Below are 72,089 nucleotides of genomic sequence, written 5' to 3' on the forward strand. Positions count from 1 at the left end.
AAGGCTCAAAGAGGCTCAATGCTTGTCTGGTATCATATAGTCAGTAAGGAATAAAACCAAATCTTGAACCCTGGCTTCCTGGCTCCGTGTCTTTTCCTAGCAGACTGACCATCAGGGCTGGACATCCCTTTCAGTTCTTTTGAGAACAGACTAGTTGGCTAGATGTGAAGAAAACAAGCTTTGGAGTAATCTTCCCTCTGCACAGCCTGATATTGGGATCCAGTGAGTGACGGTGAGAGGTGGAGATGTATGAACGAGACCTGAGACGTTGGACCTGAACATCACAGCAATCACTTGAAGGGCTAAGATTCAGGGCCAGCCGTCCATGGACTCTCCCGAGTTGGATCGTCTTTCACACACCTGCTTCCTGAGGTTACATCTCTTTTCCAGCCTAGGAGCAACCAATAAAGAGCAGAGAGCAAAGAAAAGCAGACACACAAATCATCTCTAGACTATGTCAAGGGTATCCCCAAAATGGGAAAGAAATTCATGAATGTACACACAAAATGTCACATATTTTTGTTTTACATGAAAAACACTGTGTCCCAGAAGTAAGGAGTAGAATGGTGGTTGCCAGGAGCTGAGGGGTTGGGGACATGGAGATGCTGGTCAAAGGGTACAAAATTTCGATATGCAGAATGAATGAGTTCTGGAGAGCTAATGTACAGCATGGTGACCATAGGTAATCATGTGGTATTATATTGTGACATTTGCTGAGAGTAGGTTTCAAATGGTCTCACCACAAAAAGGAAAATGGTAACCATGTGAGGTGATGTTTATGCTAATTAGCTTGATTGTGGTAATCATTTCACAACATGTATGTATATCAAAACATCTCATTGTACACCTAAATATATACAATTTGATTTGTCAATTATACATCAGTAAAGCTGGAAAAATGTATTCAATCCTATATAATAGATCGGGAAATTACATAGCCATATCTGATTATGAATTCAGCAAAGCTTTTAAATATGTTTTTATTTTACTACTCACAAGAGCACCTTGGTGCATTTGAAATTAAATTCTTCAATGTGGAGAAAACAAAACACTGTCTCACTGAGCACAAAGCTTGTTCAATATCTTTGTCAGCGCAATGTATTTTTGTTAGCAATGCTGACCACTGAAATGATTTCCTTAGCAGATAATTTTGCAGTAAACCTCCCACATCATTGCAAACTTCCTGTTCCCAGCTGCTCTTCCTCTTCTTAAGCCCCTCATTATAGGCAGTAGGAGAACTGATAATCAGCAGAAAATTAAGCTGGCAGGGTGTGTGCTTAAAGCCGTCAATTTCAGGAAGTGTTCATTTTGTTTTGTTTTATTTTGTTTTTATGAAGCATTGCTTTTTACTTGTGTTGTGCCTTTTGAACTTAAGCATTATTTTTTGACAATGGAGACTTTTGGTTTAGTGCAGTTCTCTGTAACTGGACAGTACTCAATAGAAATTGTTGAATTGAATGTTTAACATATGCTTCTCTTTGACCAAATAAGGAATATTTTATGGGCCATTTTTCATTTTAGATGAGCTTATAGGAATAGGCACTCTTTGGAAATTGGAGAAATTAATTCTTAGGGACTGTAGTCCAAGTTTAATTCTGGGTCTTTGAGCGATACTTTTAAAACAAGGGCCTTTGACCCTTGATTAAGTACAAAATAAGCACATAGCTAATGTAAACCTCTTAAATCAGTGGTTATCAGGCTTGGCTGCACAGTGGAATAACCTCAAGTGGGATGTGTGGGAGAATTTAAAAAAAATACTGCTGCCCGGGTCTCAGACTCAGAAATCCTTATGTAATTGGTCTAATCTACAGCCTGTCTTCAGGGTTTTTAAAAGCTTCCCAGGAGATGCTAATGGATAGCCAAAGCTGACAACCATTGTCTTTAATGAATGAACACATTTAATCAGCCTGTACTAAGTACTAGGTACTGATGCTAGGCACCTGTTTCTGTTATCTTTTATTAATGTGGAAATTGGCACTCATAGAAGTTGATTTGTTTACCATCACAGAGCAGAAAACTGTTGAAGATGGAAAGCAAACAACAACAAAACCTAACAGTCCTATGGCCTCCCCACACTCTTTGCCATCTACATCATAGTAGTTAAAAAATATGCCGGTGACTGCAAAAGCCAATGTATCAACCTTTAAAATGAAGACATAATGAAATGAAAACTAACTTTGTTGAAGATTAGGACAGTCCTTGGGATGGTATGTGATATAAGTTTTAAACTCTGTGTAAAAATAAAACCTGAGTGCAAAGCCTGTTGGATATATGTCTACTTCTGCCACCTTCTATTTTTCAAAACCCAGCAATATCTTTTATTGAATTGGAAATTGTAGACTAATGTTAAGAAGGGCCTAATGTCAGCCCTCACTGCATTGGGCACCGAGATGTGTTTAGCCACTGAGAAGCAGGACCTGGATAACTGCCACAGAGAAAACAGGGGCTGAGCTGTCCATACAGTGAAACTCACAAGGCACACAATGGCAAAGTCAGTTCATCCAATGGCCCTGTTGTAAACTGGTAGGCTGCAGCACTGAGACTGTGTGTCAGTTACAGATATCCAAGCTGCTTTGAAATCCAGGGAGCAGCTAATCAGTTAAAAAGCATTCAACTGAGAAAAAACAAAACTTCAACCATACCCAACTGTGACTGTGATGGAGAAGCTTAGCGCCTCTCTGAAGGTGGTTTGTGACATTAATGTGTGTGTGTGCTGTGTAGGTTTGGTCTGAATAACCCCTTATTCACAGCACCATGATTCAGGTGCCCTGTCAATGCTTCCTTCTTCTCTCTAAATTCTCCTCCTTCAAGGTCTTGCCTCCATCCTCAAACACTGTTGGTCCATCTGCTGATAAACATATGGAATAAGCAGGCCTTGTAGACATTTTTAGACCCTATCTGGAGCAGTGAGAACTGTCTATTTCAGAAAAAGATAGAGACAAAGGCAGATGCAGAAAGGGAGGCAGACACAAAGAATGAAAATGCCAAGTAAAGAAAGTGACAGGCAGGTTCTTGGAGACTGAGGTAGAGAAGCACAGACAGGATAAGAGAGAAAAAATAAGGCAGAGACAGGGAGAACCCCAGAAAGAGAGAGAATAGAAAGAAACAGAGGTAGAAACTCTTGAGAAAGCTAGGCAGACAGTAATGACAGCTTCAGCCAGTCAGTATTGGAGGGAGAGAGGAATAGAGAGAGGTAGCAGAGGAAGTCAGATAGGAGACAGGGGTAGTCCAAGAGAGACACATTCTGAGCAGAGGCAGACAGGGTGAAAGGGAGATGGAGGTCAGCAGAGAGCTAATGCCAGGCAGGAGTATGGAAAGTTTTGTGTGCATTTCTCCTAGAGAAATGAGAAATGGGACTGGTTTGCCAGGAGAGACAGCCTTTCCAGTCAGGACTCTTGAAGTGTATGATTGTAGTCATCCTAAATGGAAATGGGATTCCTTCCTCCCCAGGCCCATTCCTGCTCCATCTGGAGGGCAGTCTGGTGAATGTGGTTTTCTATGCTGGTATTCTGGGCCGTAGGAGGGCCTCACAGAACTGCAGAATGTTGGAACTGAGATCTGCATGGTAGATGTGTGTGGTTTCTTGGCCAGGCCCTCTTCACTTACCCTGTTTCCAGGAACGGCCTCCAATGTTTGTGGGGGATCCACCCTTCCCCACTTTCCATCCCTGTGGTTTCTCTGGAGTTGACAGTCCCTCCCTACCACCTCGCATTCCAGGGATGGTGTTCGACCCAGGAGTGGCATATGATCCAGAGTGTCAGTTTCTCCTGTGGTCAGTGATTGGTTCAGGGATAAGAACATAACTCAAGGGAGGCAAATCACAGCCAATCAGTCTCATTTTGGAGGGTTTGTTTGGGCTTCTGAGTTTGCCCTCAAATCCACATTTGAACCATGGAGACATGTTGGCTGGTACTGGGGCTGCCATCTTGCCGCCATGCATGGTCTGAAATGAAGCCAAACATATGGAGCAGCAGAGAGTAAAATAAAGAACAACTTGGTTCATGTGGCCTCTTTGGAACACTGTTCAAACTGTTTCTGAAGTTAGAACTATCTCTAGATTTTATTTGCAAAAGCCAATAGAGTAACTTTTTGCTTAACAGTTTAAACCAGTTTCAGTTGCATTTTCTGTCACTTGCAACTAAATCCTAACTGATGTAACGTCTTAGATACCATGCTTCACCACATTTTATAGAAACTGAGTTTAAGTAATTCATCTAAGACTATGGCTAGTTAGTGGCAGGATATGAACTAGGTTTTTTCTACTATGTACCCCCTTAAACCCACTCTTTCATCCTCTCCACTTTATTTTATTTTTAAATTAAGATATAGGGCTCATTTCAAATGTAAGTTTTTACTCCAGTGACTTCATAAGTTCTAGAAATGCTAGCCCTACGCGAAATTGCCACCTGATATGGTTTGGCTGTGTCCCCACCCAAATCTCATCTTGAACTGTGGCTCCCACAATTCCCATGTGTTGTATGAAGGACCTTCATGGGGTGGGTCTTCCCCATGCTATTCTCATGATAGTGAATAGGTCACATGAGATCTGATGGTTTTATAAAGGGGAGTTTCCCTGCATGAGTTCTCTTCTCTTGTCTGCCACCATGTGAGACATGCCTTTCACCTTCCACCGTGATTGTGAGGCCTCCCCAGCCAGGTGGAACTGTGAGTCCACTAAGCCTCTTTCTTTTGTAAATTGCCCAGTCTCAGGTATGTCTTTATCAGCAGAGTGAAAACGGACTAATACACCACACTAGGCAATACCTATGTTTGCTCAGCTATTTCCCCTTTCTGTGTGTCCTCTCTCCCTTCCTAAGCCATGGTAAGCAGAATATGACAGATATCATTGATACTTTTATGTGAGCTTACCATACAGAACATTTACCTTTTAAAAAAGAACAATAAAAAGATGCCAAATAAATAAATTTCTAATGCAGGAATTCCAAATATTATAGCATGTGGTTAAAGGACATGCTTTGGAGTTGCCGAACCTTCTTGGAATTCTTTGAACTGTCAGCTCTGAGCACTAGGTCCAATATTTATTTATAAGATTATGAGAGAAATTACTGAAGAATCCTGAAATGTGTCTCTCATATAACAAAGTTTAGAGCAGTGGTTCTCAAACTTCAGCGTGTGTTACAGTTACTGGAAAGCTTATTAAAACACAGATCAGGCCGGGCGTGGTGGCTCACACCTGTAATCCCAGCATTTTGGGAGGCTGAGGTGGGTGGATCGCTTGAGCCTAGAAGTTTGAGACCAGCCTGGGCAACATGGCAAAACCCTGTCTCTACTAAAAACACAAAAATTAGCCAGGCTACTCAGGAGGCTGAGGCAGAAGAATCACTTGAAACTTCTGCTGCGGTGGAGGTTGCTGTGAGCCGAGACTGCGTCGCTGCATTCCAGCCTGGGCAACAGAGTGAGACTCAGTCTCAAAAAAACAAACCAAAACAAAACAAAACACAGATTGCTGAGCCCCATTCCAGAGTTTCAGATCTGGTGGGTCTGGAATGAGGCCTAAGAATGTGCATTTCCAACAAGCTCCCAAGTGATGCTGATGCCACAGGTCCAGGCACCACACTTTAAAGATCACTGTTTATATGTAAGAATAAACTGAGAAAGGTCGACTATGTGACGTAAAACCTCAATACTGCTTTGCTACAGTCCCAGAAGTTAAGCCTCACTCAGCAAAGATATGGGCTAGGGCTTCTTGAGACACAGCCTGGGCAATGGAGGGTGGGTGCTGGTGTCCTGCAGGTGAACCCACTTGTGAATCAGAAGTCAGACTATAGCCAGGAGTCCATGAGTGCTCAGATCGGCTGATGCTTGGGTGGTAGGAAAACTTTTTGAAATACAAATTTAGGGTTTCCCCCTTTCCCGTAATTCCTATTACTCTAGAAGCTGCCCTACCTGTGCTTCTCTTCCCCAACTCTCTCCATTCCAGGCCACAGCTAGAATAGCTCTATTCTCATTGCATCAGGGAAGGGATGATGTAGTACAAGTAAAAGAAGAAGTCTGTTCCCTGGCTTTCGTATATCTAAGTATGCAGGCAAGTCAGTTCATGAGTGTATGGACAGGGCACCACACTCAGAAGGGCTCTGAGCCTGGGGTTTAATGCTCCTTGGTGACTGTCTGGATATTTTTAATACTTTAATCTTTGATTTTGTGTCTTGTAAAATCCAATGGGACAATGGCATGTGCTCCAGGGGCTTGGAGCCTTGGCTTTCCTTCAGTCCTGCCTTCCATTTCCTCTAGGAATGGGTTCTCTGCCACTCACTCCCCTGGTTCTGGGTGCCACAGGCCCTACCTGCTTGGCCTTCCTCTCCTTGAGTCCTGCTGTCTGTCTCCTTCCATGCCTGTCAGTGGCCTTTTGGCCCCAGGCTGCTGGTGCCACAGCAATTTGGTAGACAATTCTGCAGAGTCTCTTGCCATTTCCAACCCAGGAGCTAAGTGTGTGCAAGCAGGAAGTTTGCAATCCCTTGGTGTTGCCTGCCTGTCCTGGGTTGGTGCTGTGGGTGCCTGGGAAGGGGAGACTGATTTTGCAATCTCCAACCTGAAATTTTCATTGTTCACCAGTTATGGCATAGCTGGCCTGAAACAGCCTCAGGAAACCTCTGCATTTTAGAGTGGCAGTGATGCAACAATGTGTCAGCAATAGCTCGACTGAGATTTTTCACTCTTCCTAGCATTGCATGGGAATAGAAGACTCATCCTTTTCACCTCAAAGAAGTAAAGAAATGAGCAGAGAGAGAGCTGGAACTTGGGGGCCTTGGGTCAGAGATGACTTAGGCAGACCAAAGGCAAAATAGAAAGAGGGATGCCTCAGGGGACGCCAGCGTGGATAGATAGTGACCCAGACTAGGTGAACCCCACAAGTGTGTGCATGGTATAAATTCCATCTTGACAGATTAAGTTCCTGCCATCAGATGAAATGGGGGTTTGAAGTAGAAAATAAGTTGCATTATAGAAAAAGAAAGAATATTAAATTTCTTAGCCAGGCATGGTGGCTCATGCCTGTAAAGCCCAGAACTTTGGGAGATTGAGACAGGCAGAATGCCAGGAGTTTGAGACCAGCCTGGGCAATATGGCGAAACCCCGTCTCTACAAAAAATACAAAAATTAACTGGGCATGGTGGTGCCTGCTTATAGTCCCAGCTACTTGGGAGGCTGAGGTGGGAGGATTGCTTCAGCCCAGGAGGTGGAGGCTGCAGTGAGCTGCAATCACACCACTGCACTCCAGTCTGGGCGACAGAGCGAAACTCTGTCTAAAAAAAAAATAATAATTTCTTGCCTCCTTTTACATAGATTAAGGTTTGCAGCTGCCACACTTGCCCCCAAAATGGGAAGAGGAGTTTGCATGTGTTAACAGCATGCAAGAAAAGGAAACCTCTTATAGGCATGAGAGCTGGGAGAGATTGGTCAGACCTGGCAAGAAACCACTTTTCAGGGGACTTAAAAGAGAGCTCTAAAAGTCAGCCACAAAGGCCAAATTACCCTAGGGGTCAAGAAACATAAAGACTGAGGCTGGTCAGAGGAAGCCTACCAAAGAAGCAGTAAGTATGGATGCACAGCTTTCTTATAAGAGAGCTGTTTAAATTGCTTTTTAAAATATTTTGTTCTATTACAGACATATGTTCCTTTTGTACTTTATCTGGGAGAAAACTTTCCTTAAAGCCACGTAGATAAACGGTTTGGAAAAAAAAATGCTGGTTGCTAAGGGCAATGCCAGGACGCAGGGGAAAAACACTTGATGAAAATTAACAAGAACTGAGTCTCAGAAAGACTGGAAAGAGTGAAGTGACCAAGAAGCCTGATTTTTATTGGAGAAAATTTTGTTTGATTGATTTTTTCTTTTAATCAATATCTTCTAATTTTTTTCTTTTTATTGATATCTTCTAATTTTTCTACAACAAACATGTTTTAGTCGTGCAATTTTTACAAGCAGAGAGACCTCTACAGTGCAAGGGGACTCATAGTGCTTATGGTAAAGAGGCATTTATGATTCTAATCTCCCCTTCTCTGCATTTGAGAGAAGAGGAGGAAAGAAAGGAGGAAAAAAAAAAGAGAGACAAAAAAACCATAGTTTCATTTTCTTCCCCATTAGCTGAATCCAGACATAAATGAAAGAACAAATATTTCCAGTGAGGAACCAGGAAGAAAGCAGAGGCAGGGAGGTCCTAAAGGGGACCAGGTCTTTAGAGGCCCAAAGCCTACCCTTAGGAGTCCTCTCAAGGAGTTACTACAGACTCAATAACAGCCTACCTGCAGGATGAACCACAGCAGGTTACTGTGCTTTTGGGATTGTACTGGTGGTGACAGGAGGTGGATTTTGTGTCCAGACTAATTCCATGCCAATAAAAATTCTCATATAACCAAATATGTTCCAGATTGCAGTAAATAATACAAAGCTCAGATAAAACAGAAACCACTGCATTGAAAGTGCGGGAATGGTTCCCTGGAGCTCCCTGGAACTGGATTTGACTTACGGAAGGTTTTAACTTCTCCATTGGGTGCCAAACCAGCCATAAGAGAGAATTCCTGATATGAATGCAATGCATACCTGTGATAGACCAAAACAGAATAAGCCATTCCAAAAGCCGAAGCACCCAAGGAAAACCAAAAGAGAGAAGTGAAATACAGACTCAGGAAAAAAAAAAAAAAGGCACTTGATGACTGAGAGTAGATAACTGATTTGTTCTAAGGAATCAGGTAGGGTAAAAAGAGGTTCTTCAGAAGGGGGTCAAATCCTGACTCATTTGAGAGTGTACGCCCTGCTTGGCCAGGTGCCCTTCTGTATTGGGGTGGCCTCTATGCAAAAAGAACTGGATTCTGGCTCTCAGAAGCTCATGTTTCCTCTCTGTCAGGGATCTTGTTTAGCTCATGATGGAAATTTTGTCCTCATCAGCATCAGTTTTCAAAATTCTACACACTGATACAAAATCAAGAGGGAGGGAAGAGTCCCTTTGGGATGTTTCATATCATGAATCATCAGTCCCTTCCTAACTTTCCTGGGAATTTCATCCACATACAGAGGTCCCATTGACTTCTGTGGTTCTTGTCAAAGCCAAATTCAAGAATGGAAAAGATGAGCTGGAGTCAATTTCATGTTTTGGACTCATCAGCTAAGTTCTGTTGCAGTCGGGGGTCAGAGCAGCTTAGCTTTAAAGAGACAGAAATAAAAGAGCTTGCTATTCAAGTAGCTGGGGGTTTCTAGCCCTCTGATTGTAAATGGATTCAATGATTTATATGCAGATCATTGAGCAGGGGATGAATGAACAGCAGAGCTCTGCAGTGTCCTTTTTAAACATGCAGTTCAGCCTGTTTTGGTGGTAAATGTAAACATGTGCAACTAAAGGAAGTGCTGGTGTCAAAAAGCCTCGCCAATTTTATTTTATTTTAATTCTACAGCACACAAGGGAGGAACAGAGTTTAAGAAAGTTCACTCAAACCTGTGCAATCCAAATGCTTTCTAGAGACATAAAACATTGGGATTTTGAAAGACTTCTCTGACTTAAAGATCCAATAAGAAAAGTTACAGTTTTTTATTCACTTAGGCTAAAGCCTCTCTATATAATATTGCTCACTCTTCCAGGAAGAGAATGGAGGAAAATTGACCATGTCATAGTTATTAGAAATTCATTCCTTGGAGGCATGAGTTGTTCTGTGTTATCTGTAAATAAGTCATAAGACTTTGCTTCATTCACTCATTCATTCATGGATTCACTTTGTTCATTCAAAGAACATCTATTAAGTCCCTTCCCTGTACCAGGCACTGTGCTAGGCACAGGACATAAAAAATTAAATAAGATGGATTCAGTTTCATGTAAGGTAGAGTAAATAATATCTCTCCCACCAAATGCAGCTATAAAACCTGGATACATTAAGCAGGTATTTAAATACCATGAGAAGTAAATATTAACAGGTAGATTGACGAAAAGACCATAATTTGAAGTACCACTAAACTGATAGTGAGCTTATGACTTTTTTTCTTCTGGTACTCCCTGGCCCAGATTTATTTATTTATTTATTTATTTATTTATTTATTTATTTATTTTTTAATTTTATTTTATTTTTATTGATCATTCTTGGGTGTTTCTCACAGAGGGGGATTTGGCAGGGTCATAGGACACTAGTGGAAGGAAGGTCAGCAGACAAACAAGTGAACAAAGGTCTCTGGTTTTCCTAGGCAGAGTGTTTGTGTCCCTGGGTACTTGAGATTAGGGAGTGGTGATGACTCTTAACGAACATGCTGCCTTCAAGCATCTGTTTAACAAAGCACATCTTGCACCGCCCTTAATCCATTTAACCCTGAGTGGACACAGCACATGTTTCAGAGAGCACAGGGTTGGGGGTAAGGTCATAGATCAACAGGATCCCAAGGCAGAAGAATTTTTCTTAGTACAGAACAAAATGAAAAGTCTCCCATGTCTACTTATTTCTACACAGACACGGCAACCATCTGATTTCTCAATCTTTTCCCCACCTTGCCCCCCTTTCTACTCCAGAAAACCGCCATCGTCATCATGGCCCATTCTCAATGAGCTGTTGGGTACACCTCCCAGACGGGGTGGTGGCTGGGCAGAGGGGCTCCTCACTTCCCAGTAGGGGCGGCCGGGCAGAGGCGCCCCTCAGCTCCCGGACCGGGTGGCTGGCCAGGCAGGGGGCTGACCCCCCCATCTCCCTCCCAGACGGGGCGGCTGGCCAGGCAGGGGGCTGAGCCCCCCACCTCCCTCCCAGACAGAGCGGCTGGCCAGGCAGGGGGCTGAGCCCCCCACCTCCCTCCCGGACGGAGCGGCTGGCCGGGCGGGGGGCTGACCCCCCCACCTCCCTCCCGGACGGGGCGGCTGGCTGGGCAGAGGGGCTCCTGGCTGGGCAGAGGGGCTCCTCACTTCCCAGTAGGGGCGGCCGGGCAGAGGCGCCCCTCAGCTCCCAGACCCGGTGGCTGGCCAGGCAGGGGGCTGACCCCCCCCATCTCCCTCCCAGACGGGGCGGCTGGCCGGGCGTGGGGCTGACGCCCCCACCTCCCTCCCGGACGGGGCGGCTGGCCGGGCGTGGGGCTGAGTCCCCCACCTCCCTCCCGGACGGGGCGGCTGGCCGGGCGGGGGGCTGACCCCCCCACCTCCCTCCCGGACGGGGCGGCTGGCCGGGAGGGGGTGCTGACCCCCCCCACCTGCCTCCCGGACGGAGTGGCTGGCCGGGCGGGGGGCTGAGCCCCCCACCTCCCTCCCGGACGGGGCGGCTGGCCGGGCAGAGGGGCTCCTCACTTCCCAGTAGGGGCGGCCGGGCAGAGGCGCCCCTCACCTCCCGGACGGGGCGGCTGGCCGGGCGGGGGGCTGAGCCCCCCACCTCCCTCCCGGACAGAGCGGCTGGCCAGGCAGGGGGCTGAGCCCCCCACCTCCCTCCCGGACGGAGCGGCTGGCCAGGCGGGGGGCTGACCCCCCCACCTCCCTCCCGGACGGGGCGGCTGGCTGGGCAGAGGGGCTCCTGGCTGGGCAGAGGGGCTCCTCACTTCCCAGTAGGGGCGGCCGGGCAGAGGCGCCCCTCAGCTCCCAGACCCGGTGGCTGGCCAGGCAGGGGGCTGACCCCCCCCATCTCCCTCCCAGACGGGGCGGCTGGCCGGGTGGGGGGCTGAGCCCCCCACCTCCCTCCCGGATGGGGCGGCTGGCCGGGCGGGGGGCTGACCCCCCCACCTCCCTCCCGGACGGGGCGGCTGGCCGGGAGGGGGTGCTGACCCCCCCCAACCTCCCTCCCGGACGGAGCAGCTGGCCGGGCGGGGGGCTGAGCCCCCACCTCCCTCCCGGACGGGGCGGCTGGCCGGGCGGGGGGCTGAGCCCCCCACCTCCCTCCCGGACAGGAAGGCTGGCCGGGCGGGGGGCTGACCCCCCCCACCTCCCTCCCGGACGGAGCGGCTGGCCGGGCGGGGGACTGACCCCCCCACCTCCCTCCCGGACGGGGCGGCTGGCCGGGTGGGGGGCTGACCCCCCCACCTCCCTCCCGGACGGGGCGGCTGGCTGTGCAGAGGGGCTCCTGGCTGGGCAGAGGGGCTCCTCACTTCCCAGTAGGGGCGGCTGGGCAGAGGCGCCCCTCACCTCCCGGACGGGGTGGCTGGCCGGGCGGGGGGCTGAGCCCCCCACCTCCCTCCCGGACGGGGCGGCTGGCCGGGCGGGGGGCTGACCCCCACCTCCCTCCTGGACGGGGTGGCTGCCAGGCGGACACGCTCCTCACTTCCCAGACGGGGTGGCAGCCAGGCGGAGGGGCTCCTCACTTCTCAGACAGGGCGGTTGCCAGGCGGAGGGTCTCCTCACTTCTCAGATGGGGCGGCCGGGCAGAGACGCTCCTCACCTCCCAGACGGGGTCGCGGCCGGGCCGAGGCGCTCCTCACATCCCAGACGGGGTGGCGGGGCAGAGGCGCTCCCCACATCTCAGACGATGGGCTGCCGGGCAGAGACGCTCCTCACTTCCTAGATGGGATGGCGGCTGGGACGAGGCGCTCCTCACTTCCCAGGTGGGATGGCGGCCGGGCAGAGACGCTCCTCACTTTCCAGACTGGGCAGCCAGGCAGAGGGGCTCCTCACATCCCAGACGATGGGCAGCCAGGCAGAGACGCTCCTCACTTCCCAGACGGGGTGGCGGCCGAGCAGAGGCTGCAATCTCGGCACTCTGGGGGGCCAAGGCAGGCGGCTGGGAGGTGGAGGCCGTAGCGAGCCGAGATCACGCCACTGCACTGCAGCCTGGGCACCATTGAGCACTGAGTGAATGAGACTCCGTCTGCAATCCCGGCACCTCGGGAGGCCGAGGCTGGCGGATCACTCGCGGCTAGGAGCTGGAGACCAGTCCGGCTAACACAGCGAAACCCCGTCCCCATCAAAAAAACACGAAAACCAGTCAGGCGTGGCGGCGCGCGCCTGCAATCGCAGGCACTCGGCAGGCTGAGGCAGGAGAATCAGGCAGGGAGGCTGCAGCGAGCCGAGATGGCAGCAGTACAGTCCACCTTTGGCCCGGCATGAGAGGGAGACCATGGAAAGGAGAGGGAGAGGGAGACGGGAGAGGGAGAGGGAGAGGGAGACGGGAGACGGGAGAGGGAGAGGGAGACGGGAGAGGGAGAGGGAGACGGGAGAGGGAGAGGGAGACGGGAGAGGGAGAGGGAGAGGGAGACAGGAGAGGGAGACGGGAGGCGGCCCAGATTTAAGGCAGACTAAAACCTAGATGTGAGCATTGCCAAGAACAGAGAGAGAGCTGCAGGAAAACCTTTTAGTCCTGACATGAGGAGTGCAAAAGAAGTCTCCTAAATTTTCCATTTTCTTTTGTCCTTCTTTTTCTTTTTTCTAATCTTTCACATCACCCAGCCTGTGATGGCCCGTAGGCACCTAAAACTCAGGGAGAGGAACTTCCTTTCTGATTGGAAGAACTGTGGTTCCCAAAGGGTGGCGCAAATGCCTGTTGTTTTTTTCTCTATCCTCCCACCACTTGGCGCCTGTATTAAAGAGTCTGATTCTATTTTTGATGTTTGACTGCTGACAGCTTTCAAACCTCACCACTCCCCCATCCCCTTTGGCCCCACATCTGGGCAGGCTGATGTAAGAGCTCAGATGCTCCCTTGGCACTGGATGGAAGTTCAAACCATGTAAACTCCAGCCCACATGCAGAAACTCTCACCCCAGCCTCACCCGCTAGCCATCATAAAAACAAGCCAGTACCCTTTGTTGGCGCTCTCAAGCCATTTTCAGATCAACTTGGGGACTCTTTCTGCTTTCCCCAGAAAGCTTCATCATGTGAGTGATAAGCCTCTTCTTCCCCTCTTGTTGCATGTGGGGCATCATTGATCTCAATATCCAAACTAAATTTTGTTTTGGGGAGGGGCCTATTTCATTTTGGTTGAGTGACCACAACAACCCCAGACACGGGCCCAGTTATGGGAAATGCAGAGCAGATCAGGCTCAAAAACGGACTTTTAGGCTTTAGGGAACCAGAATGTACCAGGGAGATCTCAGAGAGGAGACAGCTGGGAAAGTGACCCCATGAAGTTGTTTTAAAAACTTGAGAGTGGGTGCAGTGGCTCACACCTGTAATCTCAGCACTTCAGGGGGCTGAGCAGGGAGGATCCCTTGAGTCTAGGAGCTCAATACTAGCCTAGACAACATAGTGAGACCCTGTGCCTACAAAAAAAAATTAAAATTAGCTGGGCATGGTGGCGTACATCTGTAGTCAGAACTACTTGAGAGGCTGAGGTGGGAGGACTGCTTGAGTTCAGGAGTTCCAGGTTGCAGTGAGCTATGATCATGACATTGCACTCCAGCCGGGGTGAGACAGCAAGACCCTGTCTCAGAAAAAGAAAAGACAAGAAAGAAAGAAAGAAAGAAAGACAGAGAGAAAAAGAAAGAAAAGGAAAGAGAGAAAAAGAAAGAAAGAAAAAGAAAGAAGGAAAGAAACAAAGATAAAGAAAGAAAGAAAGAAACAAAGAAAGAAACAAAGAAAGAAAGAAAGAAAGAACGAACTTCGGCTTATTCCCAAATGGTGCATACATAGATCTGACCATGAAAAGTTATCTTTAAACTTTGAGAACTGAACTATGGGAGAGACCATTACCCATGTGCCAGACTGGCCACTAGGTGGCATATACATCAGCTGGATCTGCATTGCACTGCAAAGCCTTTGCAAACAGAACTGACATTGAAGCTGCAACCCACAGAAGGTTGGTCGGAACTTGGAGCTTGAAATCAACTGGTTTGACTGATGGCTAAAGCAAAAATGTCAACATTCCATCTGATTTAAATAACATCAAGAGTCTCACAAGCTAATATTCAAAATGTCCAGGATACGATCCAAAGTTATTCAGCATACAAAGAACCAAGAAAATATCAATTTACATGTGTTAAAATTCACAAACTGTACACCAAAAAAGTCAGTTTTACTGTATGTTAATTTAAAAAATGATGCCATTTCCTTGCAGGGAGTACACAATCTAGTTAGGGAGATAGAATCATAAATGAATAATGACATGATGTTAAATACCCTATGATGATTTAAAACAAAAACATGGATAGGATAATGCGGGAGCACAGAGGGATACCTAGCCCAGTCTGGGGAGTGGAGATCAGGAGGTTGAGATTAGTTTTCAAGAAGAACAGATGTTTTAATTGATTCTGAAAGAACAAGTAGAAGAAGTTAGGTAAAGTGGCAGAAGGTATTCACACCTAAATAAGGGGCAGTCTGAGCAAAGATATCAAGAAAAGTAGAGGTGGGAAGTATAAACGGTTCTATTTTATTGGGGTATTAGCTGACAGGCAGAGAGTGGCAGAAAAGATGGTGGATTTCCCAGGACCAGGTCATGGAAGGCTTCAAATACCATCTTATACCACATTTAACCCTATTAGAAATCCTATTGGGAATAAATTCTTAGTTTTGTCAACAGTAACACGATGGTCACAGCAAAATCATGGCATCCCTGTGGGCCTTGATCTCTTGTGGCAGAAACTATTGGTATGCACCAGGGTCTGTTTGGTCTTCCCTGTTTTGCAGCTTCCCTTGCAATGAGGTTGGCTGTGTGATCAATCCTGCTTATGGATGTGAGGGAAAGTGCTGCATGCCATGCTCTGTGTTTGGATGTTAAGTATCCAGGGTGCCTTTCCAAAAGTCTGTTTCCCTTTCACATTGACCTTAGAGGCCATGTGTTGAAGAGCCATGAGACAAGATGGAAGGAACCTGGATCACTGAGTCATCACTTGACTGACCAGGAACATCTATGTGCAGTTGCACAAGTGTGCAATAAACTATCCTCCTGTTAAACCACTGAGATTTCATACTTTGTTTTTTAATACATTATAGCCCAGCTTATTTGACTAACAGTTTCTCCATCTCTTTATCAAGAGCATGAATAGTCTTCCTCCAAAGTCTTTCCCAGCTCCATAAATCCAACTTATTCTAAGGAGGTCCTCTCCAGTCAGCTGGCTCCTTCCTGGTGCCTTGCTCAGGCTTCTTGGGATCTGTCCTGCCTATGTTCTTCCTCTCCAGGATAGTTCTATATCTTACCTTGGAGAAGGATCATGACACCAGAGGCACTCAGGATTGGATAGGCTCTCAAAGCTCACCTAGTCTACCTTACTTTCTAGTGCCTGAGTCACCTCTGCAACATCCCTGCCAAGTGGTGGTCCAGGGTCTGGTTATTGAAAACCTCCAGTACCCAGAAACTCATTGCTTCGACCATATAAAAGTTCCTTCTTTCTCTACATTCTAAAAAGCACACTGCACTGCCCATAATGACTAACCCCCGTGGACTGCACCTAAGTTCTCCCTATTTTATTTTTTAAATGAATAAGTAGGGACTCCATTTAAATGAATGAATAGTAATTGCACTTGAGATATCTGAGCCTTTTTCTGACCTCTTCCTATTATGGTGACATTTTTTTTTCTTTACACAATGGCTGTTTCTTTGATGAATTTGTGTAGCCTGTATATGAGTTCAGAAATTATCCTTATGTCCATCAACTCCATGTGCCCTCTAGCAGAAAGCCCTTTCTTTGAGAAGATCTTGTCTGTAATGTCAAGGACAAAGTCTGATAATAAGTCATAGCTGTCCTGCAGTTCAAATCTTTGGAATCTTTAAGTCTCTATATGTCCACGGGGAATCTCTAAAACCACAAACATCTTTAAAAGGTCAATACAATGAAAGAAGAAAACAAAAATGAATATCCTTATCTGGCTGGAAAGTTTTAACGTGAAAGCTTTTTGTAGTGAGGGACTCTCTGATATAGAGGCTATTCAGTTCATAATGCTGGATAATCAAACACAAAACTACAAAAGGAAAAATTGACCAATTTGACACATCAAAATTTCAAATTTTACCTTGCAAAAGACTGCTGAGAGCATGAAAATACAGACTGGAAGAAAACATTTGCAAACCACATATGACAAAGGACTAGTGTTTAGAATATATAAAGAACTCCCAAAACTAAACAGTAAGAGAAAAAATTCCAGTTAGAAAATGGGCAAAAGACATTAATATAGTTTGGATATTTTCTTCCACGCAAATCCCATGTTGAAATGTAATTCCCAATGCTGGAAGTGGGGTCTGGTAGGAGGTGTTTGGGTCATGGGGGCACATCCCTCATGGCTTGGTGCTGTCTTCATGACAGTAAGTTCCCATGAGATCTGGTCATTTAAAAGGTGTGTTGCACCTCCCCCACCTTGCTCCTGCTTTTGCCATGTGAAGCGGCTGCTCCTGCTTTGCCTTCCACCATGAATGTAAGCTCCCTGAGGCCTCGCTAGAAGCTGATGCCAGAGCTATGCTTCCTGTACAGCCTGTAGAACCGTGAGCCAATTAAACCTCTAAATTACCCAGTCTCAAGTATTTCTTTAAAGCAATGCAAGAACGGCCTAATGCAGACATAAAGAGACATTTCACCGAATAGTGGCAAATAAGCCCATGAAAATCTCATCGTTAGCCATTAGAGAAATGCAAATTAAAACCGCGATGAAGTCTCCTCATAGTGCAGCTGCTATTACCGCCGCCCTCTGCCCTCCGGCCTGTCAATCTACCTGCAGCATGAGCAGCCTGCACCTCTACAGCACATCGGTCACTGGCTCCCACAAAATCAAGTCCCAGCAGAGTGAGGTGACCTGAATCCTGGATAGGAAGTGCATCTAATACCAACTAGTGGACATCTCCCAGGACAACGCCCTGAGGGATGAGATGCGAGTCTTGGTGGGCAACTCCAAGGCTGCCCCACCCCGGATTGTCAATGGGGACCACTACCGTGGAGGCTTTGAGCTCTTCATGGAGGCTGTGGAACAAAACATGCTGCAGGAGTTCCTGAAACCGGCCTGAGTCAAGCTGGCCCACAGTTCCCCTGCTGGACTCCATCATCACACTCTACTTACAGCTCTCACCTGGCCAAGAAAGACCTTGTGACCAACTCCCTGTCATTCCTAACTTGACCTTAGAGTCCCTCTTCACAACACAAACCACTTCTCCCCCTTTCTAAATGTAGTCTCCTCTTCTCTATTCAAAGGCAACATTCCTTACCCACTAGTCTCAGAAATTGTCTTAAGCGACAGCTTCAAATGCTGGCACCTCTGTTGGTTCCATCGGCCAGAGCTTTGCCAAAGGCCCCACAATCCCTCTCCAGGAGGACCCTAAGGACAATTAAATGTGCTGTTCCATTGGAAAACACATACACACACACACACACACAACAAAAGAGAAAACCATGATGCAATATCACTACACACCTAGCAGAAGGGCTAACGTATAAAATAGTGACACCACCAAATGCTGGCAAGAATGTGGAGAAACTGGATCACTCATTCATTGTTAGTAGGAATATAAAATGGTACAGCTTACTCTGGAAAACAGTTTGGCAGTGTCTTAAAAAACTAAATATGTACGTGTTATATAATTCCACTCAGAGACATTTATCTCAGGGAAATAAAAATGTATCTTCACAAAAATGATCTGTATACAAATGTTTATAGCAGGTTTATTCTTAATAGCCCAAACCTGGAAACAATTCAGATGGTTAAACGAACTGTGGCATATCCATACCGTGGAATACTGGTTAGCAATAAAAAGGAATGAACTACTGATACGTGCAACGACCTGGATGAATCTCCAGAAAATTATGCTGAGTGAACAAAGCTAATCCCTAAAGGTTGCTCATGGTATGATTATATTTATATAACATTCTTGAAATGACAAAATTATAGAAATGGAGAACAGATGAGAGCTTACCAGAGGCTAAAGAGAAAGTTGCAGTGGGTGGGGAAGTGGGTGTGGTTATAAAAGACCCACGGGAGGAAAGGATATTTGTGGTGATGAAAATGTTCTGTATCTTGACGGTATCAAAGTCAATGTCCTGTTTGTGATATTGTATTATTAGAATTTTGGAAGATATTAACATTGGGGGAAACACCATTGAGGGAAACTGTTTGTGTTATTTCTTACAACTGCATGTAATTCTGCAACTATCTCAATATAAAAAAATTAATTTTAAAAACACTCCCCAGCCGGGCACGGTGGCTCATGCCTGTAATCCCAGCACTTTGGGAGGCGGAGGCGGTGCGGGGAGGGGGGATCACCTGACGTCAGGAGTTTGAGACTAGCCTGGCCAACATAGTGAAACCCTGTCTCTACTAAAAATACAAAAATTAGCCAGATGTGTGGCAGGTACCTGTAATCCCAGCTACTCGGGAGGCTGAGGCAGGAGAACCGCTTGAACCCAGGAGAAGGAGGTTGCAGTGAGCCGAGATTGCGCCATTGCATTCCAGCCTAGGCGATAAGAGCAAAATTGTCTCAAAACAACAACAAAACACTTCTCATACCTAGGTTGCAGCCCATAGCAATTAAATTACAATGTCGGGAGAAGGAGCCAGACATCAGTATTTTAAAAAGATGTCCAGGTGATCCAACAGGCAGCAAATTTGGGAACCACTGAATTAAGCATCTCAGAAGCCTCTGAGATGTTTAAGAAGAGAAGGAAACAAAAGTTTTCCTAAAGTTCTCTTTATAGAGATATCTTTGTAAAAAGGAACAACATAGACACATCCTATTACATTTTGGCCACAGCCTCAGTCAGTATGAGGGAGAGGCCTTGGACATTTCTTATTCATCTGACTTCACTAATTGAAAACTTAAGCCTAAAAGCCAACATTACTAACTACTTTGCTACTGGAATAATTTACCAAAAATGTTTTATTTATTTATTTTTCGAGGTGGAGTCTCACTCTGTTGTTCAGGCTGGAGTGCAGTGGCGCAATCTCTGCTCACTGCAAGCTCTGCCTCCCAGGTTCAAGCAATTCTCCTGCCTCAGCCTCCCCAGTAGCTGGGATTACAGGTGCGTGCCACCACACCCGGCTAATTTTTTCTTTTTTTAATTTTTAGTAGAGATGGGGTTTCACCATGTTGGCCTCAATGCTGGTCTCAATCTCCTGACCTCAAATGATCGGCCCACCTTGGCCTCCCAAAGTGCTGGGATTACAGGCGTGAGCCACCGTGCCCGGCCCCAAAAATGTCTTAAAAAGCCATTTCATGAATAATGCAATTTCTTCCCCTTCATCTTCATCCCAATACAGTAGATTTATAGTTTCACTTTCTGCGGTTTTAGCCAATGGTTGTCCAAAAATATTAAATGGAAAAATTCCAGAAATAATTAATAAGTTTTAAATTGTGCACCATTCTGAGTAGCATGATAAAATCTCACACCAACTGCTCCAGCCCACTTGAGATGAAAATCATCCCTTTGTCCAGCATATCCATGCTGTCTATGCTACCTTTTGTTTAGTCACTTAGTAGCCCTCTTGGTTATCAGATCAAAAAAACATAGTAGACTGTAATACGGTTCAGTACTATTCAGTTTCAGGCATCCACCAGGGGTCCTGGAATGTACTCTCCATGGATAAGAGGGCTACTGTAATCTTTATGAAATGAACCCTGAGAGGAGAGCTATAAAAATGCTCCTAGGTGTTCCACAGTCTGCGTAAGGTGTTACAGGTGTGTTGTTCTGTTTCAAAAGTAACACTTCATCTACACCTGGCTGGCATTTCAGATCCCTTTAATATTCACTCCCCTTATTTCCAAGAATTTTTTTTTCTTTTTTTTAACACAGGGTCTCTCACTCTGTCACCCAGGCTGGAGTGCAGTGGCACAATCCTGGCTCACTGCAGCCTCATCCTCCAGGGCTCAGGTGATCCTCCCACCTCAGCCTCCCAAGTACCTGGGAATACAGGCATGCCACCACACCCAGCAAGTTTTTGGTATTTTTTGTAGAGATAGGGTTTCACTGTGCTTCCCAGGCTGGTCTCAAACTCCTGGGCTCAAGCCATATGCCCTTTGGGGGCTCAGCCTCCCAAAGCTCTGGGATTACAGGCGTGAACCATCGTGCCCAGCCCTTTCTATGAAATTTCTTAGAGATCCCGCTTAAACTTGTTATAACGAGCAGCCCTCTTAGAACAAACTATAAAAGAAAGGAGGGAGAAAAGGGACTGAATCGTTTCTCTCATTAAACTTGTACCCAATTCGACCTTAACAGTGAGCGCGTCCCATTGCATTGTTGAGAGGATTTTAGAAGGTTCCTGAGTTGCATATTTTCAAGTATTATCATGCCCTATTTTTCAGTCTAAGCCTTCTCTTGGGACTTTTTCTTTTAAATTAAAAACATTGTTTAAAATGTGTTATCAGAGTAACATTAATGTAATGAGAAGAGGCAACCTTATCAGATAAGATAATCTGTTTTTCCTGAAGGATGCCATTTTCATTGCATTAGGTTGTTTGCTCACAGAGACCTGTAGACACTTAGATTAGCCCTGCACATCAAGTCTTCTTTCTCACCAAGCCAATTTCCTGTTTGATTTTTACACTCCAAGAATCACAAGTACAGTAGCAGCTCCATGGGGACAAACAGAATAGGAAAGATTGAGTTATTTTTAATATTTGTTTTTGTTTTTTATTTCCAAGAAAATCTCTTTTAGAAAAGATGAAGTTGTCTTGTCCATATATGCCAGTGAATGCATGTAAATCCATTTACCATAGAGAAGAACACAGTTCTTTTACTGTTAAAGCCAAATAGAGGAGTCAGTAGTCATGTCATCCAAGACAGAGGCTCTTCTGGCCTTCAATGTACAGAGACATGTTGCATTAAATTCAGTTAAGGGCAACCAATGAAAAACAAGCTACACACAAAGATTACCTCTCACCCCATCATGCAAAGTTTCCATTCAGCAACATCTGGAGACTGCACAGCCCATTTGATTTAAATAGAAGACTCAGAGGCAGAAACCATATTCAGCCCAGATTCTTTGTGAACATAGCTTGTTGCTGAACCAATTCACTCTGCTTCTAATTCACAAATCTTCAGCCCTAAGCAGCATCATTTGGTTCTTATGAGGCACAGAGCCCTTTCCCCACCCAGGGCCTTTGCTTGGTCCATTCTCGCTGCCCGCATTGTGGCTCCCCTGGCTCTTGGCCTGCTGGCTCCCTCTCAGACTTCAGGTTTCAATTAAAATAACAGCCCTTCCCACTCTCCTTACTTCAGAGTTAGTCTCTGACTTGGCAGTCTGTTGATTTCTAAGTCCTATTCCAGGGCTTGACATCTCATAGTTGCTTGTTGAATTAATAAATGTTAACTCCAAAAAATAATAATAAATGCTTTCTCCAGTTAAAAAAGTAGATATTACACCGTTTTTAACAGAATAGTAGTGACAAATAACAATTGATCACCTTAGCTGGGTGTGGCAGTTACAGCTACTTGGGAGGCTAAGATGAGAGGATCACTTGAGCCCAGGAATTTGAGGCCACAGTGAATTATAATCTTGCCACTGCATTCCAGCCTGGGCAACAGCGTGAGATCCTGTCTCTTAAAAAAAGCCCAGAAGAGTATATTTTAGTTAAACATACACATGCCTGTGATCATCAAATACCAAGACTGTAATGATTAGCTCAAGCTGTTGAGAAGCAGAAGCTGCCTTCTAATGGTGACATGCAGGATGCTCAGGCAGAATTTTAAATGGGTGCCACATTGAATACCTGACCACTCTATTTCAGAACTGTTCCTCCTCTGGATGCTTATATGCATTTATTATCTATTCCATTCACCCATCCAATAAGCACTACTACTGCTTTAAGACTCTTATGAACCTCTTCCACTAAAGTTTAAGCTTCTGGAGACCAGGGACAACTCTTTTTAATAATAATGGCAAATACTATTGAGTATCTCTTACGTGCTAGTCATAATGTTATGTATTTTCCTGTATTAATGTATGTGGTGGAGCTTTGACTTAAACCCGGACAGAATGACAGCAGAGCCTGCACACCTACACTTTCTTAAACCTGGATCTGGGCCGGGCACGGTGGCTCACACCTATAATCCCAGCTCTCTGGGAGGCCGAGGTGGGCAGATCACTTGAGGTCAGGAGTTTGAGACCAGCCTGGCCAACATGGTGATACCCCATCTCTACTAAAAATACAAACATTAGCCGGGCGTGGTGGCGAGTGCCTGTAATCCCAGCTACTCGCGAGGCTGAGGCATGAGAATCGCTTGAACCTGGGAGACGGAGGTTGCAGTGAGCTGAGATCGCACCACTGCACTTCAACCTGGGAGACTGAGTGAGACTCCGTTCTCAAAACAAAAACAAAAACAAAAAACAAACAAGCAAAAAGCCTGGATCTGACACTTCTTAGCTGTTTGCATGACCTTTGGTGAGTTGCCTCAGTTTCCACCTCTGTAAGGTAGGGAGGATAGAGTATCTACCTCAAGCGTTGTTGTGAAGATTAAGAGTTGATACTTGTAAAATGCTTAGAATAGTTCCTGGCACACAATAGGTACTCATTAAGTGTTTGTTGTTTGTTGTTGTTGTTATTGTAACCATTATTGCTTATAGGAAAGTCCCTTGTCTGGGAAACCCTCGGTCCTGGTTTTAGCATGGAAAGTCCCATGGCCTTGGTAAAAGTTCAAAACGGGTCCATATGGCAGGCTGAGGACAGAGAGTCAGCCTGGCGCCCTGGTGGTCACTCTCCACTGTCCTGCATCTTTTTCAGAGCTCACCTCTGAAAAACTGCCCCTTACTCTTTGTAATTGCCACCCTCCCAGTATTTCAGGACACTGTACTACTTAGCCAACAGGGTGTACAGAAATCATATACCTTCTTCGCACATTCTTCTATGTACTAAGCTTGTCCAACCCGCCTTATTCTGTTGTCGTTGTTGTTCTGTTTTGTTTTGTTTTAGGCTTTTAGCAGCCTGAAGCCGTGGTTTTTAGTTTCTGTCTCTAATGAAGCTGAAAAGAGGGATGAGGAAGGGGCTTTACTGGCCCAGCCAGAAACAGAAACTAAGAACCTGTGACTGTATTCAGTCTCTTTAACATCCCAGATTGTAGACCATCACTCTATTTTCCCCACTTCCTGTTAACTTTTATAACTATCTCTGAACTTTAACAGAACACTATTTTGTGTTTGCAAATAACGTGCTAAAACGCCTTTCCTAGCCGAATCAAACCCTAGCATCTAGTGCCCCCTGCTGCCCTTGCATAGGAAAGGCAAGAAGGATGAAAGTTTGATTCGCTGACAGTAAAATTTTTACTTGTCGAGATTTCAATAGGAATCGGTATAAATATCCTAAATTATATTCACGTTTCATCTTTTCTTTGAATCTACTCCTTGCCTTGGTTTTTTGTCTTGCCTTTGCGAACATTCATTTTTGCTTAATTATATTTTTCTCATTTATATTTGCTTTCTTTGAATTTCCTTTTGGTTGTTTTGCTATTGCTATTTGAACTTGTTTTGTCTTGGCTCTTTCTCACTTTGGCCATACCTTGACACGGACGCGCGGGCTCGAGAGGCTGCGGGCTCGGCGGGCGGTGGGCGCATGGGAGCCTCTTGGCCCTGGGCCTGCCCCTGCAATCCTTCCGCGGGATCTCTTGGACCCTCTGCAGGGTCCTGGCTCTGAGACGTTGCTAGAGGACAAATCCGCGGGATTTAGAGCGCGGCCAATGGGACAGCGGTGCCTGGCTGAGTGTCAGGCAAAATTAGCCAATAAACATGTAGTTTGGGCAAGGTGGGTCCGTCCCCTAACTCGGACCTTATAAAGTGCGCCCGCTGTTCCCACAAAGCCGGGCTGTTCCAGGCTGAGGCGGTTGCTCCCCTGCCGGGTGTGTTAGAAGCAAGTTAGAGGAAGAAGGTCTTGGGGACTACGGGCGCCACCGAGAACCCATACGAGGCAGCCGCCGACGGCGGGTCGCCGGGGCGGGGCCAGAACGGCGCCAAGGCCAACCAGAAGAACGGCGGCAAGAACGAGGGGGACGCGGGGCAGGTGCTGTGGGAGTTGGCTGGACCTGTGGGATCGACGTCTGCGCCGTCCAGGAGCCGCCCAGGGGAGAGAGCGGAGACTCGGGAGGAGGATGTGCGCTCCGACCCGGGCAAGCCTTCCCATCCCTCCCTTTCTCTTCTCTCCTTCCCTCCACCTGGGTTCGGAGTCAGGATCTGACCGCGGGCTCTGCCCAGGAAGACCGAGTTCCTTGAGAGCGACACCTGAGCGCCGGGGAAGACAGGGATAGAAGAGACGACAGCCCTTTGATAAGAGGATTTTTACACTAACTTCCAGCTGTGACGAGTGCATGGGGCCTGCGCCCTGAGAGGTTGCCTTTCCTTTTCCTCTCCCAGCCTGGGGGTTTGTGGTGATGTTAAGTTCTGTTAGGACCAAGGTGGATCTCAGTAAGGAAGTAGAGTAGATTTGTGAACAGCTGTCGGAGGTAGAATCTTTGCAGACCCAGAGTGGGTGGGTGTAGACACTTTGCCATGGGTGGTAGCTTTATTTGTAATCCTTCCAGTGAAAGCTTTGGGAAATCCAGCCCTCCTAAACTCTTGCCTTTCTTGTAAGACTTTCTAAGCGCATGGCTTTGTCGTAAGACTTCTCGTGGCCATGTGTCTCACCCTACCGTTCGTCTCACCAATGAACCAGAGCTGGGATACCAGCAAAAAGGACCCAAAAGACTATTTTACCACAATTGAAGAGGTCGTGGACCATCCCCCAAAATGAATCCCAACACTGGAAGACCAAGAGAGTTGACGTTTGCTATCTTGAAAGCTGCAGCCCCTGTAGAGAAGGTAAGCTGTGTATTCCATCAAAGGTCTGTGTGTGCAGGATTGCATTTCTAAGAGAAGGCATTCCTGGATCATGATCATTTTGTCTGAGCTGCATGTGGCCAAGTGCACTGGGGGAAGCAGAGTTTAGGAACTTGTTCCTGTATGGATTAAGTGGGAAGTGAAAAGTATTAAATATATGGGCTGGAGTGGTCCAGGAAGAGGAGAGTGGACATTTAGTACCTGTTTGGGCCCCTGCACTAAATGCTTCACATATGAGGATTAGAAAAACACCCAAAGATTCTTAGATAGGCATTTCAGTGCCATTTTACGGAAGGAAAAACTAAGATGCAGAGAGGATTAAGCAACTAGAAGAGACCACATAGTGAGTAAAGCGTGGAACAGCAAGGATTCCAACCCCGTAGCCCAGCTTTATGTCTGGAGGAAGCAAGTCTTAGACTGGGACTGTCAGGCCAGGAAGAAAACTCAGAGCATGGACAAATGGCTCGGAGGGAGTGAGGACCGATTTATATGTGTTGAGGTAAACCAGGTGGATTTCTGTTTTGGAGAAAATTGGGAAGTCAGGCTTAGGTAGAGGGTGGTGTGTTTGGAGGGGATAAAATATTTTGTGCGCCTGTATTTTGTGTATTCCACCTGTGGTAGAATCTTGTGGCTCAGAAAGAAAGAACCTGCCTCGGGTAATGCTACTAAGAAATGCCAAAGAGAATTAGAACCAGAGTCTACTTAACCCCCTTCTCAGAAGAAATTGTCCAGGTTTTAGCACTGAAAGTCTTACATCTTGGGAAACTGCACCATCCCAGTTTTAATGCTAAAAGTCCCTCATCCTGGGAAATCCCTTAGCTGTGGTTTTAGCACTGACAGTCCTACTTCCTAGGAAACTCCTTACTTCTGGTTTTAGCCCTGTAAGTCCCCAAACCCCTTAGTCCTTGGCAAATCTGGATGATTGATCCACTTACCCTTCTGTTGGAACAGATCCTAGAGCAGAAGGAGCACAGGCTGGGCTGCCATAGCATGGACCCCCAAAAAGCCACTGTCATGAAGAAATATCCTGTGAAGAAAATCTTTGCAGGGCACCTGAACTCCCAAAGCTACTGAGGAGAAGGTAAGGGAGTACTTTGGTGAGTTTGGGGAGGTGAATTTCTCCCCAGGATATGGTTTATGCTCCCCACCAGCCACCAGTGGATGCTTTTTTCTGTTTTCCTTGGCTGGTGGAGTTGTCAGTGGAGCTGCTGTCACCTCCTTTCTTGCCTTTGGAGGGCCGCCTTTTCTGAGTTTCCTTTAGGGCCTGAGCCAGGGGAGGGCATTGGCCCTGAGCTTTGCCTGTGTTTCCAGATGGAGGCCATTGAACTTTCAGTGGATCCAAAGTCTAACAAAAGACAATGTCTTGTTTTCGTCACCCCCCAAAGAAGAGGAACCTGTGAGAAATATTCTGGAGAAATTTAACACCATCAGTGGAAGCAAGGTGAGGAGTCTCTACCTCCATGTGCCTCGCCTCCCCTCCTGCCTCTGGAGAGGTAGCCCTTTGGTTAATGGCCACCCAATAGGGTAACCAACCATCCCATTTTAGCATTGAGAGCATTGTGTCCTGGGAGACCCTTCCCTGGAATGTAAATAATCCTGGTTTTAGCAACAAAGTGTGGAAGGTTGGAGGAAATGCACAAAACCCGTAAGTTTTAGAGGGTCTGAAAGCAACATTGTCTATCAAATGGATACGGCACAGATTATTCATCTTTACTTGTTGTCACCCATTTGACCACTGATATTGGCAACCATAATTTGTAGTTCAGAATGGTCATCCATCCATCGTTGCATCATTCAAAGTGATGTGGCTTAAGTGTATATAATGATTATTAATAGTTCATCTTCGACTTTGCCTGTGGATTAATTGGTGTGCTTTGTAACAAGATAGTGCTAGTTTAATTTTTTAACATTGTGAATATTGTGACCATGTTTTCTAAGAGGTCAGATAATGAGAATGGTTATAATACCAATGCAACCATGACCCCATCACTGAAGAAGAAGGCTAAACGACTATGTAATTTTAATGATGGATGGAAGGACACATGCTACTGAACTAGGAAGGTAAATAACCAAAACAGAGCATACTACATAATATGCAGAAAAAAATTTGAGATTGGACATGGTGGAGAAGGGGATGTGCAAGCACATACGGAGGGCAAATCTCACAAGTAAGATGGGACAGGTGAATGCTTCTAAACCAATAAAAAATACCCTTGTTTCCCCAAAAGACACCAATGCTCAGTCAAAAGTAGCAGCTGCTGAATTAGCATGGGCATACCAGGCAAATAAGCCTGCATTGTCATAGCGTTCCCTTGATTGCTCTATGAAACTGAGTAAAGTTTCATTTCCTGATTCAAGAATTGCAGCTAAAATATCCTCTGGACAAAGAAGAAGGGAAATTTTTTGATAACAGATGTGTTGGCTCCTTACAGTATAAAGCCGATTTCTGTCATATCTCACCAACAATCCTGGTTTCTACAGTACATCAATTTTAAGTAATATGCCAAATCATGGCAGCAAAAATATGTTCCCTCTAGCTGTTAGGTACTTTGACTTGAAAACAGGAGTTTCAAATCATCTTCTTCATTTCTGTGAGGATTTTAATGAAACTGCTGAAATCATAAAATATTGTTGATATTTTGTCTAAATACAAACTAGACTTAGCTCATCTATCTGCGTATTCGTCAGACAGTACAGATGTAAAATTTTGGCAAATTCCATTCAGTCTACAAACTTCTTACCAAACAAAATGAAAAGATCTTATCCATTCAATGCCTTGTACATCTTATATACAACACTGCTAAAAAGGGATGTGAGTTGCTTAAATGTGACATTGAGACGTTCATAATGAAAGCTTTTGGTTACTTTTCAATTTCCTCAAAAAGTGCAAAAGCACTTATGGAGATTTTTGACTTCACAGAAATGGAAGGTAACCTCTTTAGACGTGTGCCTGCAAGATGGCTGTCATTGTAGTGAGCCATAGAAAAGATGCTAAAATGTTGGCCTGCCATAAGATCATATTTTCAAAGGACAAGAATAATGTCCTTTGATATTGTTTGAAATCTGAAAGGAGAAAAAAATCAAGAATCTGAAGTGGGCCTTAAAAAAATCAGTAAGTCCCTTGTGACTCTGATTTTTATGAATCTGTCTCTCAAAAGCCAGGGTGCCCCCAGAAGAACTGAGACAAACTGAGTTTCTGAACATTTGAAAATGAGGAGCAGGCTCAGGATCCACAGGGTGTAACCATCGCGTGAGGCCCTGCCTGAGCAGCCAGCCAGTCAGTGAGGCTCTTCACCTTACTTCCATTTCTCTGATTCCACCTATGTACAACTTATGAAAACTTGCATTACTATAGACTGGGAGTTCTTAAATTGGAATCTGTGAATCTAAAGGGGCCAGAGGATAGAAATCAGGAAATCTGAAAATTTCGATGGAAAAAAAGTTTTTATTTATTTCCATCAGGAAAATAGGCAACAAACCACAGCAGTATTAGTACCTGTGTCTCTGTCATCACTAGGAATCACAGATATCCATGTTACAGATATCTTAAAATAGTTATGTACAGCACCACTCTGAAATTATGGTAATAATTAGATCCACCCCCTAGGTCTTGTAATCTTTAATATGTTAATAAAGAAGCACATCTATTATGTGACAGATTTAAATGTTTAAGAATTTGATTTCAATGAAATTGCATTTCAATAAAATTGGCTTCCTTTGCAATCCTGTGTATTTTATTTTGTGCATTTCTCCAGACTGCCAAAGGGGTTGGTGACACATTGAAAGTTAAGAGTCTCTGCTGTGGATCATGCATAGAAAGCTTTACAAAACGGTTGAGGGGAATAGGCTTTCCTGCATCCTTACCTTGGGCTGCAGCCTTTCCGTTAGCTGGAGAAGGCAGCAGCTGGTGCCTATGAGTTGAGAGGGCAGTGGTCCCTTTGCCTAAGAACCATCCTGTTCCCACATATTCAAGGGTATGGAATTCCCATAATATTCAAAGAGTTTTTCTTTAGTTTTAGGTGATACGCCTTGAGTAGGAATATCATGAGGCTGTTTCCAGCTTCGAGTATGTTGGTGACAGGGTGTAAGGGATCTCAGAGCATCTAGTCTTGTCCATATCTTAAATCCAGGCACTGAGGTCCAGAGGGGAGTTATTTACCCAGGTCACATCAGATGAAGATAATAAAGTATTCCAAGAGGATTTTAGTTTTATTCCAAATAGGGTAAGTGTTCTGAGAGTGTGAGGAGAGAAGGTGAGGAGGCTGGGGTAAGGATGGGCATAGAAGGGGATGGAAAGGAGTGCTGAGAGAACTCAGAACCAAATTTCAGGCTATCACTTTCTCCACGCCACATTCCAATGCCTTGCCATCAACTCTTCTGTGAATCTTCAGGAATTTTATTAATTCCCCAGGACCAACTTAGACTTTCATAAGTTAGATGTAGTTATATTACTTCCCTGAAGCACTTTTATGCACAAAGAATAGATGTAGCAAACAAACTTCACAAGATTTAGTTTTTGAGTTTCCTTTTTTATTCTGAGGAATTCCGCTGTAATTCTCAGTGACACAGAACCTCTAGAGCTACTTCACTATGACAGCCTTCTTCAAATCTCCAAAGGGCTGTTACATAAGGAAGAGGGTCGGAGTTCTGTATTCATCAAGAAGGCAGAAGATTGAGATGATAAGTTGCTACAGGGAGGCATAATTTAAAGTCAATTTAAACTGTAATCCCAGCACTTCGGGAGGCAGAGGCGGGAGGATTGCTTTGAGCTCAGGAGTTCAAGACCCTCCTGGGCAACACAGTGAAACCCGGTCTCTACAAAAAAAAAAAATAGTCGGGTGAGGTGGCACACACCTGTAATCCTAGCTACTTGGGAGGTTGAGGCTGGAGAATCGCTTGAACCCAGGAGGCAGGAGGCAGAGGTTGCAGTGAGACGGGATGGTGCCACTGCACTCCAGCCTGGGCGACCGACTGAGATCCTGTATTTAAAAAAAAAATAAGGTCAATTTAAGTTTCGTTCCTGGGATTGGGCGGATTGCCTTGGATTAGGCAAGGTTTTAAGGGCTTTCCAACTCTGGAATTCTATACCTTTCCCAGTAGATATCTAAACCCAGCAAATCCTGGGCCTGAAGTTTAAACTAGGATCCTCGTCTCCCAACCACATCTAGATGATCCCATAGTGTAATGAAGGGTGCTTGGGCTTTGACACCAGGCAAACTTGGATTTTGACCTGGGACAACTAAGTCACTTGACCTCACTGAACCTTAGCTCCCTCCACTGACAGTGGGGACAGTCTGCTGGAGGGTGTGTAGAAGACCTCGGGTTGCCTTTTGGAGGTTCTGGAAATGTCCCTTGAAAGATGAATGGAATTAATTTAAAAATCTTCGCCTTCTGTAATTTTGGCTTCTTGCAAACACGCTTCCTGCCAGTCCTGCTCCGTCAGGCGGGAGGCAGCAAACCCCAGCCCTGGCTCCAGGACAGGGCCGAAGGCAGGATAGACGGAGCAACGGGTCCGGCTGCCGCCGGGATGTTGCAGCACAGGGCCTCCTGGCTACCTGGCCTACAGGCCGCCCGGATTCAGCCGGAGGGCATGGACCGGGCGGAGTCCTGCAAGGCGAGAAGGGACATAGCGCATGCGCGCGGCAGGGAGGGCGTTTCCAGGAGGGAGCGGCCTTTGCTCAGCGCGAGACGGCTGGGCGCCGAGTGGGACGGAGCTGGTGCGGAGACTGCTTCCGGACTCCAGGTACCGCGCTTGGCGGCAGCTGGCCCCAGACTTCTGTCTTTTCAGCTGCAGTGAAGGCTCGGGGCTGCAGGTGAGCTGTGCATCCCGCAATGGAGACCTTCCTGCTCTGAATTTTCTTACAAAACTACAGAAATATAAGGGGCGTTGCTTAGCGGGCATCCCCTCCCCCGCGCCAAACCTGTACAGCAAACGATGATGCAGAGGACCTTGAGGGGATTTTGCAGGGCATCGGTCTTACCTCCGCGGTATCATTTTTCTCCTCCTCCCGAGTTTCTGCCTTCTGGTATCCCTAAATATCCCACCTATCCTGCCTCCTACCTTCCTGGAACTGGGGTGGTGGGGTGGGCTCATGGACCACTGCAAAATGCTTGGCAGGATTTTAACCTTCTCAGCACCACCCAGACCCCACTCGAAAATGTGCCTTTTGTGCCCTCCAGGAGCTCAAGGGTAGGTAATTGTTATATCTTTAGCATGTGAAAATGCTTTTTATATAACAGTTCACCGAAAATCTCTTAGTTTTCCGAATTTTGGAGGATTTGGGGCGGGCAGAGAGGCTGTCCCCTGTCACCTTGTTTTGTACCTGGTATGGTAAATCGTTTTGCTGCATTGCATCCAAGATGCGTTTTAGTCCTTCCAAGGCTTGAGCATCACATTTGTGATGAGAGCGTGTGATGTGCTGTGCACATCCTCTCCCACCTTATCCCTTCCATGTTAACACAGCCTTTGCCTTTAATGTGTGCTTCTGGCCTGGCCACATGGCTCCGTCATGGAATAGGTGATTCTTTTGTCTGAATATTCTCTGTGAGAACAGAGTCTTCTTGCAAGCATTGGGAGTAGATTTATTTTGCCTCTTTAGAACAACAGTCAGTTCACTAAGGAGATTAAGGGGCTACCTGTTTCCTGGCAATAAAGCTGTATTGGGTAGGTCAGTTACAGAATGTCTTCAGGCAGAAGCTGTTCCTTTGGTTCACTCACTCATTTATTCATTTAACAAGTATTTTAAGTACCTGCCTTGTGCATGGCAGGGTTCTTGGTGCTGTGAGGAGGACAAAGATAAACTGAACCTTGGTTTGCCCTCAAGGAGCTTGGCTGGCTGAGAGTTGAGAGAATCCCAACCAAGTAAAAGGGTGTGGGTCCTCAAGAGAAGATCGCAGGAAGAGCTGGGGGGCTCAGGATGGAGTGGAATTAATCTTTCACAACAGCTACTTAGCTTTAGGAGAAAATTAGGTCTAGAAGTTACACCTGATAATGAAAGAACTCTCATAAGCTTCAGATCTGTATGTAAGGGTGTTTTCCGGACTGTGTGTTGGGCGTCTCAGACTGAATACATTCTAAACACGTCCCATCATTCCTAGCCACCTCCGTCTTCCCCCCGCCACACACCTGCTGCTGTTCCCATGTTCTCTGTCTCAGGGAATAGCATGAGGCTCCCCGACTCCCTACTTCTCCTAATGGTCTAAGCCAGATACCTAGGGGTGAGTCATCTCTGATTCACCCCTGACTTTCCCTTCCCGCCTCAAATTCAATTCTGCTGATTCTACCTCCTGAACTTCTGAAATCTGTCCACCTTCTCTCCATTCTCATTGCCATTTCTCTAGATAAGCCTACCGTTATCAACTAAGCTCTTGCTTGCTTTACTGCAACAGCTTCCCGATTTATCTCCCTGCCTCACTTCACAACCCATCTTCACTACTGCAACTGGGAAGTGCTTGCTGGAATTTAAATCTGATTGTGAGGCTCCCTTCAGTGATCCTTCATTGCCCTTAGGACGGAACCAGACTCCCTTTACGGGGCTTATGTGGGTGTACAGCCCTGTCTTTCTCACCAGCACCCTCTCTTTTCACAAGCCCCTTGCACTTTTCATTTTGAGAACATGCTTTCTTGTGCCATTAGGGCCTTGCACATGCGCTCCCTTCTGCCAGGAACACCCTTCCCTGCACCCTCTTCACTTGACTTATTCATGCTCCCCTGTAGGGTAAATGCACCTGACAGCAATAATTAAAGCATACCCTTAGAATGACCCTGTGTGGCAGATGAACCTGAATGTGTTTTCTGAACTAGGGAACCCAGGCCTGCCCAACCCAGAGATTTATTTCTTGTCTATGAAGAACATCTGAGCCCCTGCCCCACCTGTCCCATAGAACAGGGGCCATACGGGGAATTGAGGCCTTGAATTTTGAGTTAAATCAAGGTTGCCAGGTGGAAGTCATTGAGGGGAGGGTGTTAAGTGAAAATGCTGCATAAATTGCATGATGTTTGCAAGCGCTTGTTTTCCTGCCCAGCTCACCACCACTGGACTCCCTCCTCTGTTTGTAAGCCCCTAATGGGTCTCTTTTGGCCTCTTGAACCTGTTGCCTTCCTTATTGAGGTTAATAGGGGTTTGGCACAACATCTCTCCAAGGTCACAGCTGGGACCCTGTCTGATCTGGGCATCCTTAGGCTCCCAGTCCTTGCTGGGTGCCACTCCTTGTTATGGTACCCACACCTCTCCTCTTAGGGCTCATTCACACATCTGCCTCCTACAGCTGTGTTGTACTATAGTTCCTGGAGGACCAAGGCCATGTCTTAGCACTTACCATTGCTTCCTGCTGCCTTGCCTAAAGAAAATGCTAAATAAATAGCTGTTAAGTCGAATTGAGTACAAATATATGTTATAATACTATGGTATGATTCATTAACTAAATTACAAATTCACCCAACCTCAGTTTTCTCAGTGTGCTGAAATAGTAATAGCCTTACACATGTCAAGCTTAAAATAGGTGTAAGGGTGAATGAGAAGAATAATCACTGGAGCAGCTAATATTTGTTGAGTGCTCAGTATGTGCAAGGCACTGTTCTAAGTGCTTTACAGTATTAACTCATTTAATTCTCAGAACAATCCTATAAGGTAGATATTTTTGTTATCCCTATTTTAAAGATGGAGAAACTGAGTTATTGAGGTTCCACAGCTAGTAAGTGGTGGTATCAGGTTTGAAGATAAGCATACTTTATAGCATATGGTTAGCTCCTTTAGAAAGATAATAAGTAGGACCAAACATGAGAAGTTCATGGGGCTGAACATTGTAAGTTACCAGATGGAACACAGTGCCCTGTGGTCACAACTTTAAGCTATGAAGAGCATGTGATTGATCCAGAATTGAAAACTCTGAAGAACATGTTTGGTTTACATATTCACTTTTTTCAGCAGCTAACTCAGTTATCAGAGGTGATGTTGCATAGAGGTTAGGACTGAGACTTCCCTAAGTCAGAAATCTTTGTTTTGCTGTATAACCTTCAGGCATTGCTTGCATTCTCTGTGTGCCACTTTCCTCATCTGGAAAATGAGGATAATCATGACAGTACATACCATAGGGTGTGGTCATGATTACATGAGTTGATGCATGTAAGGCACCTAGAATGCCTTAGAATGGCACCTAGCACATAGTAATTGCTCAAAAACATTATAACCTCTCTATTATTATTATTATTTGTTTAGCCATCATTCAGTCAGCAAACGGTTTTTGGACTCGGGTTCTCCCTACATGCTACATCCTACTGTACCACTTCTCGGCCACAGATGAGCTCTCCTGTTTTAATTCTCCTTCCTGTAGATGCTGAGCATTTTTCAGTGTTGTCTCCTTTTTGGTGCTGTCATCTCCTGTGCCTCAGATTCCCTCCCCCATACCCTTCCTCATAGTAAGTTCTAGTGGATGACTCTGAAATCAGCTCAAAATTCTTCTTCTTCTTTTTTTTTTTGAGACGCCCAGGCTGGAGTGCAGTGGCACGATCACAGTTCACTGCAACCTCTGCCTTGCAGGTTCAAGGGATTTCCCGGTCTCAGCCTCCTGAGTAGCTGGGATTACAGACATGCACCACCATGCCACACCCGGGTAATTTGTTGTATATTTAGTAGAGACGGGATTTCACCATGTTGACCGGGCTGGTCTCAAACTCCTGACCTCAAGTGATCCACCAGCCTCTGCCTTCCAAAGTGCTGGGATTACAGGTGTGAGCTACCTTGCCTGGCCCCTTTTTCTGTTCTACATTAATTTATTACCAATTGATAATGGGAGATAAAAGGCCCATTAACCTAAATGATAAGCAATGAGAAAATTGTCAAAAAGCCGCGGCGGAAAAAAAAAAAAAAAAAAGAAAATTGTAAAAATATGCAAGGAATCTCATGTACCATTCCTCACATTTACAAAGATAATTACCTTCCCTGTGGAGGAAATATAGATGTGAGAAAGCTCAGAAATAAAGGCACCACTAGGGGTCTTAGAACTTAAAAAGCTGTAAAGAACTCCAGAACTCTTTTCATCTATTCTCCTAACTTGCAGGGAGAGTTGAGGGTGAGGGAGGGGCATGGTCCGAGGCCCAGTGGCCACATCTCTAGCCTGTGGCTGGCACGATATCTACTGCATCTGAGAGAATTGTGGGCAGGGTTTCAGTGGAACTTCTCACCACTGGGTATGTTTTAGCTGCTGCTATGATGCACAGTAGGATGTCATTGTCATCCATTTAACTTCATGCTGGGGCTATATTGTATTCTTTAGTGATTTGCCATTGATTAAGTGTGGATGTCTCTGCTACCAAAGAAGAGCTATCTTGCAAGGAAACTAATGACAAAGCTATTGCTTAAACTGAATTAGTCAATCTCCAAGAAGACATCCATCTGTAAAGAATGAGAGGACTAATATCTGTACAGACATGAAAGAATTATAAGATGGAGTTGTGGAAGTTAAGGAATTTAGAGGAGGAAGAAGCCATTTGATCCAGATCACTTTGATAGTACAGACTAGAGTCAAGGAAATTAGGAGGTAATTAATAAGGGTAGAAGTCAGGGGAGAAGGTTCAAAGGGAGGTGGGATACGGGATAGTCAGGCTTTTGGAGGTGGACAGGGAGGGAGGACATTTCAGGCATGGAAGTGAAAAGTGAAGATTGTAGTGTCACAGTTCAGTGAAGAGACCTGGCTGACCAGAGCAGAAGTTTTATTTGGGTAAGTGGAAAGAATTGAACAGCTGAGAGTATGGCAGATCTTGAAGACAGGCAGAGGAGAATCAGCTTGAGGTATCCCCCAGAGTGTGCTTAACAGTGATGAGGATGAAGGGGAAAGTAGAGGGTTGGGAGAGGTGAAGTTTGAACCTCTTTTTTCCCTTGAGACAGGGTGTCACTCTGTCATCCAGGCTTGAGTGCAGTGGCACAATCACGGCTCATTGCAACCTCAACCTCCAGGGCTCAAGCAATCCTCCCAACTCAGCATCCTGAGTAGCTGGGACCACAGGTGAATGCCATCACACCCAGCTAATTTTTTGTATTTTTACTAGAGATGGGGTTTTGCCATGTTGATCAGGTTGGTCTCAAATTCCTGGGCTTAAGCCATCTACCTGCCTTGGTCTTCCCAAGTACTAGGATTACAGGCGTGAGCACCATGCCTGACCGAACTTCCCTTTCTTTAATAGACTAGAGAAATTAATTTCTGTAATTCTGTGGAATGCCTTTGTATTAGTCATTCTCACACTGCTCTAAATAACTACCTGAGACTTGGTAATTTATGAAGAAAAGAGGTTTAATCAACTCAACTTCCGCAGGCTGTACAGGAGGCGTGGCTGGGGAAGCCTCAGGAAACTTATAATCATGGTGGAAGGCAAAGAGGAAGCAAGCATGTCTTCACATGGCGACAGGATGGGGAGAGCGCGTGAAAGGGGAAGTGCTACACGCTTTCAAACATCCAGATCTTGTGAGAACTTTAGATCATGGAACAGCACTAGGGGGATGTTGCTAAACCATTAGAAACCACCCCCGTGATCCAGTCACCTCCCACCAGGCCCCACCTCCAACACTCAGGATCACAATTCAACATGAAATTTGGGTGGGGACACACAGCCAAACCATATAAGCATATCATTTTTAGATACATTCCCTCCCCAAAACTTTTTATTTTGTATAATTTGTCCTTTCCCCCTTGCTTTAGAATTGCAACCTTGCCAATGGACCTGATCGGTTTTGGTTATGCAGCCCTCGTGACATTTGGAAGCATTTTTGGATATAAGCGGAGAGGTAAGCCTAACCCAAATTTTCATGAAAGGGAATTAGTGGGGGTTTGGAGGTTGTGCTAGGTCATCTGAGGCTCTGTAAGTAGGATGAGAAGCTAAAGATGACTTAGAGGTGGCTGAAGACCAGCGTGTCTTGGAAGGGACTCATGAAAGGAAGAGGCTTCCGTGGGGCTGGGCATGACAGAGTGTTCCAACCTGGGGGTTCTGGGCCTCTCTTCCACCACAAAACTCTCACTTCGCTTCATTATGAGTTGCATAGTTAATTGATTTAATCTCCCTCAGGACCACTGCTTATTATTGAATGAGGATTTTTTTTTTTTTTTTTGCTTTACGTAATCATGGTACCAAAAAACTGAGTTATATTGATCCTGTGTGTTGTAATGAAAACATTGTTAAATATTCAGTTACCATATCCAAAGTTGTCTCTTCACCTTTGTCCAAAATCGGGGGGAAAAAAACTCAGGTAATCAGTTAAAGAGTTTTCATGGAGAAAAAGGAAAGGTCAAATTTTTTTATTTTACTTTTATTTTAGAATCATTTATAGTCATGATATCTCCTAGTTATGTTTCATATGTATATGTATATATATATACACACACACACACACACACAACCTTTAATCATCTTTCTGACAAACTGTCTCTTACGTTTTAATGAAATTTTTTAAATGAAGTTTTTTATTTCAAAGGGTATTGTATTTGTGGCAGTGGTTGACTTGAATTTGAGTGAAAAAGCCAGGTCTACATGGTTACCAGTTAGCTTCCTTCCTTAAAGGCTGCTAAGAAGTCAAAGACCAGAAACACCATATAGCTCTTGTAGCTTGGGGGCTGGCAGGTAGAATTGACCATCATCTATGATTCCTTAAAGCCTGTAATTCACCTTGGATTTTTGTTCGTTGTTTCTGTCTTAATGTATGTATTAGAGATGTGTATTTGAAGGAAAAAAAAAGATGATGGCACCAAAGTAAGACCTGTAAACCAACTACTCAGAGGTTGATGTTTCACAATCTACTTTAAAAAAGACTCAGTTTAAAATGCTGATAAGATTGTTTTTGAAAAAAAATTTTCACTGTCAAAGACAATGTCTAAATAACTTCTATTACAGAACAGAAAAGAACATCTGGGCATTTTTGCCTGCCTTTATGAGAGGTGGAAAGAAAGCGGGGAGAGAGATATAGAGTGTGTGTATGTGTGTGTGTGTGTGTGTGTGTGTGTGTGTGTGTGTAAGGAATCATTTTATTCTAACTCACATCTCTTCATTGTTTACCAGCTGGTGGGAACAAATGAAATTACATTAGCTGTGAGGTCTCTGATTTCAAGGGCTTGTTGTCCACCTGCACAATATGGTTCCTTGGCCTCCTGCAAGAGCCCCCCACTAAGTGATCCTGGAAGCCCCCAAGGGTATTATGGGTTCACAAGGAAGCTCACTTTGTAGTATAATGTGGGTTAAAAGCATGGGCCACAGAATCAAGCATTCCTGCATTCCAGTCTTGACGCTGCCACTTACCAGCACTGATACTCAGGTGAGGTGTTTCAACATCTGGGCCTCAGTTCCTCACCTGTAAATTAATCTGTTAGGATTAAATAAGATGATGCATGGTACACATTTCACATCGTGCCTGGCATAGAATAAAGTTTTCATCTTCTTGTTTTTTTTCTGCTGCTACTGCCCTGCCAGTGGGAGGTCTGTGAGCCATGAGGCATAATACGTTTTTCCAGTTTTGTACTCTAGTTTTGTATTATGTTCTAAGCTGCCAGTGGCTTGAATGTCTTAGAATGTGTGTGTAAAGTGAGTTAACTCTCCTTTGACTTAGAGCTTCCCTAGGTATGAGTCCTATGTAGCTGGGCCAGGAGACCCTTCTACGGGACAGTTATTGAGAATAATCTTGGGTCGGTGAAAGATGTGATGTCGAAATGGTGTTTAGTGGGAGGACACAGGTGTATCCAAATCCTAAACTAGACCAGCTGTGAGACACAAGTTGGGTTAAACGGAGAAGCTGATAGATTTTTATTTTGATGGGGGTACAGTGGGGAGAGAGGGCAGCCAGTGGCGGGACACAGGATGCTGAGCACTGTGCTTGCCTGGGCTCACCCCTCCTCCCAGGTAGATCTCCAGAGAGGTGGATGACCAAGAAGATGCTATGATATGGAGGCTCTTCCTAGGCCAGGTAACACCGAGTGCCCAGAGTGAAAGAGGGCCAGATGGCATTCCCTGCCTTGTCCCACACTAGGGCTGAACCAGACCTTACACCTTCCTACTCCAGTTGAAGGGAAGGGCACTGACACAGCAATCCCTCCAGAGAGGTGCAGGTGCGCTTGCTGGGCAGGCTGCTATTTGGACGACCACAAGAACACCTGCAGGGAAGCTCCCAGATGCATCTTTCAACTCCTTTTAAAACTCCTCTTCCAAGACTGCCCCACCCAGATCAGGCATCCCAGGAAGTGGGAAGGAAAGAGCTTAGAGCTCCTTTTTTTGTAGCCCCCACTATGGGGCACTGAGCTTGTTCTCAGGATCTTTGCTTTCTTCCACCAGCGTGGCTTTCTTGTAAAACAGCCCACAGTCCTGCCACCTTCCTCAGGCAAGATGAAATGTCTCAAGAACCTTCCTGGTTCTTGCTGCTGGTGAGCCTGCCCCTGCTGTTTGCTGTCTGATCTCATCAAGACTGAAGTGTAGACACTGCCAGTTTTTCCACATACTTAAGTGTGCGTGTATGGTGGTGGTGGGGAGGGTGGGGTGGGGTGATCCTAACAGTAAATAAATCTTCAGGGTATACAGAAAAGAACATCATAGAATCTCTAGGTGAGAAGACACCTTAATGGTCACCTAGTTGTGCATTTCAGAAAGTGTTTTAATCTCCTTAATATCCTTATCTGGTATCTTCTGCTTGAACATGACCCATAACAGGGGTGCATTAAATCAGTATTTATCAAGTGCTCCTATGTACCTGGCCCTGTGTCTCGCCCTGGGGAAACAGCAATCGCTCACAAGTGAGTAAGGGCAGACTGACATTCAGTCCATGAACAGCATATAAATGTATGATCAGGAATAGTGGAAGACTATGATGGGGGCCCTTGTTCAGAATGGTGGGTTGGAGAAGACAACACTTAAGCAGACATCCGAAGGTGAGCTACACTTGGCCAAGTGAACAGTGCAGAGACAAGCAGTCTGCACAAGGAACAGTATGTCTGAAAGCCATGATGAATAGAGTTTGGTATATTCAGAGAACTGAAAGAAGGCCAGGGTTCCCACGATATAGCAAACTGGATTATTTTTCCTAAGAGCTTTGGGAAGCACTAAGGGTTTTTAATTAGGAGAGTGACCTGTCCAGATGTATGTTTTTAAAAGATCTTCTTACTGTGTTTGAAGAATAGCTTTTGGGGGAAACAATGTGTAATTTAACATTATCTCCAACTGTAACATTCTAAGCCATTAATTAAACCTGTTTTAAAACTGCTAAAACTTAGAGAGGCTAAGTGACTTAGCCAGAGTCCTTTAGCCAGCAAGTGAAAGAATTAGGACTAGAACCTAGCGTGTTTGTCTTCTCATTCAGGATGCTGCTCTGGTGTGTGTGTGTGTGTGTGTGTGTGTGTTGTGTGTGTGTGTTTGTGTGTTGTATGTGTTGTGTTTGTGTTTGTGTGTGTGTGCGTGTGTGTGTGTATTGTGTGTGTATGCGTGCATGTGCTGCAGTGGTTCTTAACCCTGGCTGCACATTTGAATTTCCAATGGATATTTTAAAAATGAGATACTTTGACCCTACCCCGCAGGGATTTTAACCTAACAGATTCTAAATGGGGTGAGTTCCATGAAGCAAGGATTGTGTGTGTCTTATTCATAGTGTCACTGGCATGTAACCCACTGTCCAGTGCACAGAAAGTGCTTGGTGTTTGCCACAGTGCTCCGGGGTGGGTGTGTGGGTTGGGGGCTGGGAGTGTACTGGTGGAGTGAGTGCATGGGATAGGGACTGGGTAGCTGGGGTCAGTATTCTGATTCTTCGTCTTTCTTGGTAGGGCCTCTATTAGTCCTTGAGTCCTGACATCTTGAGGCATGAAGGTTTGTTAATTATTCAGGATGGAACCATTGCTTCGTTTGTGTAGCACTTCTGTCTTTACCTCTATAAACTAAAAATACCTTTGCATCTTAGTTTTTATCATCACAACCTCATTGCAAAAAGGAGGCAAAGAGAATAGGAAAAATTAAAAAAGAAGGGCTTAAGGAAGTTAAATAATTGTCCAAGATCATGTAATCAGTGTCCAAGCCACCAGAACCAGGCAGGTTTTCTTATTTCCCCAAGTGACATCTAACCCCACTGCACTGCTGCGCCCTCAGGGCTCCTCTGCCTTGCATTTGGGTTCAGCAGGAAACAGTCATCACCTAGAAAGTATCCATGAAGAGGCCTATTCTTAATTTGGCTTTGTCCAGTTACTGTGCCCAAGTAGGAATACATTTGAAGGTCCCTGTATCATACTAGAAGTAATGGAATGAATTCCTTTCATTTTGGGATTCTCTTTGTGATCCCATATTTTTTTCCCCTCCCAGGTGGTGTTCCGTCTTTGATTGCTGGTCTTTTTGTTGGATGTTTGGCTGGCTATGGAGCTTACCGTGTCTCCAATGACAAACGAGATGTAAAAGTGTCACTGTGTAAGTAAGACATTTTTCCTGGTTACAGAGACTCAAACATTGGAGGTGATCTTTTTGATACCCTATGCTAGATATACTGGAACATATTTAGTCAAATGGCAAATGGCCATATGCATGTGTTGAGGCTGAATACAACACTTATTCCTTTCTAGAAAGACCTGATAAAAAATGATGGTACTGCTACCAGGCCTTCCAACTCAGAAGAATATTTCTATAAAAACTTGTTACTAGAAAAATTGAATTAGGAAAAGCGAGGAATTATTTTCAGATTTTCTGCTAACTCTCCTAAATGCATATTTAGCATAGTTTTTACATTGCTGTGGAAATAACTAAAAAAGAGACAGCCTTGCATTATTTCATTTAATTCACAAACATCTTTTAGATTCTGCACTGCCTTAAGACTTAACCTAAAAAAGCAAGGCTGACGCTTTTTTAGCTTCTTCCCTTGTTAAGCTTAATGGGAGAATATCCACAGAAAAAATGGAAACCTGTGTGTTTAAAGTCACCAGGACACTTGACTTTCATCTCACTTGAAAGAGATACACAGTGAAGGTTTAGAAAACTATACCAAGGACATTTTCTCTAGTTGACTTATTATTCAAAGTGCCTTGGTCGTGTATGGAAAAAAATATAAATGAAGACAAAATTGTTCTATATTTGAAGGAGAGAGAGAGATTTGGGTTTTTTTTTTTTTAGTTATTTTTATAAGGGGCTAGGGATATTTTTAGTAATGAGGTTGTGTTAGATGTATCAGCCAGATGTAGTGATATTAGGATTTTTATTGATATGCATTTAAATAGTTCACAAGTATATATTGTCAGTCATTTTATTTTTTATATCAATAAACAGTTTTTCTTTGAAAGCTGTTTTTAAATTGTGGCATTGATGTCCTAATCTCTTACATAAAACTACCTCTCCCTTCATAGATACAGCTCCAAAAAGGCTGACATGATGCTTCTGAATAAAATACTATTGCTTAGACTATTATTTAGTCTCCAGGCATCAAATTCTCCAAAATGGAATGCTACAAAACAAAACCAATCAGCCTTCTTTTTAGTATTTTTTTTTATTAATCAGATCTTACTTGTAAAAGATACATTAACTATTTTCTTTATATTCAGTTAACTGAACATTAATGAGTGTCTCCTGTGGGTCCAAGTGTGCTACTTAGCGTTTCTGAGGGAAGTTGAATAAAGCTCAGTGCTAGCCTTCAAGGAGTGTTCTTTGAATAGAAATTTAGGTTAGAAAAAGACTTTCTTAGCTAGGCGTGGTGGCTCATGCCTGTAATCTCAGCACTTTTGGAGGCTGAGGCCGGTGGATCACTTGAGGCCAGGAGTTCAAGACCAGCCTGGCCAACATAGCAAGACCCTGTCTCTACTAAAAATACAAAAATTAGCTGGACGTGGTTGTACATGGCTGTAATCTCAGCTACTCGGGAGGCTGAGGCAGGAGAATTGCTTGAACCCGGGAGGTGGAGGTTGCTGTGAGCTGAGATCACGCCACTGTACTCCAGCCTGGGTGACAGAGCAAGACTCTGTCTCAACAACAACAACAACAAAAAAAAAAAAAAAAAAAAAAAGAAAAAGAAAAGGTCTTTCTCTTTTGAAGATATTTCAGGAATGGATTTTAACATGTTTGTTTACCCAGAAACCTCTTCGACGAGGTAGATGATGAAGTGTTTCTTTGTTTGTTCTTTTGTTGTTTTTTTGAGACAGAGTTTTGCTCTTGTTGCTCAGTCTGGAGTGCAATGGCGTGATCTCAGTTCACCACAACCTCTGCCTCCCCAGTTCAAGCGATTCTCCTGCCTCAGCCTCCCGAGTAGCTGGGATTACAGGCATGTGCCACCATGCCCAATTTTTTTGTATTTTTAGTAGAGACGAGGTTTCTCCATGTTGGTCAGACTGGCCTCAAACTCTGGACATCAGGTGATCCACCCACCTCTGCCTCCCAAAGTGCTGGGATTATACGCGTAAGCCACTGGCCTGGCCATGAAGTGTTTTAATAGAGCACTTTATCTTTTCAAGACAATGGCAACTCAGTACCTATCCATAATAGTTGTAATGTTAGAAAGCTTTAAATGGTACCCACTGTTTTCCCACAAGCATTGATAACATGTTTGAAACCCTGGTTCATGAATTAGTTTGGTTTTCAGTTACAGCTTTCTTCCTGGCTACCATAATGGGTGTGAGATTTAAGAGGTCCAAGAAAATAATGCCTGCTGGTCTGGTTGCAGGTTTAAGGTAAGTAAAACTATTTTGATCAATACTTTCCTCTGCTGTTGTTTTGAAGTGCTGAATTTTTGGGAAACATCAGTTTTAATTTGAAAGATCAAAGTCCTTTTTGTTATAATAAGCATGACAGTAAAAACCTTAAGATAGCATGGATTCAGTGGGTCTTTGATATTGAGGTACCCATGAACATTCTTATTGGATACGCATAGTGTTGCTGTAGTATCTGGTCACATAGGCATACTTGCCTTTTTCAGAAGAAAGAGCTAAACGCAGCCTCATTTTTCCTCAAGATTCACCCATCTGCCACAGTAAATATGTTCATTTAAATCTAATACTCAGTCCCTTTTAGAGAGTTTGACAGAGTGACAGTGTGATACAGTTATTTCAAGTTTTTAAGGGAGAGAAATTTAATATTTTTAAGAGTTTTTAAGAGAGAAGTTTTAATATTTTTTAAAAGATTAACAGAGGGCCTCAAGTTTCTCTTAATTTGATCCAGTAATTCTATCCATGAGATTAAGCATATTACCAAATAAAAATTTAGAGATAACATTTTAAAAATTTCTCCAGAAAGCTGGCTTTATATGTTGAAAGCCATAAACATGTTTATTTCCTTTGATAGATATTTTCACTTTTTGGAATTTATTCCAAAGCAGTGAGATATGCACAAAGACTGATGTTCATTGCAACTTTATTTCTAGTGAAAACACAATAGACTGAAAAATTAGGAACAGCCTAACAGTTCACCAGTAAGGAGATGTTTGAAAAAATGTTTTGTCCATTTAATGCAATATTGAATGAGCATTACATTTTTATGTTTTCAAAAATGATTTGGTGGCATTGGAAAATCTTAGTGACATAATAAGGTATAAAAACAGGATCAAAACAACCACATGTAGTGTGATTAAAAAAAGTTTGTGTATAAAAAAACAGGAAGGAAATATTTCAAGCTGTTAGTGTTTTTCTGTGGGTGATAGTGTGATGAATAATTGTAATGTTCCTCTTTCTACTTTTGTGTAGAATTTTCTAGTGTGACTATGTATTATGTTTCAGGGAGGGGAGGAGGAGTGTGATTACAAAAGACAGCTTTCCAGTTATAGCCCTGTTCTAAAAGTGATACTTGGTGGTGGGAAGAATCAGAAGTAGGGTTTATGGGCTGGGTGCGGTGGCTCATGCCTGTAATCCCAGCACTTTGGAAGGCTGAGGCGGGTGGATCACTTGAGGTCAGGAGTTCAAGACCAGCCTAGCCAACATGGCAAAACCCCATCTCTACAAAAATTAGCCGAGTGTGGTGGCGGGCACCTGTAATCCCAGCTACTTGGGAGGCTGAGGCAGGAGAATTGCTTGAGCTCAGGAGGTGGAGGTTGCAGTGAGCCGAGACTGCGTCACTATACTCCAGCCTGGGTGGCAGAGTAAGACTCCATCAGAAAAAAGAAAAAAAAAAAAAGAAGAAAAAATGAAGTAGGGTCTATGGATCCGGAAGAAGGCCTCAGTTAATAGAAAGTAGCTGAGATTGAATTAGTAACTGCCCCAAGTTGGTCCTCAATTATTTTTTCAAGTTGCTTTATTTTACTAGCTTTTGAAAGTTTGTTTCTTCTCAAACCTTTCTCTTATAAACCCTCATCCAAGGTTTTCAGGACAGCAGGTTCTGATTTTTCCTTATTCATTTAGTGAACATTTTAAAGTGGCTAATTCAGTTATGTCTGGGATGTTTTAATCATCCAAGGGCTTGAGCTGGGAGAGCCCCCAAGCCAAGGATTAGTAACACTACTGGGTAGGCGAGTGCATGGCCCTTTCTGTCTTATGCCAGATAAAAGTGACTCTCCCTTTGTCTTTGTTTTATTTTAAATCCAGCCTCATGATGATCCTGAGACTTGTCTTGTTGCTGCTCTGAGCATCTGGAGGAACAGAAAACTAAGTTCATGTCATCCTGCTGTAATGGGCAGAGCATTTTTTTTTGTATTTAAAAGATAAACTTCAATATGGAATGCTAGAAACACAAATAGCACTGTCACCTCTAATATGAACATTAGTTTGAGGTAGTTTTTTTCTAAAGCAAAAATTTTAACTGTTTTCTAATTGTCAAGCACTATTTTCATTAAAAGTGTCTAATGAATCATGATATACTCTTCCATTTGTTGTGTCTATTTTTTATATATTTGGTATTTTTTGAAAATTCCAAATACTCATGTCTCAAGTAAGCTTAAACTACAACTTGTCACATAAAGGAATTCTTAAGTGGAGTTCACAGAATGCTAATGTGTCTATTTGTCATTTGTGTTATATTTGAAATTATTAGCAATTATGCTTTTTCCATTTTAATTGTATTGCTGCCAGTGCTATTTTTTTCTTTAAAAAATTTTTTTCTTAGCACACTCTTATGTCCTAACTGAATGTATTCAGTATTCAAATAAAAGACATTTTGGTTCAAACCTGTTTCTTTCATGTTAGTTTTTCCTCTGAATACTCAAATCATCTTTGACATTTAAACATTCAATTATTAACGAAAAGGGTTGAGAAGGAGGGTTTATTTAAGCCAACATTCTACTTCCTGAGGCGTAGATATTTTTTCTCTCTGAAAGAGTAACGATTCTGAAACAAACTGATTTTGTTTCAAATTACCACTTTATTTTTAGGCATAGTTATAACTTTTAATGTCCAAGGCACTTTTAGGGCCCAAATTGAACATCGGGAGACCTGAATCCCAGCCCAATTCTTCCACCCACTTGATGCTCTTTGGAAGGTCATTTCCTTTTCCTCTGACTCAGTTTCTCATTCTTAAAGAGGAATTGAACTAAATGATCAACCCTTTAGAGCTCTAAAAATCTACAGTTCCTATCCTGTTGGTTATGTGCAGTGGTGTCATACTTCAAACCCTTTCTTTAAGTGAAAGCGTAGGGTCCTCAACTGATAACGGCAGAGTTCATATGGTTCTGTTAGATTGGTTACCTTTCCCAACTGACTTTCAAGGAGGTTGTTAAACTTTCAGTGATAAGTAATTCAATTAAGGGAAGAAAAAAGCTGTACCAGTTGAACTGAATAGGAAATCTAGATAAAATTATTTGATGTACTTAAAAAAATCCCAATTTAAAGAAGAAGAAAAAAAATCCCATAAATCCTAATGGTGGCAAAGAGGTTGTTACCACAGGCAAGGCTGGAAAAAGCCGTCATCATTGAGGTGCTCTGCTCACTTGCTAGCTGTCAGAGATGACTGAGGAGAACCTTCAGATTCAGACTGACAGCAGCTTATAGTCAAAACTGATTACGATACTGAAGTAGAAACTAACTGTGAAATTGATCCTAGAAATACATGCTGTGTCTGCAGAATACTCTAGTGATTCAAAGTTTAAGAAACTGGTTTGAAGCTATGCTGTTCCCTGGACTTTTCCCAAAAGGTCATAGAAGTGAAAGTGATGTGTGTGCTTTTTTTGTTTTGTTTTTAAAGAAATCTTTGGCATCCATTTGCTATTTGTGATTTTACTCTTTTGCAATACGTAGAATCCAGAAGGATTCATATTTGGATGGCTCTGATTAATTGGTGTTTTCTTGTTTTATGAAAAGTAGGTATTAGGCGGTTTATTTCCTCATGTTTTATTACTTTATTACATTAATGTGGCTTTATGATATTTTTATGGGTCTGCTACCAATGCATAGTGAAATATTTACTACGTTTCTTAGACTTTGTTTCATTTGTTAATACTCAGCTACTGTAGTGCTCATGTTTTTAAGAAACAGGCCATGTTCAAATTTAAATATATTCTTCACAGTCTTAATGGATTCTTCATCCAGTGGAGGCTTCCTTTGGCTTCCAGGTTGGAGAAATTTATTAATTGTGGGGATGTGGCTGATTCTGGCCTTGAATTTCTAAAATGCAAAAGAATACTATCCAAGAGAGAAGAATATAACAAAACAAAGTAAAATGCAAATGAGCCACATTCTGGTGGAGGTGGGGGATAATTGGGATTTTCATACATTGTGGACATTGCAAAGTGATACTGCCACTTTGCAAGTTAGCAGTATTTCTCAAGAACCACAAAAATGTTCATAGGCTGTTACGAAGTGATTCCATTTTAAAAATTGTGTCCTAATGATGTAATCTTAAATGTGGAAAAATCTATACCTACAAAGATATTGTTGCAACACTATTTATAAAAACAAACATTCTAAAGCATCCTGGTATACAATAAAGAGAAGTCCTCATTTTTCTTATACCAGAAGCATTTTTCATGTTATGTAATCTTTGAAAACTTTAAGTGGCTGCATAGAATTCTATCCAATGAACATATCCTCATTTATATAGATGTTTCTCAGTTTAATATTAGACATTTAAGTTGTTTATGATTTTCACTATTTAAAATCAGGTTAGGCTGTGGCATGGGTGAAAGTGGCCACTTTGGTGGTGCCTCGTCCTCACAGCTAATGGGAAGCAAGTGTGTTCTAGAAAGCCAGAGTCTCCAGCGACCCCTCTTACCACCATCATGGCAGTCCCAGGTTGCAACAAGGACAGTGTCAGAGCAGGCTGTAAAAAATATGGCTTCCTGGTCACCTGACTTTTGAATGCTGCAACTTTCTCCAAGTAGACCCCAAAGGGACATAGTTTTGGATGTCAGCAGTGCAAACAGTGAAGATTGATGAATAAAATGAAGAATGAATAAATTGCAAGCATTACTGGAAAAAAAGAATAAATGAAGAGGAGAAGAAAAAGCAAAGAGAAAAGCAATTTTTTTAAAAAAGGAAAAGGTCTTATTCATCCAGTTCCACTGAAAAGGACATTTCAAAAGAAACAAAAATATCAGAACAAAGAAAAGAAAAAAAAAGCCGGGTGTGGTGGCTCACACCTGTAATTCCAGCACTTTGGGAGGCTGAGGTGGGTGGATCACGAGGTCAGGAGTTTGAGACCAGCCTGGCCGACATAGTGAAACCCTGTCTCTATTAAAAATACAGGAAAAAAAAAAAAAATTAGCCGGGCATAGTGGCAGGTGCCTGTAATCCAAGCTACTTGGGAGGCTGAGGCAGGAGAATCGCTTGAACCTGGGAGGTGGAGGTTGCAGTGAGCCGAGACCACACCACTGCACTCCAGCCTGGGCAATAGAGCAAGACTCCATCTCAAAGAAAAAAAAGAAAAAGTAAATCAAAAAAAGGAAGCCAGGTGCAGTGGCTCACACCTGTAATCCCAGCACTTTGGAAGGCAGAGGCAGGCGATCACCAGAGGCCAGGAGTTCAAGACCAGCCTGGTCAACATAGTGAAACCCGTCTCTACTAAAAATACAAAAATTAGCCAGGCATGGTGGTGTGCACCTGTAGTCACAGCTACTCGGGAGGCTGAGGCAGGAGAATCGCTTGAATCCGGGAGGCAGAGGTTGCAGTGAGCCGAGATCGTGCCACTGTACTCCAGCTTGGGGAACAGAGCGAGACTTGCATTTCAAAAAAAAAGAAACAGAAAAAAGGAAAAGCATTCTTCAACCCCTACTTGTTATGAATCCTCCAAAAAGTAACTGAGGCTTTGGCTTAAGCCATTAAATTTAAAGATTTGTTTAAAAATTATTTGCCCTTCCTTGGAATTTGCTATATATCATGCTTTGCAATAAATCACAGCCTTTTCTATATAGACATTTTTGATGTGTGGGACCATTATCCCTCTGGCAATATATTTTTAATGTGCTATGACTGTAAAGTATTAAATCAGTCTTGTTACTTGATAGCCATGCCCCAAGTATAGCTATTTGTACATACTAAACATATCATTTTTGATGTTTGTGTCTCTGTGTGTTTGGCTGGTGTTATTACTTCCTAAGTTGATTGTAAAATGGCTTTACTACAGTCAACACAGTTCATCTACCTAGCAGTTAATGAGTATTGCTCAATCAGGTGTCCACCTTCTAGTGATGAAGCGAGGTATGGGGTAATATTTCACTCTTGACACTGAAAAATTTAATAGCTTTATAAGATGTAATATATAAAGATAGTGAAATTCTTTACTGTTGTTTTTTAAATCTCAGGTTTTTTTAATATCATAGAAGATGAAGCTGCTTAATGGTCTTGACTAGGACTTTTAAAATGAATGGTGTCTGCGGAAAGATGATCATGAAAACATTTAAACAAAGTTTCATTGTTTTATGAAATGCAGAGTTTCTAGTATCTGCCTCCTTTGTTTTTGTAACAATTAAAATATTTCTTTCTTGTTAAAAAAGGTTATTCTGAACACAATAAATGGAATATACATATAATCAAGAAAAGTTTCAAAAATAGACTACATTGTAAAGAAATGAGGCAGACTAACAATGTCAAAACATGTTTATAATGTAATATGGGTCAGGTGCAGTGGCTCATGCCTGTAATCGCAGCACTTTGGGAGGCTGAGGCAGGAGGATCATTTGAGCCCAGGAGTTCAAGACATCTGCTTTCTCTTATCATGTTACATTTTAGTTTACCACATTATATTGAAGTTACCGGTCTGTATGCTTGGTTTCACCAGGAGATAGCTGCCTTGAGGGCATCTTTGTATTTCTAGCACAGGCCTTGGCATAAAGAAGTTAGTAGGTTCATAAATGATGGTGAATGACTGAATGAAAGAATAAGTGGATAATACAAATTCATTCTCCCTGCAGTTCTTGGGAGCTATTTGGATAGCATTACCTGTAGCAGAGGAAAGCCCAAGAGGACACTGGGTTTGCACTCTTCAGTCATTAAGATGACTTCAGGTTGCTGTGTATCAGCCCAGCTCAGCCGATTGCCCACAAGAAAATCTTGTCTGTGGTCTCTCAGTGCCTGCATGATGGTTAATAAGGAAAAGGTAGAAGATGAAGGACACACCTAACATATAATTTAAAGTCAGCTTGATTTGGCAGAAAGTCTTCTAGAAGTTAAGAGACCTGGCTTCTAATCTGTTCTTTGCCACTGACTAGCTGTGTGAGCTCACGCAAACCCCATTTCTCTTGGGCTTCGTGAGGTGAAAGGAATGGAATAGCTTAAACCCTCCTGACTTATTCTGAACATAGGAAACAGCTTTATCTCATGTGCTTGTCTTCTTTTCATCTCCTCTCCCTGTACCTATCCCGTGAACCTCTGTAGAGTGATTTTAGCACCAGACCCTCCATTGGTGGCTCTTCCTGGGCTGATGGTATTTCTACTTGCACCGTCTCAGGGTGGATTCTTTAGGTGTGCTGCTCTTCGGAAGCTACTGTGTTTGCAGGGAGAGTGTCATTCTCAGAGGGACCCAACCCTCATTTTTATAAGCAAATTTTCTTCAAATAGGGCTGTAAATTATGGGTCACTTTGAGTCAAAATTGATCAAATACAAAATGAAATGTAAGTTTGGAGGAGGTGGTCACTAAGGTACATTCTAGGCCATAGACTTCATGATGTTTTGATACTTGGGCATAGGCTCAGGACCTAGAGAGACCTGAGTACAGGTTCCAGCTTTATTAGTTGTATGACACTGGGCAGGTTACGTTGCTTCTTTAAGATATAGTTGCTTCACCTGTAAATGAGGAAATAATTTATCCTTATTTACAGATGAAGCAACCACATAGTATCTTGTGGAGTTATTATAAAGATTAAATGGATTAATGCATGCAAATCATATAGCACAGCACTTGGCACTCAGTAAAGGTGAGCCATTATTATTATTAGCACTGTTGTTAGTGCAGTTACAGTCACATTTTTAGTTATGAGAAGTCTGCACTTCATAGTATCTTACAACAAAAACTTCATGCATTAGTTTACCACATGGTGGTGGTTTTCACTCTATTGTCAGTATTTGTATGGTAAAAGATCTTAAGTTACATGCTGATTACAAAGGAATACATTATCTTTGAAACACTTTTGAAGGAAACAGTATGGGGAAAACCTGGGGGTTTAGAATATTCACAATTTGATCCAGTTGGAGCTAGGAACTCACCAGGTATAATTAAGGGAAAAGTCTAACCGAGGAAGTTAGGGTATCTGTCATCTATGCCAAATACATAAGTATCAACTAGATAATCTATGTTACATGATTAGGCTCTAAAACTGTTGATCATGATAAATATATTCAAATATATGTATTAAATCATTTAATGAGAACTATTGTTATTCAACCCAAAAAGGATAGGTGAAAACAGCATGGCAGTTGAGTTTGAAAAACTTAACTGGCTCTTTTTTCTTTGTTTTTACCAAGCCCTAACATTTTTCATCATCTTTTCCTAGACTTACTAATGTTATAATGACTGCACCTGGAGATGAAGAGCATTAATAACTAAAGAAGGCATCCAACCCTGACCAAGTGCAAGCTTTCAGACAGCATTTTACAGCTGTTAAAAATGCAGAGACATGAACGCTAAAGTATTATGTTTAAAACAATTTTTTAACTTTTAGAATACTGCTTAGAATTCTAACCTTACAAACAGCCCTGAACCCCAGGACTGTCCAGTGTATTTTAGAAATAATATCCATCCCCTCTCCCCCAGCTCTTTCATTAGTGTGGGATTTCCTCCCTTAGAATCAGGTAACTGAAATTCTATCAGCACCAGAACCACAAATAGTGCTGAAATTATGCATAAAATAAAAAAAAATCCAGAAGATCAGGGTGGGAGGAAGGAGAGCAGATTTGTTGTCTAACTGCAAGTGGGGGAAGAATTTTGAGCTTTCACAAAGGGTTTGGAGACCTTTATTGATAAAATTCTTTGTCTATTTTTAGTTTCATTTGTTTTTCTCCCCCTTGATCCAAGTCATAAAGCAGGGCAGGAGTTTGTTGCTTACCTTCTCACAGACAGGGAATAATCTTGTAGTGGCTCTTTCAAGGATGTATGCAAGATTCATCTTCTCTTCAGGCAGAGAGAGTGGCTGGAACATAATCATGTCACTCAGGTCCTTCAAGCCTTCTACATACATGTGAATCCTAGAAAAAGGGTGTTAATTCAAAAAAGAGTTACAGATAAAGGGAACTGTCATTTAATGGGCCAAAGAAACATTTTAAGTAGTGCCTCTGTTTTACCTGCTTAGTTATCAGGTGTTCTCATGGAACATTGTTCCAGGAACTGAAGCCAAGTGTTTTCAGAGGCATGCTGTTCCTTTGAAATATTAGGGAAGATGCATCTGGGAGATAGAAAAGTTGTAGGATCAAAGTGTGTGAGCAATTATATGTGTGTGACTATCAATTATGTAACACTAGTGTTAATAAAATACATATACACAAAGTATTAAAATAATCCCAAAACAGCAAATTGGGCAAATATCATTTATGGCTATTTAGTTGTTGTAATAATAGTGAGATCACCCATGCTGCTACTGGTGATGCATGTGGAAGAAGAGGTAATAAGGGCCTCTGCACTGCCAAACACATTTCCATCTGGATTGAAGGTTCTCAAACATAGTAGAGCAATTTCATAGAAGACAAAACTTACTCCACAAGTTCCCACTTGCCACCACCCACATCTCTGTGCCAAAGTGTATGGAAACATGGATGTTATGTTTGACAAGACACCATGACGTTGTGAGACTACTGGTGTGGGCCTTGGGAAACTTTGGTCTGGGTCTAAGATGAGTCTCTTATTAATCTTTTTGAACCACAGTTCCTTTAACTTTAAGCTACAGTAGCAGTGCATGTCTTGAAATGGACTCAGATTCTTTGCTACTTCTCCTATTGAGAGTAAGTTTCATTCTCCCCTTGAATCTGAGTGGGCCTTGGAGCCTTGCTTGGCCAATAGAATGTGAGAAGTAATGTCCTTAGACTTGTATATCTAGGACATAAGCCTCACAGCTTCCACGGGGTTCTCTTGGAACATTTGCTCAGAGGCCAACCAGCTACTACGTACAAAGTCCAACTACACTGAGAACCTCATGCCATGTGGAAGCCCAAGCTAGTCCTATGAAGAAGGCACGTAGAGAGAGACCGATGCCCCACTAGGCCCATATGGTCCAGCTATATGGCAGATGCACTTGATAGCAATACCCTGATAATGGTCCTATGGTCTAAGAAGAATGTGTGTTTGGAGTTCCAAGCTAAGGAATCCAGGAGTGGCCAACCTAGAGATTCATTCCTTATCTATGAGGAGCATCTGAACCCCTGGCCCATCCCATGGTGTGCAGGCCATGCAAGGGATTGAGGCCCTTTGTTCTGGGTTACATAAAGGTTGCCAGGTGGAGGTTGCAAGGGAGAGGGTGCTAAGTGAAAATGCTATATAACCAGCATGCTTTTTACAAATGGTAGTGGTTCTCCTGTCGAGCCTGCCACCACTGGACCATGTTGTATGTAAGTCCCCTCAATAAATCCCAAGTCTTGTTTGCTGGCTCTAGGTCTCTTCTTCAGACTCTCAAACATGGTGCCATCCCTATTGAAGTCAATAGGGATCTGGCATGACAGCAGCCCTCCCAACACAAGTTCCAGACACATGAGTAAAGCACTCCATGAGAGACTTGGAGAGAACCACCCGGCTGAGCCCTGTTAACTCAGCACCGTGAGAGATCATATTCTATAGCAACAGATAACCAGAAGAGTACTATTCTGAACATTAGGATTGTTGTGGGTTTATACAGTTGAAAGAGTTTTAAAATACAAAGTTTCTAACATGTATGAGGTTTTATCACAATACTATACCAATGAAAGCACTAATAGTAAATAATTCATTTTCAGTTTATATGAAAGATCTATTTAAAAACTGTTTTTCATTAAAAGGAACCAGAGCTTCTTAGAGAAATGACTGAGTCCAGGTCTGGAGCAGGAGATGTTCAGAATTAATTGGGATTATCATCTTATACCAGATAATAAGGAAGTTATCAGAGATCAGTCAGGTCAGACCAAAAATTCCCATTGGCTCCCATTGGCCAGAGGTGGGACAATTTGAGCATAAATAAGAATGACACCTGAAGTGAACTGAAACACATCAAAGATGTTTTAAATTGATGAGTTCATAATGATATGAAAACAACACTAATTAACTGGTCACTGCAAATGAAACAACTCATTATTTGGAAAATTGGTAAACAAAGGGAAAGAATCAAGCATCAGTCTTGAAAACTGTATGTCCAAGTAACCAGATAGTAGATGAAAGGAAGTTTTTTCTTTCCTTTTTTTTTTTTTTTTTTTTTTTTTTTTTGCGATAGAGTCTCGCTCTGTTGACCAGGCTGGAGTGCAGTGGCACAAACTCAGCTCACTGCAACTTCTGCCTCCTGGGTTCAAGTGACTCAGCCTCTCGATTAGCTGGTATTACAGGTGAGCACCACCATGCCCAGCTAATTTTTGTATTTTTAGTAGAGACAGGGTTTTGCCATATTGGCCAGGTTGGTCTCAAACTCCTGGCCTCATGTGATCCACCTGCCTCTGCCTCCCAAAGTGCTAGGATAACAGGCATGAACCACCGTTCCTGACCCTTGTTTTTCTTTTTTGATCTTTTATTTTTCTTGTTAGCCCTTTTGTTGTGTTAGCAAAAGCTTTTCTTTATAGAAACATTTCAGGCCGAGCACGGTGGCTCATGCCTGTAATCCCAGCACTTTGGGAGGCTGAGGCAGGCGGATCACGAGGTCAGGAGTTCAAGACCAGCCTGGCCAACACGGTGAAACCCTGTCTCTACTAAAAATACAAAAATCAGCTGGACGTGGTGGTGTGTGCCTGTAATCCCAGCTACTCGGGAGGCTGAGGCAGGAGAATTGCTTGAACCGGGACCCGGGAGGCGGAAGTTGCAGTGAGCCAAGATCGCTCCACTGCACTACAGCCTGGGCTACAGAGTGAGACTCCGTCTCAAAAAAAAAAAAAAAAAAAAGAATATTTCAGGTAATAGATGCAGAAGGAATGTTAGCCCTGAACATCAATGGCTACTGATATCATAAAGAATACACAACGACACTGAAAGTAGCCTTGCAAAACCGACTAGAACCTGAATCTGATAAAGCCTCTAAACCCAACTACCAATTTATAAAAATACAGCGACAGGGGAACATGTTAAACTACACTGCAGGGATGTAATTTGGTTTCAGCAAAAATTTGGTTTCTAAGTCAGTGAGAAACTACTAGAAAGCAAAAGAAAACTTTTGTTGAGATTTCAAAATACGAGATCAATTTTAAAATGTTTACTACATTGAAACGTTTAAAGCTAAGTTTCTGAAAACACATGCATTTTTGAAATAAAACAATGGCTTCAGAAATTTATTTAAAACACATCTCATTTAGTAAAGATGGATTATTTGTTGTTTACCAATTAATGGTTTTCTAATTCTGTGCAATAATTTACAATTTAGGGTTGCTGTTAAAAACCCCAGGTAAGATAAGACTATTTTGTCAGTTTGTAGATAGGTCTGCCTATTGTAAAAGGACTGATGTCTGCACAAGGGAATTAACTAATGTCTGGGAGGCCAGGGGGCAGATATTGGTGTGACCAGAGATTAATGAAGTAGTTTCCAACAACCACTTCTAGAATCAATTGCATGGGGATAGAATGCTCCTCCTCCGAAAATTTTGGGTCTGTGTTCTGGTGATTTACTCTGTGTGCCACTTCCACCTTGTGGAGGGAAACACAAATTCACAAGAAAGTGGTAGATGTACTTTACTAACATCTTTGCTTTAGTAAATAAATAATAAATAACTAATAAAGAGCTAAATATAGAATCAGAAAATTAAAGAAACTTTAATTGGCCATGAATTAGTCATTGTCGAAGGTAAATTTTGTACATAGGGTTTATTATACCAGTCTCTCTCCTTTGATAGGTTAGATTTTGCTACAATAAAAAGTTAACCAGAGAAGAGCTTTCTATTAATCTGTTAAGAACTATGCTACACATGACTGCTAATAAGCTTAAAATTTTTTTTTAAAGTTTTATTCTAAGAAAGAAGCGATTGTTGTACCAGTCTTGTTCCTTCATGTTCCTTCCATACAAGTCATATTTTGCAGCTATGTATCTTAGGAAGGCTCTGGTTTCTACCTAATTCATTCCATGAGTTTCAACCATGGGCACTTGTCCATACATCAGGGTTCCACCTTAAAATACACAAAGGAAAGTTGGGTTATTTATTGTCTGTGATAATGATAACTGTTTTCTTTAAAGGTGGTACAAAATGGAACTATGTAATCAAATATTTTTAGAGGCCAAGTAAAAGGAGAAATATTTACCCATTCACTCATACAAAAATGTGTAGAGTGCAAGAAAATGATGTTGAGTACTCTGGTAGGCACAAAGCTTTCTGTCTGACCAAGAATTGTCCTTTCTCATTCCTTACTCTCCTTTCCTATGGTCACCCTCTTTTTACCTCTGGACTACCACAACATTTATCTACCCAACATGCTCTGCCTGGTTGTTTTTCTGAAGCCTCTGCCTAAAACCTTTCTGTTATTCCCCATTTTCTTATAGGAAAAGAAGCATAAATATTTTAACTGCCTGGAATTCAAAGCATGTCTTGACATTTGCCTCCCTGCACCTTCTTCTGCACATGGTTTCCCACCGTTCTCCTACATCAACCTTCCATGTCCTACCCCTCCCTTCTTGGAATCCCGGTGATCTCCCTTCTGGCTGACAGCTCTCTGCTTTGGGCTTACTTTTTCAATCTTCCTAAGGAATCTTTGCATTAAAACCAACCAACCAATCAACCAACCAGCCAACCAACTGTAACTAGAGAGAACAACCGTTTAATTTAAAAGACTGGAGGGACTTTCTCTCTTTCTCTCTCTCTGCCTCAGAATGGCAACAGTAAGGCTGGCTCTGCCCTTTTCCCATTTAACACCTGAAGTTGAGGCAGTTCTCCTTTCCATTGTTTCAGGGTCTAGCTGGGAGACAGAACCACATCAGGTACTTTAGCACAGAACATTAAATATAAAGGAATGAACTATATCTTGGAGAACTGAAAACAACAAAGGAACAGTGCAGTATCATGAAGTTGGCAACTGTGAAAGCAGATATTATCCCTAGGGCAACAAAAACAAAGGAAGGGGGTTGGAATTATTACAGCTTAGAAGCTTGGAGGCAGGGCTCCTCCTAGTTGCAAGATCCAAGCACTACCTTCCTTATATGGAGATAGGATATGGATAGATACTATTTACATAATTTTCACTGCTCTTATTTAGAATATGAGAGAGAGAGAGAGCCTTTCATATTAATGGAGAGACCATCTCATCTCTTTGGTTTAATGCAACATCACGAATAACAAGGTGTTTATCTCACCTTGGATTAATTTCTCAAATTCTTCGTCTGTTTCAAAAAGGTTTTCTTCAAATTGAAAAATGAAAGAATATAAGAATATGTTGCTATTAACATTTTTATTGTTATTACTGTTGATATCACAGAAAGGAATAGAAAGTAAAAGGCCTAACCACCAAATAAACCAATATTTCAAGTAAGTTGTTGAACCCATGCTGTCGTTTTCTGGATCTTACGAAAGCAAGGAAGTTTTTATATAAAACCAAAGCAAAGGGTTTACTGAACTCAGTTGCTTGAGAAATATCTATAGTCTACTATTGTGCAGATATAACTTGCCTGGTAAACTTTTCAGCCGCAATTTGAATGCAGGCTACTCCCCTTAATTGGCTCAGATAAGTTACTGTCTTCTAATTTCAGTTTCCTAACATGTGAAATGAAGCTAATACCTACTAGTGGTGCTGTCATGATGGTTAAATGACATAATGTATACTAAAGACTAACTCCCATCTTGGCTCAGTATTTGACCTTTGTTATTTTTTTTCTCATAACTTTCCCTTGGGTGGTGTTTGTTGTCCCTTATTCCTAGTGCTAAAGAACAGGCAAATGTTTGATTGTCTCATTATATACCTTCTCTTTAAGCCAAAGAGGCTTAGACATAGGAATTAAGTTGCAGCTAATCTTAGAAGTTACTTGGTAACAATCTAATAATAAAACAAAATTAACTTAAAAGATCCTTTGTTGCATATTTAAAGAAACATAAATCAAGCTATCTTTTCTTACCACTCACAAGAGTTTTTATCAGTGTTATTGTTAGATTGTTACCAATTAACTTCTGGATACTTTCGCTTTAAAATACATTTACCAATTAAATGTGTGCATTTTGTATAGCATAATTTTAACATAAAATTGAAATACAATTAGTTTTCCTGTATTATTAATATTTCCTAGCATAGAGATGGAAAAACCCAACAAAAACTGGAAAATATTATTTTCCCCAGATTGTATTCTATCCATTTTACAATAAAAAATAATTTGAAATGTTAAATTTTACAATTTGGAGTAATAAAAAATATTCAGAGAAGATGCCAATACATAGCTTCCTGGTCATAATTCCTAAGTACTTAATGTTAAATAGTGTTAAACCTTGATGTCCTATCACTCTCATTCCTATACCTGAAGACCAGCATTAACTTCAGCTCTCAAACACAAGAGCAAGAGACATTTCAGTCTCAGGGAATTCTGCCATTTTTATAAGACAAGAAAATGGATGTAAAGCTCTCTTCCCCTTATTTATTTAAAAATATTTTCAACATTATTGCAGAAGTGCTAAAACTCATTGTAGAAAAATTAGAAAATATGGATAAAAATTTTCAGCCACCCATATTGGCCTTTCTCTAAAAATGAGCAGATGTTTAGTAGACATATTATTTTCCTTATGACTATGTCTTAATGAACAGAAATGTGGCATTCAGAAGTAGAAATTGGATGCTTACTAAATTTAAAAATAATCTGTATGCAAGGGTAGAGTGTGAGTGTGAATATGGGGAGGGAGTTCGTCTTTATCCCCTCCGCTCTTTGTTTTTGCAAAATAAGTTCTCTCTGGGTCTGCTTTACAATCCCCAGTACTAGATGTTTTCTCTTCACTACCTTCGATGCTCCAAAAAACTTCCATGTTTCAGAGAGTTGGTGGGTCTCTTTCTCTCTCTCATATTTTCACCAGGAAAAAAGGAAAGGCAGCAGCTGACATTATAATATTGGAGCTCTTCTTAACCAAAGCTTCCTTTGGATGCTTAGGAAGCCTAGAGAGGTCAAGTGACTTGCCTAAAGTCTTTCAGCTAAATGGTAGAAGAACCAGAGCTAGGTTGCCCTCTCACCAAGCCTACTACATCTTCAATATTATCATCTTGGTAAATGTGTAATTTTATGTAAATAATTATTATAAAAGGAAGTCATCATATTCCAAAGTTAACAAATATGAGAATATGGACAGTGATTACCAAGGTATAAAACAAAGCTTTCCAAAAAGCAGCATTTTTTTCCTAAACATGTTTTACTTTACTTATTTTTTCCTAAACACTATTTACTTACAACTTACAATATTTATGAAGTGTGATGAAAAATGCATACGTTTGTGATTTCAGTTTCTCCTACAATTTTTCATGTCAGGAACTCTGAGGTAACTTAGGCTATCTGATCCGGCGAGTCTCCAAGAATCAGAGAGGCAGAGCTCAATCTCCAATTCCAACAAGGGCTTTACCAGGGTAAGCCCTGAGAGGAGGTGGGCAGACCGTGGGAGGGTGGCAGGTTGGAGGGAGTGGTAGGGTTGTGGGAAATAGGAGGCAGGTCAGCCTGCTGGCATTCACAGTTCTAGGTCTGGACATGAAACTGTATGGGGTACATCCAGATTTCTCAGACTAGATACTACCTGAAGAATTTTCTGCTACGTTTTGATTGAGTTTCGCCGGATCACACCAAAGAGGTTTCGCTCCTGAACTTTTAAAAATCTTCAATTTTATCTTTTGCTTAAAGGCTAATTGTGTGAGGAGCTGTGTTAGGTACAGCAGGGGCTCCAAAGACAAGCGAAGCACAGCCATTTCAGCAAAATTGTAAATCTTAGAGCATAATTATTAAACTTTTGAAAATTTACTGACTCATAACACAAGGAAATTTCAGGCACAGGAGGTGGCTATTGGCTACGGTCATGTGCTACATAATATTTCAGTCAACCATGGACTGCTTATACAATGAGATTATAATACTATATTTTTACTGTAACTTTTCTATGTTTAGATACACAAATACTTTTTTTTTTTTGAGACACATTTTCGCTCTTGTTGCCCAGGCTGGAGTGCAATGGCATGATCTTGGCTCACTGCAACCTCCGCCTCTCGTGTTCAAGCAATTCTCCTGCCTCAGCCTCCCAAGTAACTGAGATTACAGGAATGTGCCATCATGCCCAGCTAATTTTGTATTTTTAGTAGAGACAGGGTTTCTCCATGTTGGTCAGGCTGGTCTCAAACTCCCAAACTCAGGTGATCCACCCACCTCAACCTCCCAAAGTCCTGGAATTACAGGTGTGAGCCACCTCAACTGGCCTCACAAATACTTATTATTGCATTACAGTTTCCTACAGTATTCACTACAGTAACATGCTGTTCAGGTTTGTAGCCTAAGAGTAATAGACTGTACCATAAAGCCTAGGTGTGTAGCAGTCTTTACATCTGGGTTTGGGAGAATAACCTCTATGTTGCTCACATGACAAAATTACCTAATTATATATTTCTCAGAATGTATCCCATTGTTAAGTAATGCATGACTGTCTAGAATTTCCATCTAACTCTGACAAACCATAATAATACCAACCCTAAGTCTAAAAAATGGTGAGGAATCAGAAGATCCAATAAAGAGCTTCATATAGCTCAGAAAAGAGAATTGGCCTTTTATTGTTTTGTAAAAATTAGGTCATCAGAAGAAGCAATGACAAATTCAGCTTTTAAAAAAATTACACTAAAAATATTTAATGCCCTCCAAAGATACTGGAGTGTTTTTGATAGGTAGGCTTTGGATTCACATTGTCTTCTGTGCATGTTTTATCATATTTTATTCTGATCCAATTCTAATGCAACAATACCTAAACATTGAAATTTTGAAAACAATTATAAAGGAATGAACCGGAGTCTTCCTCCACCCCCTCTCTTTCTCCCTCGGTCTCATCATTTGTCCATCTGTCATCTATCCATCTCAAAAAGGACAAATTGCAAGAGCATAATATTGATTGTAAAGAGGAAAATACAGAATAGTACACAAAAGGAGCCGTTTATGTAAATTATTTCCAAAGGTCCACAAGTCAGAGGTTGGTGAGCACACATAGTAAGTGCAAAAATATAAAGACTGGACTGACTGGATAGAAGTTGCTTAAGTGGAGATGGAGGTGATGGTTCTATTAAATTTTAGACTTATTTGTTAGTATTTTATATTTTAAACAAGATTATATTAATATATTAACTGTGGAGTTTCTTTCTTGTTAGAGACAGAGTCTTGCTCTGTTGCTCAGGCTCAAGTGCAGTGGCACGATCATACCCCACTGCAAACTCAAACTTCTAGGCTCAAGCAATCCACCTGCCTCAGCCTCCTAATTAGCCAGGTCTACAGGCATCTGCCATCATGCCCAGCTAATTTTTTAAATTTTTTTGTGGAGACGGGGTCTTGCTATGTTTCCCATGCTGGTCTCCAACTCTTGGCCTCAAGGAATCCTCCTTCCTTGGCCTCCCAAAGTGCTGGGATTACAGGTGCCTACCACCACACACAGTTCTGTCTGTGTTTTTAAAAAATATATATTGAAGGTAAACATGACAAAATATTAATAATTACTCAAACCAGGTAGTGAGATCATGTTTGTTTATTGCAATATTCTTTGTACTTTTCTTTGTGTACTTTCAAAAATGTCATTTAAGACTTAAAAATTCAAACCAAAAGATTTTTAGAAAAAAAATGGTGATGAACCTTTTACAAAGATTTTTTTTGCATTATTGTAGCACTATCAGATTACATAAAATTGTACATTTCACAAAATATTTAAATATAAACCATGTTCTGGGCTGCATTCATATAAAGTATCTCCATTTCTAGAGAACAAATGAACTTAGTGCCTTCTGTCAGGGGTAAAATAGTGTATAGAACATTTTAGTGAATATCAAGTCACCGAGGTTACTTGCTGTCCCCATGTTAAACCACAGTGGAGCTGGACATAGGCTTAAAGAAAATTCCCTGCTCCTTCATCTTTGAATCTAAGAGACCATTTTGGAATGACTACAGAAATTTTTTTGAATGGGTTACAGAAGAGGCTGATTCCTTATATTTACAATTAATATGCATATAGACAAAGATTTATTTTTGAAAGGTCTTTATGAACTTCAATAGCTTAGCTTTTAATTATGTTGAGAACAGAGTTTTTAAAAATCCATTAAAAAATAGGAGACATATTTTTGGCAGTGAAAGATAATGCTCTTGTGTCAGTACCTACAAGATTGTTCTATACTTTTAAAGAAAATGATCTGTTTCTTATTATTCTTGAGACAAATGTAGTTAAATGAATGCAACACCTGGATGGTAAGAATGAAGTGAGAAGAAGCAGAGTTCCTTCCTTCCTTCCTTCCTTCCTCCCTTCCTTCCTTCCTTCCTCCTTCCTTCCCTCCCTTCCCTCCTCCCTTTTCAAATTCTTCCCTCTTTTCTTTGCTAACCATATAGAACTTTATTGTATCACCTTGGATGAGCTTAGTATCAGCAAACAGTTATCACAGTATTTGGGCATTTATTTGAAAGAACTATGTAATTCACAGCCCAGTGTTTAAAGACCGTGTGGTGAAAATTGCTTTTTCTTCTGGGAATCATATAAAGAGTTTTCTACAACTTTTCCCTAAGTAAATGCTCAGTGACCCCAAGACAAAATAATCTGAATAAATCCACATCTTACCTCTACTCTAGCTGCAGCCAAGAGCCATCAGATGGATTCCATCCTGCCTCTTCCATTGAAGTAGTAAAGCTTGGGCTTCCCCTCCATGCTTAAGGATTTTTGAAAATCAACATAGAGAGACTGATTGAGACTCTTCTGCACAGAGAAGGATAAATACAAGCTTACAGAGCAGCACAAGGTTGATCACAAAGCTGTGGACTTGCAACTTATGCCCCAAATTAAAGCTGCTTCTCAGCTACAAGGCTACTTGCATTCTGTGTTCTTTCTCACAAATGGAATTTATCCTCACAAATTGGTGTTCTAAATATCTTGGAAAAAAAAAACTAAATGAACAACTGGTATATTACTTTTAAATAGAAAGAGAGTGAGGAAGCCAGACAGATGGAAGGAATTAAAGAGTAAGGCTGACCAGCTTTTCTTCCTGCAGGAAGGGGTAAGGTTTTAACATACAAATCTTTTCTCTCTTTTTGTATACACATCTTCTTCCCTTTCCAATCAAGGCAAGCCCAGCCTGGAGAAACTGGGTGGAGTTAGGGGAGGCTGAAGTTTCACTTCCCAGATTAATCTTGGTATTTGAATTATTGCATCTTCTGAAACCTAGAATCAGCATTCAAGAGGATTTTCAAGGAGTCATTGGGACTTCAAATGAAAGCACAGAGTTAGGCAAAGTGTGCCTTTTCCTACTTTTTTTTTCTTTGAAAAGGTATTTTTTTTTTTAGAAACATAACCCATGGTCATTTTGAAGAAGTTAAAATAGTACAGAAATATGGAAATTAAAAGCCCCCCATCCCCACCCCACAATAGTCTATGAGGCTTGTGGGGAATTAGGGGTAGCCTTGGTTGGGTGCCAGGCTCTGGACATTCAAAGGCAGCTTGAGGTACCTGGAGAGGGAGTCCCGGGAAGCATAGGGAACTGTGAAAAGGGGTAGAGTGGCTTTAGAGATAGAAGTGGGCCAGGCATGGTGGCTCATGCCTGTAATCTCAGCACTTTGGGAGGCTGAAGTGGGAGGATGGCTTGGGGCTAGGAATTTGAGAACAGCCTGGGTAACATACTGTGAACCATCTCTACAAAAAATTTGAAAAAATAAAAAAAGCATTAGCTGAGCGTGATGATATATGCTTGCGTTCTAAGCTACTTGGGAAGCTGAGGCAGGAGGATCACTTGAGTCCAGGAGGCTGAAGCATCAGTGAGCCAAGATCATGCTGTCAGAGGTGTTTGAATCAGAGCAACTCCATCTTGAATAGGGGCTAGCTAAAATAAGGCTAAGACCTATTGCACTGCATTCCCAGACACTTAAGGCATTCTAAGTCACAGGATGAGATAGGAGGGTGGCACAAGATACAGGTCATAAAGACCTTGCTGATAAAACAGGTTGCAGTAAAGAAGCTGGCTAAAACCCACCAAAACCAAAATGGCTGCGAGAGTGACCTCTGGTCATCCTTACTGCTACACACCCACTAGCACCACGACAGTTTACAAATGCCATGACAATGTCAGGAAGTTACCCTATATGGTCTCCAAAGGGAAGGCATGAATAATCCACCCCTTGTTTAGCATATCACCAAGAAATAACCATAAAAATGGGCAACCAGCAGCCTTTGGGGCTGCTCTGTCTACATAGTAGCCATTCTTTTATTCCTTTACTTTCTTAATTAACTTGCTTTCACTTTACTCTATGGACTCACCCTGAATTCTTTTTGCATGAGATACAAGAACCCTCTCTTGGGATCTGGATCGGGACCCCTTTCCTGTAACATCTTTCTGGAATGCAGATGAGACTATAGTGTGGAAACCCCAACCCAAAGGCTAACTTTGGGTAAGTGGTGAGGTCTGGTAACATCTTTCCGGTGGACCACAGAAGGGACAATACTGAGGAGACCTCTGACCCAAAGGAAATAAACTGTAGCACTGATTGGCTGACTTTGGGTAAGTGGTGGGATAAATAATGGGATTGGGTTAGAGACCCAACTTAGGGGAGTTAGAACTGCTCCTAAGACAGAGTGGGTTAGAGGCCCCTCTTAATAAAAGACAAGGATGCTTGACCGACCTTGGGTTAGAGGTCCAACTTAGGAGGGTTAGAATGCCTTCTAAGATTTAGGGGGTTAGAGGCCTCTCTTGGTAAAGTCCCTTTTGGCTAAGAATGGGTTTGGCACTATGGGACGTTAACTGCTATTCTCTTTGGATTAGTCTGTCTTACATTCTTTGCCGATGGCTATGGGTGACAGGATTAGGCATGTACAGGATCATGGGACATGGGGAGCTTTTTCTTCCCTAAAAATGGAAACTTGAGAGCTGATGAAACTGCTGGAAAAAATCCCTTCACTGCTGACAAGCGGCTGCCTGAACTTTTCAGTGTCAGCTGCAATGGGTGGCTCTTTCTCTGGCCTCCCTGAGCTCTTCGCTCTTCGCTTTCCCCATCCTACCTCAGGCAGTGCTCTCTCTCTCTCAACTGGATAAATGAACGGTAAAAATTACTGTTTATCTTCTCTGTAAAGTTTTGATTAATGGGGAAAAGGATTTGCAAGGTTAATCTTAAGCTTCAGTAAATCTAGTGTGCTTTGTGTGTCTTTCTGCATTCTATAATGGAGAGGAGTACTTTAGGATAGAATGTGGGCCTAGGATCCCTATGAGTCTGCTGTTCAAGACACCCCAGCAAACTTGTCTTTATGACCAAGTTATGTCCTTGGGAGCTTGACCTTATAACCATGTGGCCATGGTTTCTCTTTTCACAATGGTGGCCTGGGTTCAGAGTTCAACTCCCAGCTTAGGGAATAAGTCCTTTATCTTATTCTGCCTCTCTGTCTCTCTGTCTCTCTCTCTCTCTCCCCCCTTCTCTCTCTGTATATATATATAGCATGTGATATAAAAGAGCTTTAATCATTTGGCTTAAAAATAAGTGCTTTAAATCAAATTTTTGTCAGAAGAGTAAAAAGTGTAATGACTTTTATTTAGTTCATGTAACTTAAGTAATCTTTGGGAAATAAAGGCAGTTTTAAAGATTATTGGTAAAATAAAAATATCTTCAAAAATATAAACATTTGGTCTAAATTATGCCGGTCAGATATTAAGTTTGCTAAATGCTTTAAGGTCATAAACTGCTTCTTTGACTTTTGAAAATTGTTCAATTTACCTACTTTGGAGCATTAGATTCTAGATAAGGCCTGGGGACATGTGGAAAGCCATGCCCCCTAGCTGTGCTGGAAAGAGTCAGCCCTTATCTGCACTTCTGCCTGGTGTGTCCTAGGCTAGGCTCCACACCTAGTGCATAATTAAAATAGCTTACTAACCAGGTTTTTCACCATAAGTGAATATTGCTAAAAGTTACATTTAATTTGTAATTAAGACTACTGAAGAAACAGTTCTACACACAAGGCATATAGAGAATAGTGAAATGCGTTTTTGGTTAAAAAAAAATTATAACAAGCCATGAGAATGTGGATTTTTTTTTTGCCTAGATTAGAAGTTTAAAGGATTGTTTTCAGTTAGATAGAGTAAAGCTGAAGGTTTAAGCAGGTTGTGGAAGGTTTGTGAAAAATTAATCTCGTAAAAGAAATTCTGTGTATGAACATATTGGCTAAAGTTAAAGGGGTATTATTCAGTTTTTCTGTAAACTAAACTTTGGAATAAAAGCACAACAGGTTTTTCTTAAAGCAAAAACTTGCTTATGATCTGCTCCTTAACAAAAATTTGTAAAAGCTTATAAAGCTTTATGAAAATTTTACCTTATGGTCAAACTGATTGAGATTAAATACGTTTGTCTATAAGATTTTATTAAGAATTGAGATTGACATCAATAATGCACTAATGCAACGGTGACATTTGGCTTATTTGGTGTAAAAGTCATACAGGAAGCATTGTCAAATATGAAATGGTGTTTGGTTTTCTTTGGGCTGTATTTGTATAAATGTGTTATTGGTATATGTACCAAAATTATGGAAAACTCCTATACTTCTCATATGACTTAGTGTATCTTATTAATAATTGTAATTGTCACATAAAATCATTTGTGCCACAGAGAAAACCAAATTTCTTTGTCAATCATGTTTCTGAATGTGGCTATCCTAAGACGTTTTGTCATCCACAAACAATTATTGTCTTGTTTTGGTCCTCTTTATAAGGTGGTTTATAATCAACTATAGAACTCTACCAGGTGTTCTTAAATGCAAGTTTCTGATAACTTTGGAAATTGTCACATTAAAATAGAGGAAGCAACTTTCAGAACTCTTATGGAGGGCCGAAATGTTCACTAATATCAAGCAGAGCAAGAGACAACTGCATGGACTAAACTAATGGAAGTCTAAAGTAATCTTTTAAACTTTTTAATTAAAATGCTGCTAATCTTTTGTTTTGTTTATCAGAATCAAGGAAACTTTTCTTTTTAGTTATTTATACCTTTTAGCAATTAAGGAAAGTATATGCCTATGAACAAAAATTGAAGCATTTTATTTGTCTCTACCTAATTTCTCCAGAATTTGGAAACTATTTGTGAGTATTCTTAATTTATGGCGATATAGTTATTTGCATAAGTGCAATAAAAATCTCTTTTCTTTTGCAACAGGAGATATTAGTTATTTTACCAAGGCTTTAACTAGAAAGGTGTGTTTTCCTTTAATGAATTAAACTTGACTTATGGAGCCAATAAAAGTCCTTTGGGAGAAATGGCCTTATACCTTGTCTACACAGGGTTTCTGACCTGTGGTAAGTAAAGAATGCCACTTTGTAACAGGCCCAGGAGCTCTTTTTTGGCTCCTGGCATTTTTGGCTCTAAGGCATTCTAAGTCACAGGATGAGATAGGAAGTTGGTACAAAGTACTGGTCATAAAGCCCTTGCTGATAAAACATATTGCAGTAAAGAAGCTGGCTAAAACTCACATTAGAGGAATTTACTCAACTCGTAGGTATTTGAGGGGACAAACCCATGGGAGGGCTCAGCTCTAAAAAAAGTCTTATCCAAAAAAATTTTTTTTTTTTCATGATGGAATCTTGCTCTGTCTCCCAGGCTGGAGTATAGCGGCATGATCTCAGCTCACTGCAACTTCCACCTTCTGGGTTTAAGTGATTCTCCTGCCTCAGCCTCCCCAGTAGCTGGGATTACAGGTGCCCATCACCACACCTGGCTATTTTTGTATTTTTAGTAGAGACGGGGTTTCACCATGTTGGCCAGGTTGGTCTTGAACTCCTGACCTCAAGGAAACCACCTGCCTCGGTCTCTCAAAGTGCTGGGATTACAGGTGTGAGCCACCACGCCTGGCCTAAGATTTTTTTTATCGAACAGAGTTCCATTAAAGCCAATTTAAAAAGAGCTTAGGTGAAAAATAATTATTCTTGCTGCACTTCATACGAATAATCAGGCCAAGTATAATAAAGCAAATTGGTCTTACTATAGTGTGTCTTCAGTAAAAATGGAAAACTGGAGAGAGAAATATTGTTTCAAGAACTATGGTACATGTGTTATTAAATTCTAGTCTCATCAGTTGTTTTTAAGTTTGTTTCTGCAATTTAGGCTATCCCTACTTATTCCTGTGAACCAACCAGTGATCTCTAACTGCTGCTCAGAAAAAACAAAAGCGATGGGCAATGTAAAAATCTGGATCACTATTTTAAATCTGGGTACATTGGAATCAGCTAGTGAACCCATATCAGCTTGGTTCCAACAGTTGCCCAGTTCATGGAAAGCCTTCTAATTCAGTTTACATGGGGTAATTTTACTTATTTTGCTTTACTCTTGTGAAATATATTGTTGTTGTACTCTGTGTGGGAATGCAGGACAAGCTTACTGAGTGTTTTCTTAAATTGAACACTTATTATTCTTCCAGGTATCACCTTCTGTCAGAACTCAAGAATCATGAATGACCCTCACTATACCAATGCTTTCTGACTGACCTCCTCTCTAGCCTGAATATAAGAGACCCTGATAATTAGGCAGGAATATCTTTGCCCCTATTCAGCCTGAAGAAGTTACAGAAGATGGATCTTCGTCCCTCTGCCACCCTTATGATTAAGGGTTCTCTTATAAAAGGGAGGAGGGACAGATCAGAGGCATTTGAACCAGAGCAACTCCATCTTGAATATAGGCTAGCTAAAATAAGGCTAAGACCTACTGGGCTGCATTCCCAGATGGTTAAGGCATTCTAAGTCACAGGATGAGATAGGAGGTTGGTACAAAGTACTGGTCATAAAACCCTAGCTGATAAAACAGATTGCAGTAAAGAAGCTGGCTAAAACCCACCAAAACCAAAATGGCGACAAGAGTGACCTCTGGTCGTCCTCACTGCTATACTCCCACTGGCACCATGATAGTTTGTAAATGCCATGGCAATGTCAGGAAGTTACCCTATATGGTCTAAAAAGGGGAGGCATGAATAATCCACCCCTTGTTTAGCATATCATCAAAAACTAACCATAAAAATGGGCAACCAGCAGCCCTCAGGGCTGCTCTGCTTATGGAGTAGTCATTCTTTAGTCCTTTACTTTCTTAATAAACTTGCTTTCACTTTACTCTATGGACTCGCCCTGAATTCTTTCTTGTGTGAGATCCAAATACCCTCTTGGGACCCCTTTCCTGTAACAATGCCACTGCACTCTAGCCTGGGTTACAGAGTGAGATCCTGTCTCAAAAAAAAGGGAGTGTGTTTATGGTATGAATGAGAGCTGATTTATTTTGCAGCATAGCAGCTGGCTCATTTTTAAAACAAGCACTTCTACACATTAACAGCTCACAAAATTAATGAAGAAAAAAAGTGAGGCTGAAAATATTACTATTTTGGAAGACAGAATGGAAAAAAGTTGACCTAGGCCTATCTGCTGTCTATTAGAATCATCTGAGGGGCTTAAAACACACACGCACACACAGAACCTTGGCCTCCCATACACACAACCTCAGCCCTACCCCAGAAATTAACCCCTCGGCTCCACGTTCCAGCAATTGATCTGGAACAGCACCCTGATATCAGTGTCTTCTAAAATCTTCCCAGGTGATTTTAACATGCAGCCATGATTGAGAACCATGGATCTGGACAATGATGAACAACAGCTGCTAAAACTACTAATAGAGAGCTTGACAGTGGAAAGATCAGGTTGACAACACTAAACATTGAGCATCATTAAAAGGGGGATAACTAGACATGAGGGTCCCTCTGATGTGACACAATGGAAAGTATGCAGTATTGCCTGCAAAGAACTCTTGCCAACATAGTTAACTTGGAATTCAGTCAAACTTCTAGATACCAGTTTATAGAAAATACAGAAAACAAAGACACACTTCAGGGATGCATAGTAAAATCAGCAAAATTTGTAGGTAGAACTCAGCTGGCTTACTATTCACAATGGTCTGCAGATAAGCAAGGTAAGGATCACCTGAGAGGTTGTTTGAAATGCAGCACCTTAGCTGCCACCCAGACCTGCAGAATCTGAGTCTGTATTTAATGAATTTATACGCATGTTTTTTTGAGAAGTGCTGTTCTCTGGGCCTAGTGACCAATATGTTTCAAAGGACTTTCTGCTTTTATATTTACATAATAAGTTTTTAAAAATTGAATGGAAAACAAAGAAGGAGGAGGAGGCTGTAGATTAAAGAGATTTAAGACATATTTCAAACAAATGCAAAATGAAGACATTTTTTATATTCTGATTCCAACATGATGACTATGAAAATATATAGACAAATGCTTCTCAACTTACAATGAGGTTATGTTACTGGAAAGGGGTCCAGATCCAGACCCCAAGAGAGGGTTCTTGGATTTTGCACAAGAAAGAATTCAGGGCAAGTCCACAGAGTAAAGTGAAAGCAAGTTTATTAAGAAAGTAAAGGAATAAAAGAATGGCTACTCCATAGACAGAGCAACCTGAGGGCTGCTGGTTGCCCATTTTATGGTTATTTCTTGATGATATGCTAAACGAGGGGTGGATTATTCATGTCTCCCCTTTTTAGACCATATAGGGTGAACAAAGAGGTGAGCATTCTCAGAGGTCTTCTGAGATCTAAAGAACAGGTAGGTGAGAGGCTGCCAGGCTCAGAGCAGCAAGGAAGATATGCCTCTGACAGAGAAGGTCTAGACATCTGAGATTGTGGCCTATCTCAACCAGATAGGGCTAGGCAGAGCGGCAAACTATGATGGCTAATTGTACATGTCCACTCAACTGGGCTAAGAGATGCTCAGATAGCTGGTAAGATAATATTTCTGGGTGTTTCTGTGAGGATGTCTCTGGAAGAGATTAGCATTTGAATCAGAAGACTGAGTAAGGAAAATTACCTCCACCAATTTG

General features: G+C 42.4%; 2 protein-coding genes across 2 annotated transcripts; both read left to right on the top strand.

The window, feature by feature from the left end:
- Positions 1-17,539: 17,539 nt before the first annotated feature.
- On the top strand, positions 17,540-17,821 carry LOC100994042 (SH3 domain-binding glutamic acid-rich-like protein 3). The gene is given in 1 exon segment (XM_034963357.1): positions 17,540-17,821. A coding segment is annotated over 1 exon segment (282 nt).
- A 6,621-nt stretch (positions 17,822-24,442) lies between these two features.
- TMEM14A (transmembrane protein 14A) lies at positions 24,443-46,679 on the top strand. The gene is made up of 7 exons (XM_063605313.1): positions 24,443-25,587; positions 26,557-26,686; positions 26,917-31,418; positions 37,300-37,385; positions 41,918-42,019; positions 44,172-44,259; positions 46,102-46,679. Exons 4-7 carry the CDS (start codon positions 37,316-37,318, stop codon positions 46,139-46,141), a joined length of 300 nt encoding a protein of 99 aa, XP_063461383.1. The 5' UTR covers positions 24,443-25,587; positions 26,557-26,686; positions 26,917-31,418; positions 37,300-37,315; the 3' UTR covers positions 46,142-46,679.
- The last annotated feature ends 25,410 nt before the right edge of the window (positions 46,680-72,089 follow it).

This window comes from Pan paniscus, chromosome 5 (assembly GCF_029289425.2).
Source record: "Pan paniscus chromosome 5, NHGRI_mPanPan1-v2.0_pri, whole genome shotgun sequence".
Lineage (NCBI taxonomy): Eukaryota > Metazoa > Chordata > Mammalia > Primates > Hominidae > Pan > Pan paniscus.

What these genes read in the sequence shown, in the direction of transcription:
- TMEM14A (XM_063605313.1), top strand. Translation starts at nt 37,316, where the DNA reads ATGGACCTGATCGGTTTTGGTTATGCAGCCCTCGTGACATTTGGAAGC. An exon ending in TTTTGGATATAAGCGGAGAG is followed by an intron (nt 37,386 to 41,917) that starts GTAAGCCTAACC and finishes TTCCCCTCCCAG; the next exon opens with GTGGTGTTCCGTCTTTGATT. An exon ending in AGATGTAAAAGTGTCACTGT is followed by an intron (nt 42,020 to 44,171) that starts GTAAGTAAGACA and finishes TTTGGTTTTCAG; the next exon opens with TTACAGCTTTCTTCCTGGCT.